This window comes from Theropithecus gelada, chromosome 6 (assembly GCF_003255815.1).
Source record: "Theropithecus gelada isolate Dixy chromosome 6, Tgel_1.0, whole genome shotgun sequence".
NCBI lineage: Eukaryota > Metazoa > Chordata > Mammalia > Primates > Cercopithecidae > Theropithecus > Theropithecus gelada.
The window spans coordinates 76,655,893-76,707,422 of record NC_037673.1 but is presented as its reverse complement, the minus strand read 5'-3'; the positions used below and the strand labels follow the sequence as shown (position 1 = coordinate 76,707,422).

The window sequence follows — 51,530 nt, the reverse complement described above, 5'->3', positions numbered from 1 at the left end:
GCTTATTATATTAATTCCTTACTTTCCAATGGGGTCCATAAGAGATTTCCTAAAGGGTTGACTAACATCTAGATAGCTAAAGGGTTATTTAGAGGTGTAAGTTGTGGCTAAATCAAAACTTACAAATATTAGTTTTATTGTCTTAAAATATTTTGCTTCTTGTCTACTTGTAATCGGATGTGTTTGCCCTTCTTAGTATTATTTTTAAAAATCAGAAACAAAGCAACAATATATTAAGGAGAGTTTTATTGTAAAGATAGGCAGGATCTACAATTTTACATTTTTCCAAGTGTACAAAAACTCTCAGAGTAGAGATTTCTTTATGTCTGTCGTACCAGCAGACAGATTATTTATAAACTGGGAAAGGGAAAGTTCACTTTTTGCCAAACTGAGGCAGAGGGGGTGGCACCTTAATATCTTGGCCTCTCTCCAACTTCTTTTCACAATCCACCAGGTAATTGACTCCATCGATGACTATCTGAACAAGCTCAACCTTTGACAGTGAAGAAGATGAATGATTAATTTGAATAGAAGACATCTGCAGGGCATTGATTAACAGGAACAGCACTGGCATAAATGAGAACTTGCCACTTAGATGGACTTCACAACAATTTCTTCCTTCTCAGAGACGGAAGGCAGAGATATAAGGGTTTCTCTCAATCTTTCCATAGTTAAGATGGGGATACTACTTTGTATGTGAAAGCTTTTTTACTATATGAAAACCATTAATTTGCATCTCAAACATTTTTTTCCTATCAGTCTATACAATATCAGAGTTTGTCTAAAAGTAAGACTACAGTGACACCTTTGTGGTGTTCTTTGGCCTGGATCTGAATTCTGACCTGCCACTAATCTGAGCACTGCGTATGCTAATATAGTTCAGATGTCATCATTAATACAGTGAGTGTCTTCCTGAAAAATTAATGTCAAATGTTTAGCAACTAAATCATGTTTGTGCTGTGCTGGGCAAGCTTATTAACGAAATGAAGTTTTACAAATTAAGATATACTTTCTAAAATTCCTGTTCTTAAACTATGTATAGAAGTTTGGTTTCCAAATACTTGTTTTCCTTAAACCAGAGCACATCTACTTAATTTTTTTTTCCCCCATGGGATCACCTCCTAAGCAAATGACTTGCACTGCCCCCAAGGAAACCCAAATTAAGAGAGAAATTAGTTAATTCCAGACATACATTATAGAACTCAAGAATGAGCAGCAAGGATGGAAGGGATCGTTAAATGTTAGCTCTTAGGCATCACATATTCCAGCTGCCTCCCTATCTGTTTATATGTGTAAGGAAACAGGCTCCAAGAGAGGGTTAAATCAGAATGTTAGTCACTACTAACTGAAACACGTATTTTCTACTTATCCCTTTGATCCCTTCCAGTGTTGGTGAGAGTATGGTGAGACAGGTCTCTCACTCAATGCCAGTAGACTCTATCTTGGTATAAATCTGGTAGAAAACATGGTCATAAATAGGGCACCCTGGTTTTAACCCAGGAATTCCTTTCCTAGCAGTATATCCTAACTAAATAACCAGAGTCGTGATTAGAATTATTTATAGAGATGGTCAAACATAAAATCAGGAAAACACTAAATAGATAATAGATTATCTTTACTGTGATTAAAAATCATGTTTTTGAAGAATACTTAATATTGTGGGAAGATGCTCATGATACAATACATTGGAAAAAATTATAACCAGTATTTGGTTATAATACTAAACACGTATTATAACAATTTTTAAAGTTTTTTGAGTAGTTTTTAAAAAGAATGAAGGGCCATTTAGAATAATGTTCACAATGGTTATCAGGGTTGTTGGGTTAAATAAATGGTGTTTTAAAATTATTTTTTGGCATTTTCCTCACTTTTATAGTGAGTGCCTAGTATAGTTAGACTTAACATTTTTTAAAGCATTAACTACATTGTTTTCCAGTAATAAATATCTAGTTAATCTTAGAATCAATAGGGCTAGACTCCCAGATTTTCTTTATTCACTGCACCACATATGATTCAGTAAATTTCAGAAGTTGTGGTATTATAGTTGCTTGTCCCTCAGGTACTTTAGCAGAGCTGATAGCACACTGGCTGATCTAATTGAGTGTTTCTTCCTTTTCTTTTCCTCAGTGTACCTACTGGTAGGGATATCAATAGGCAGTGAAATATTCACAAACTGGTAAGGAAGAGAGAACTTGGATAATCCACAGATTTAATAACCAGTCACTGAATTATTAAGAGTTTTGTTATGAGAAGAGGCTTTTAAATTAATGATGGGCATAATATGTCCAATGGGACCACATTCAGATAAGCTGGTATAATTTACCACAATCAGTATTTGCTTAGCTTTCAGCTGCATGTTCCTTACGTGTCATCTTTTTGCCTCATTCATTGTTTCAGGCCACACAAAGTCTACGAATCCTTTTCATCCTACATATTCATCACAGAATCCTAAGGATTTTATGAGCACAAACTTATCTAAACCTAGCACATAACATATTTGCTATCTTTAGCCTAAGAAATAAAAGTTTAGAAACCATTGAGTATCTAAGAACAGCAAAGTGAAGATGATTGTTTGTAGCCTTCACTAAAGAAAATTCAGAATCAAGAGAAAATTCCACTATTTTGCCACCCTCAGAGGGATAGCATAGATGTTCTGACTTTGCAGTAATAAAAAACTGCAGTCCTTTAGCATAACAGAGCTCCTGCTTGCTGAGGATTGTTGGAATAGCTCTCATGGCAGGTCAGTGACAGTCCCACTGTGAATTCCTATACTTGCCTATAAATTCTCAGCTCACATTATGTTTACCTTTATGCAGTTACTTCCCATGGAAGAATAATGTTACAGAATGAAAAGCTAACATAACTCAGGACTTGATGGGCGAAGAGGAGCTCTTGAATTTTGTGAAAACGGTAAGGCTGTTTGCTTTTCTCTATTCTCTTAGGCTGATATTGTTAATTCATGTTACAAAAGTGAGAGAGACGTTACCTCTGATCGACCAATTCTATCTATGTTGGAAATGTCGTACACATCTGCGACTGCGGCAGTGTCCACACCACCTGTGCCACGCTTCTGGAGTCTTAGGTTTTCCAGGATCTTAGAAAAGCGTGGGTCCTAGGACAAAGGGATAATACTTAAATGTGGCAAGAGGCAAAATCGATTCACAATCATTGGTGCATTTACTGACAAAAGACGTATAGTGAAAGATAACAGTTTATCTACTTTAAGTTCTGGGATACATGTGTAGAACGTGCAGGTTTGTTAAATAGGTATACACGTGCCATGGTGGTTTGCTGCACCCATCAATCCATCATCTACATTAGGTATTTCTCCTAATGCTATCCCTTCCCTTCCCCAAACTCCCAACCCCTGACAGGCCCCAGTGTGTGATGTTCCCCTCCCTGTGTCCATGTGTTCTCATTGTTCAACTCCCACTTATGATTGAGAACATATGGTGTTTGGTTTTCTGTTCTTGTTTTAGTTTGCTGAGAATGATGGTTTCCAGCTTCATCCATGTCCCTGGAAAGGACATGAACTCATCCTTTTATATGGCTGCATAGTATTCCATAGTGTATATGTGCCACATTTTCTTTTTTTTTCTTTTTTTTTTTTTTTTTTGAGACGGAGTCTCGCTGTGCTCCCAGGCTGGAGTGCAGTGGCGTGATCTCGGCTCACTGCAAGCTCCGCCTCCCGGGTTCACGCCATTCTCCTGCCTCAGCCTCCCAAGTAGCTGAGACTACAGGCGCCCGCCACCACACCCGGCTAGTTTTTTTTGTATTTTTAGTAGAGACGGGGGTTTCACCATGTTAGCCAGGATAGTCTCGATCTCCTGACCTCGTGATCCACCCGCCTCGGCCTCCCAAAGTGCTGGGATTACAGGCTTGAGCCACCGCGCCCGGCCTTGTGCCACATTTTCTTTATCCAGTCTACCATTGATGGGCATTTGGGTTGGTTCCAAGTCTTTGCTACTGTGAACAGTGAATCAGTAAACACACGTGTGCATGTGTCTTTATAATAGAATGATTTATAATCCTTTGGATCTATACCCAGTAATGGGATTGCTGGGTCAAATGGTATTTCTAGTTCTAGATCCTTCAGGAATCGCCACACTGTCTTCCACAATGGTTGAACTAATTTACGTTCCCACCAACAGTGTGAAAGCATTCCTATCTCTCCACATCCTCTCCAGCATCTGTTGTTTCCTGACTTTTTAATGATCGCCATTCTAACTGGTGTGAGATGGTATCTCAGTGTGCTTTTAATTTGCATTTATGTAATGACCAGTGCTGATGAGCTTTTTTTCATGTTTGTTGGCCACATAAATGTCGTCTTTTGAGAAGTGTCTGGTCATATCCTTCACCTACTTTTTGATGGGGTTGTTTTTTTCTTGTAAATTTAAGTTCCTTGTAGATTCTGGATATTAGCCCTTTGTCGGATGGATGGCAAAATTTTTCTCCCATTCTGTAGGTTGCCTGTTCACTCTGGTAGTTTCTTTTGCTGTGCAGAAGCTCTTTAGTTTAATTAGATCCCATTTGTCTATTTTGGCTTTTGTTGCCATTGCTTTTGGTGTTTTAGTCATGAAGTCTTTGCCCATGCCTGTGTCCTGAATGGTATTGCCTAGGTTTTTTTCTAGGATTTTTATGGTTTTTAGGTCTTATGTTTAATCCATTTTGAGTTAATTTTTGTATAAGGTGTAAGGAAAGGATCCAGTTTCAGTTTCCTGCATATGGCTAGCCAGTTCTCCCAACACCATTTATTAAATAGGGAATCCTTTCACCATTGCTTGTTTTTGTCAGGTTTGTCAAAGATCAGATAGTTGTAGATGTGTGGTATTATTTCTGAGGCCTCTGTTCTGTTCCATTGGTCTATATCTCTGTTTTGGTAGAAGTACCATGCTGTTTTAGTTACTGTAGCCTTGTAGTATAGTTTGAAGTCAGGCAGCATGATGCCTCCAGCTTTGTTCTTTTTGCTTAGGATTGTCTTGACTATACGGGCTACTTTTTGGTTCCATATGAAATTTGAAGTAGTTTTTTCTAATTCTGTGAAGAATGTCAATGGTAGCTTGATGGAGATAGCATTGAATCTATAAATTACTTTGGGCAGTATGGCCATTTTCACTATAATTGATTCTTCCTATCCATGAGCATGTAATAGTCTTCCATTTGTTTGTATCCTCTTTTATTTCACTGAGTAGTGGTTTGTAGTTCTCATTGAAGAGGTCCTTCACATCCCTTGTAAGTTGTATTCCTAGGTATTTTATTCTCTTTGTAGCAATTATGAATGGGAGTTCATTCATGACTTGGCTCTGTTTGTCTATTGGTGTATAGGAATGCTTGTGATTTTTGCACATTGATTTTGTATCCTGAGACTTTGCTGAAGTTGCTTATCAGCTTAAGGAGATTTTGGGCTGAGACAGTGGGGTTTTCCAAATATACAATCATGTCATCTGCAAACAGGGACAATTTGACTTCTCTTTTCCTAATGGAATACCCTTTCTTTCTTTCTCTTGCCTGATTGCCCTAGCCAGCACTTCCAACACTGTGTTGAATAGGAGTGGTGAGAGAGGGCATCCCTGTCTTGTGCCAGTTTTCAAAGGGAATGCTTCCAGTTTTTGCCCATTCAGTATGATATTGGCTGTGGGTCTGTCATAAATAGCTCTTATTTTTTTGAGATACGTTCCATCAATACCAAATTTATTGAGAGTTTTTAGCATGAAGGGCTGTGGAATTTTGTCAAAGGCCTTTTCTGCATCTGTTGAGATAATCATGTGGTTTTTGTCTTTGGTTCTGTTTATATGCTGGATTACGTTTATTGATTTGCATATGTTGAACCAGTGGTCTGTTATTATCCAGGTGCTTTTTTACCGTCATTGAAATTGGTTGAGAGGGCCCTATGTTCTTTTACCTTTGGGGATGTAGCAAAACTGCATGTCAATAGCATATCCTTCTGGGTTATGAGATTCTAGCCTTGTTCCTTGTCTTTGCAATATGAGTTCTGACAAATGCATAATGTCACATATCCACTATTTCAGTAACATATATCATAGTTTCACTGTCCTTTTTTAAAAAATGCCTTATTCTCCATGTATTCATCTCTTTCCTCTTTGCCTCCCTTCCCCCAAACTCTTGCAACTACTGATCTTTTACTGTCTCTATAGTTTTGCCTACTAGTGTTTTTTTGTCTCACACTTTTAAGTAAGTGCTATTGATTTGTGTATATTGAACCAGCCTTGCATCTTAGAGATGAAGCCTACTTGATTGTGGTGGATAGGCTTTTTGATGTGCTGCTGGATTCAGTTTGCCAGTATTTTATTGAGGATTTTCGCATCGACGTTTATCAGGGTTACTGCCCTGAAATTTTCTTTTTTTATTGTGTCTCCGCCAGGTTTGGGTATCAGGATAATGCTAACCTCATAAAATGAGTTAGGGAGGAGTCCCTCTTTTTCTTTTGTTTGGAATAGTTTCAGAAGGAATGGTACCAGCTCCTCTTTGTACCTCTGGTAGAATTCAGCTGTGCATCCGTCTGGTCCTGGACTTTTGGTTGGTAGGCTATTAATGACTGCCTCAGTTTCAGAACTTGTTATTGGTCTATTCAGAGATTCGACTTCTTCCTCGTTTAGTCTTGGTTATCCATTTCTTCTAGATTTTCTAGTTTATTTGCAGAGGTGTTGATACTATTCTCTGATGGTAGTATTTCTGTAGGATCAGTGGTGATATCCCCTTTATCACTCTTTATTGTGTCTATTTGATTCTTCTCTCTTTTCTTTATTAGTCTGACTCATGACCTATCTATATTATTAATCTTTTCAAAAAACCAGCTCCTGGATTCATTGATTTTTTTGAAGGGTTTTTCGTGTCTCTATCTCCTTCAGTTCTGCTCTGATCTTAGTTATTTCTTGTCTTCTGCTCACTTTTGAATTTGTTGCTCTCACTTCTCTAGCTCTTTTAATTGTGATGTTAGGGTGTCGATTTTAGATCTTTCCTTTCTCCTGTAGGCTCTGGTGCTATAAATTTCCCTCCACACACTGCTTTAGCTGTGTCCCGGAGATTCTGGTACATTGTGTCTTTATTCTCATTGGTTTCAAAGAACTTACTTATTCTGCCTTCATTTCGTTATTTACCCAGTAGTCATTCAGGAGCAGATTATTCAATTTCTATGTAGTTGTGCGGTTTTGAGTGAGTTTCTTAATCTTGAGTTCTAATTTGATTGCACTGTAGTCTGAGAGACTGTTATAGTATCTGTTCTTTTGCATTTGCTGAGTAGTATTTTACTTCCAATTATGTGGTCGATTTTAGAATAGGTGTGATGTAATGCTGAGAAGAATGTATATATTCTGTTGATTTGGGGTGGAGAGTTCTATAGATGTGTGTGTATGAGGTCTGCTTGGTCCAGAGCTGAGTCCAAGTCCTGAATATCCTTGTTAATTTTCTGTCTTGTTGATCTAATATTGACAGTGGGGTGTTAAAGTCTCCCACTGTTACTGTGTGGGAGTCTAAGTCTCTTTGTGGGTCTCTAAGAACAGCGCTCTAAGACAGCATTCCTCCAAGTGTAGACCCTTGACCAACAACCCCAGCATCACCTGGAAACTTGTTAGAAATGCAAATTCTGCAGGTGGGGCCTAGCAACTTGTATTTTACCAAGTCCTTCAGGTGATCTTGTGCATGCTCATGTTTGAGAACTGCTTGAACTAGAAGAGACAGAGAAAGGAGATAGAAAGAACCAGAGAGAGCAGAGACTACCTATCCCAATTTGTTACATGAGGAAAAATGTAAAGGCCTTATTCTTGAAGCTACCATCTTTTTCTTACAGACCCTTAACTTTTATTCTAACTAATACAAATGTCTTTTGAGGCAAACTTAATTTTTTCTTATTTTTATATTGTAGGTAGAGAAAGTAAGGGTTAAGGAGTGGGCAGTGATATTTTCTCCCTCCACAGTCACATCTGAGCTGATCCTGGCCCATTGGGCACATAACAGTACCTTGCTGAGCTTTGGGATCCTAACGTGGACACCAGCTCGTAGTCCTGTTCCAAGGTTCGAAGGACAGGTCAAAATGTATCCTAGGCGCTCATTCCACATGAACTCCCAGCCTCGTTCTTGGATTAACCGTTCTACCTACAAGTAGAACCACAGCGAACAAATGATAGCATTTTCCAACATCCATTCATTCAGCACATCCCTAGCACCAGTGGGGGAGAGATGTATACCCTCCCCTGGCATGAATGAAATTAAGGTAAATTTATAGTACTCCTTTAAGAGAAAATAATACCTCCCCTACCAGACTATTAAAATGGCCCAATTTAGTTAAATGAACCATGTAAAGCAGTGGTCCCCAACCATTTTGGCATCAGGGACTGGTGTCTTGGAAGACAGTTTTTCCATGGATCGTAGGGAGCGATTGTTTTGGGATGAAACTGTTGTTCCACCTCAGATCATCAGGCATTAGCTTCTCATAAGGAGCCTGCAACCTAGACCCCTCCCATGCACAGTTCACAATAGGGTTTGTGCTTCTATGAGAATCTCATGCCTCTGCTGATCTGACAGGAGGCAGAGCTCAGGTAGTAATACTGGCTCCTGCTGTGCGGCCCAGTTCCTAACAGACCACAGACCGGTACCAGGTCCGTGGCCTGGGGGTTGAGGACCCCTGATGTAAAGCAGTCAACAGAGTACCTGGCACATACTGAGCACTCAATGAATATTAGTTGGTGGTATTTTTCATGCCAAGAGAGTAGGAGAATATAGGAATTCTCAGCAGGTAAGTCTATGGTCAGGCTACATTCTCTATCATCTCTATGCTTAGAATACCCCAGAGCGATATTAAATAAATCAAAAAACAAATAATGATCCACAGACTTCCCTAAACCACAGTGGAATGGGGAGGTAAGCATAATCGCTTTCTAATAACAAGAGAAAGGCACCTATTTTCTGAAGCACTACCTTGGAAGTTCCACTCCAAAAAATGCCTTGAGACTGGGCGCAGTGGCTCATGCCTGTAATCCCAGCACTTTGGGAGGCTGAGGCAGGCGGATCACCTGAGGTCAGGAGTTCAAGGCTAGCCTGACCAACATGGTGAAACCTCCCCTCTCTACTAGAAATACAAAAATTAGCCAGGCATGGTGGTGACGACCTGTAATCCCAGCTACTTTGGAGGCTGAGGCGGGATATTCACTTTCACTTGAACCCAGGAGGTGGCAGTTGCAGTGAGCCGAGATCATGCCACTGTACTCCAGCCTGGGTGATGAGGGAAATTCCATCTCAAAAAACTTTAAAAACTTAATTAAAAAGCCTTGATTTCTAGAAAAAAAAATTAGCTTCTTGGAAGTTCCCATAGTGTCTTTGTTCAAGAACAAACAATATGGTAATTTTATTTTAATAAATATCCGGAAATCTCAGATAACCTCTTACTTCTTTTAGTCCACGACAGAATCGCTCAAATACTCGTTTCATATTGCCTCCTTTTTCCATTGAGATTACCCTGGTGTGATCCTCCTCATTTATCCAGATGAGAAATGTCTTATCATAATTATGCCTAATGAAGAGAGAAATATGGCACTGAGTGTTAATTGCATTTGTTTCAACATATGAAAACTCCCATTACCTCCCTAGCTTGATTGCTTCATTTCACCTTCCTCATTTCCTAGATGGCCCTAATCTCTTAACTGTGCCTGAACAAGTATGACAAAATAATGTTACTTTGACAGAAGGAAGATTAAGACCAACTCTCACCCTTAAAGATGTCATGTTTTTACCAAACAAGAGTATAATTTCCCCTAGGTCCTCTGACTAGGATGACAGTAATTCAACTGCATAACATTTGGCTTTGACACAAGAATGTTTTGTCTCCTAAACGATTCAACCAAAATCTTGTGCTTTAAAAAGGAGATAGGGGTTACCTTCCACCCAAGATGTTTAAGGTATGCAGCATTTCACAGGTTTGCTCCATAGATCCTGCCTGTCCATCCCTACAGAGCAGCTGCATATGAACACTTTTATTTCTGCTCCTTCAGGTACACTCATATATAGCATGTCAGGGTGCAGGAGGCAAAGTGGGCTGAGGACTGTTGGCCAACATAAAACGTGTATGCACTAGATATCAGTTCTTTTAGGGTTTTTCTTAAATCCTCAATATTTTTTATGTTTTGCTCTTTTAATGTTATGAAACAGATTATCTGTGAGGTCAAATAATATGAAGTAACTTTTTTCTTAAAAGCCAGCCTTTTTTCTCATGCATAATTCATGCAAACCAGGTCATATTTCACACATCTTAGAAACATCACAATACTTAGATACACACACACACACACACACACACACACAATTTCCAAGTAGTCTTTTTCGTTTAGCTCATCTGGGCATGCTGTCAGCTGCAGTACACAGAAACTCCAGGTTAGGATAAGCAGGTGATCTCAAAGAGATCCTCTGCAGATATTGCAAATGCGAAAATGCTGCATCCATACCAGATTCCCCTGGCATCTGGCCAGTCACGGGCCATCCCAGCACATGTTAATAAAGGGGACACTGGCTTATCAAACAGAAAGTGGTCCTGTAGGCCAAAAGGGATAAAGCAGAGAAGAGAGACTGATGAGATCAAACAGGACTGCAAGTGCCAGGTAAACAAGTTCCAACTCACTTATCATGGCTGCTGTCTCCTAGCAGTGGTTCCTAGCTTTGGCTGCCCACTAGAATCACCTGGTAGCTTCAAACAATGCCTACTTCCCATCCCCCAGAGATTCTGACCTAGCTGTTATAGACTGGTCTGGGCATCAGGACTTTTTAAAAACTCTTCAGGTGATTGTAGTGTGCAGCTCATGTTGGAAAACACTGGGTTAGTCCATATGGAACTCATTACATCATTGTGGAGTGGGTATACACTACCAATGCCAACCCTATGCAGTAGCTGAGTAAGCAATGAATGAGGGATACTATCCTGAAAAGGCTGTTCTACACAGTGGTCATTCTCTGTTTCTAGCATTATTATTATTTATTTCACTAAAAAGTATTAGAGATGTACAATAATGATCAATAAATAAAAATAGTTACCATTAATGCTGACTGTGCCAGGCTCTAGATTACAGGCTTTTATTTCCTTTAATCTTCACAACTCTATGAAATAAGTGTAATTATTCTATTTTATAAATGAAGAAAACAGATTCACAGAGATCAAACAACCTGTCCAATAGGATGGTTGTAGGAAGTAGCAGAGTATAGATTCAAATCTAGACTTCTGTGACTCCCAAGCCTGTGCCTTTAACCACTGCAGTATACTACTCCACATATCAAAATCAAAGTCAAGACTAACTTTTTTTTGCAATGTGTATACTATTTCTTGCATAGCTACACATGTACTCTACAGTGAGATATATTCAAATATGATTACACTGAGGTAAGAAACCAAGTGGATGTGGGGAGAGGAGTCCTATAGTCTCTAAGTGGGAGAGATCAGAGACTTCAGCCAGGAGAGGACTGTGACCTGCCACTGCCCAGGGAGCACCATGTCCCTTAAGCAGGAAACCAGAGTGGCTACTTGAGGTAGAGGGGGGCTTGTTCTGTAACTGGGCAGGAAAATAGTTGGCCTGGTGGCCACAGAGACGAGGAGACTAAGGCCCATAGGCCATATAGTTGGCCTCTCTGGTTTGGAAATGAGGCATATTTCTTAGCATTTGCATCTTTTGAAATAACAAAATTTGTTTCTGCTTTTTTTTAAGAGTTAAAAGTTACTTTTGAAAATGCTATCTTGTTTTAGCTCTGCTAAGACGAAAATAAGTAAGGGACTTGAGTTTTGTGCACCCTGGTGCCAGAGGGAAGCTGTGGTGGACATGGTGGAAGCAACAGGAATCAACCCCACCAGGAAATGCAGAGGCTGACTCCACAAGAGTCAGGGCAGGCCTCCCACCTGGAATTTCCTTTCTAGATTTTCCTGGCTTCCAGAATTTTCTTTGGTTGTGATAATGGAAACCATCTTCTGGGCACAGACAGGACTTCCACACCTAACTGTTCCCATTGTTATCAACTGTTATCAACAAGCTAGGAGATCCTCCATTCATCTCCACCCTCCTATCCGTAGGCACCATCTCCATATTGGAGTTTCCTATGCAGATTTTATCCATAGAATATTTCAGTGTTTGACAAGTACAATGTATGGCCTCATCTTCCTTATACTGAACAAGTAGATGCTCTTGGGCTGAGCCCAGGGGTGGAGCCCCGCAAGCTCCCGGCCAGGGTAAGGGTTTGAGCAGAGCACCAGGAGAGGCCTTCCTGTGCAGGTCAGAGCCTTTGGTCCACTTCCTCTCCAGGGTGCCCCATCTGCTACTCACATCGATGAGCCGCTGCTGATCCTGCTCCGTCATCTCGGACAGCTTGTAGTAGCGGCCAGCCAGGTCCCCCTTGAGGCCCTCCAGGGCGGTGATGGCCACGTTCTCCACCTCCCTCCGCTCCGCCCGGGTGCAGGCGGGCGGCAGGCTTAGCCCACGGATGCTGCGGCCAGTGCGCACCCGAGAAGACAGCACATAACGCTCATCGAACTGCCCTTGGGTGATCTGCCAAGCAGAGTGTGGGGTCACTGCGGCCAGCCTCAGACCACGGTCCTGCCACAGCCACAGTGGGTTCTAATCTGCTGATCCGCAGTTTCCTTGGGGACCCTCAGGCACTGTGCACGACTGCACAATCCATAAGTTGGATACCTTCCGGAAGTCTTGGGGCAGGGGCCTTCGACTAGTAAAGAGGAAAGCTGTTTTAAATGGTGTGGTCTGGGGTCGTTGAACGTCACTGGGTGGTTTGGGATGAAAAAGGGAGTAGCTTTAGGAAAGGTTTAAAGTTCCCAATGACCAACCCTTCCCTGGTTGTATTTATTTTAAAAAACAAAGGCTTTGGGACCTTCCTAACCTTCTCTGTGGCCCTCCAGGGGGAAGGCTGTGCCAGGGCAGTCAGTGCTTTCCAGGGGTATCTGACTCAGAAACTCAGGGTTTCCGGGGAACCCCTCTCTCCAGGGCTCTTCCCCTTGGGCTCTGGAGTGCCAGCTTCGTGGGAGGGAGAGGGAGGCTGGAGCTTACCTTGGATGCGTCCAGATCTGTTGTGTGCTTCATCACTCTGGGGTCGTAGCCATTGTGTCTTAGTTTGATGACGGGGTCAAAAAGGTCAGCAAACACCTGCAGGAGGGAAGATGGGTGTTTCCTCTTTAATTGGTTCACCTACTATTCAAAGACCTTCCATTCACTTGCCCCTTCTGTCTTAAAAGCCAAAGTTGATGCCCTCCTCTGAAATTCTCAGGACTATCATGTAGGAAATGAATGTGAGAATGGATCGGTTAATAATAATAATAACAAGAGAGAAAGCCTTTTGGAGGCATCTTGCCCCTTGAGACAGGGTGGAGCTGGTGAGTTCTGTTATCTTAGCCTCCCCCTGAGTGATTCTACCAAAATCACTGCCATCAGACTGAGCAAGAAAATTCTTACGGTTAGGAATTTAAGGAGTTTCCTAGACATGTTTGCCTTTGTGGGTTACAAGAAGCTACCTGATCAGAGGCTACACAGTTTTATGCTTAAGGGAAAGTCAGATTCTAAAGATTAAGCTACATATGAAATCTGTTGAAAACCTGGCTATGCCAGAAGAAAAGTACATAGCAGCAGTTCGGGCAAAGCAGGGACCTCTCACCCCGTGCGGACCTTCCCAAGCCCAAACCATCTCGTACAAAATCTATTCTATAAACAAAACCTCAGGCATATCCTTTACGTTTAAAAAAAAATGTTAAAAGAAGTTGTAACAAAGCACCCTGCAGACTTTGGGAGCTGTGAGAAGTGGGGAGGGCTTTGGGTCCATAGAGCTACCGCTAGCTTGGGACCCAAACTAGACCCAGGGTTGTGCACTGCTGTACGTAAATGAGCCACCAGTTGTGTTTATTCAAGATGGCTCCCTCTCTTCTCTATGGCTGCCTTTCTAGGGAACTGCCTTCAGCTCCCTGCAACAGAAGAACCCAAATAGAAGAACCCAAAAGGGTGGACCTGAAGGAGGAGGGCTGCAGGCATTTGCCTCAGCCAAGAGGCTGCTCTGTGGAGGGGACGTATGGTGGCTGAGCACTGTTCCAGCCGACCACCCTGTGCTTCAGCATTGAGGATGAGAATGCCAAGGTCATGGGATTTATCCAAGAGACTTGGTGAATTCAGTAGTCTGGGCTACAGTGATTGTCTAATCAGTAATAGGAGAGAATTCAATAATAGAAGTAATAAGAAGAGAATTCCTCATATAATAGAAGTAATAAGAGAATTCCTCATGTTCCTAAAGGTACACTGAACCCTCCTCCCGACCCCCACCCAATAAAGCTCAGCCACAAACACATCAGCTCCTAATGTCTTACTGGTGAATACACACCATTTGATATTATTGTTTCTGTACCAACTCATCCCCTCGACAAGCTCAGAGTTCTGTCATGCAATTCATTCCTCCACAGGGAGGGATCTTAGCACAGCAGCAAGGGAAGCCTTGTCCCTGGGAAGCTATAGACCTCATTGTTTCTGAAAGCATTCCAGATGGTTCTGCTGGAGTTGGCTTCCCTTTATGGGAGCCCTTCCTGAGAAGGTAGAAAGTTGGCCCCATAAAGAAGAAAAGGACCCCAGGACTGTGCAATTCAGTCATATCCAGAGTATCCCTCCCACCCTGGAACCAGCAGCCAATAGTTTTACCTCATAGGACTCCTCGTCACCAGCCACCATGCCCACAGTCTTTATGAAGGGGTGGCCAGGGTTGTCCACTCCAGTCTGGATGCACTGGTCCAGGGTGTAGCCGTTGGGCGTCACCTTGTTGCGAAGCTTGGCATAGATGGCAGGGGTGAGGCACTCAGCCATGCAGTTGTTGTGCTTGCGCAGGTCTGGGTAGTCTGCGCTGTGTGGGGAGGAGGGCAAGCTGTCAGCCAGCAGCCCCTGAGGAAAGGGGCCAATGGAAGGACTTGGTGTTTGCCTATCCTTCCAGTAGGCTCCCTTCAGCCAGCAGGCACAGGGATACTTGGCTAGAACTGCCCAGGAGTCATACATGAAGACACCAGGTTTCAAAAAATGAGCAAGTTCCACAAGAGCAAGGACTTGCCTTTTTGAGAACAGTCCCTGGCTATTGAAACCAGTGTTCAGTAAATATCTTCTGGAATAACAGAAATCAAATTGGGTGCTGTCTCACCCTGGGGTGTGTACTGATTGAGGATTAGGAGATTCAGGACCACCACAGCCTTAAACACAGGTCATGTCACCTCAGGAATTCCCCAGGTACATGGTGGTTGCTGGCGATTCCCTCAGAGATCCTGATTTCCATAAGAGACAGTAAATGTCTCTAAGAGACACCTCAGTGGTTTTCCTCGTCTCTCATCCATACCTGCGGATGTGGAATTCTGCATGCCACTCAAACTCTGCTCAGCGCACAGTATCTCATGCATGGCAGGGTTCCAAGGGCTGAGAAAACACGTCTATTTTCATCCCTCTCACGCCACTCCTCCACTTTCCATCTGCAATGTCCTTTAGAGCTGACACTTACAGTCAGTACTACGATATCCCTTTTTTCCAGAAGGAGGTGGAGCAGTGAGAGAGGCATGGGTCTGGAACTGGGGGGCCTGGATTTGCATTTGGCTGCACTAGCTATGTGAACTTGGGCACTGTTTAATTTTTCTAGGACTTTATTTCATCACCAAAGGATCCTAAGATGAATAAGATACTCCATGTAAAGTGCTGGTCATACATGAAAGTGCTCCACAAATGTTAACTATCCCCATTATTACTATTCAACTGGACTGCAAGCTCTAAGCAAGAATGATGATGCTACACTTCTTTGTATACACCACAGGTTACTGGTTTAACGAGCCTCCAAATCATTTTCCGTTTTACTTAGTCTTCCTCAAAAGCAAAAAGGACCCTTGCTAACAGTTTCCAGCAGGGGAAGGCATATTTTTTGCTGGTCTTTGAAGCTTTTCTGTTTGTTTTTGTTTGTGTTTGTTTTGTTTGAGACGGAATCTTGCTCTGTCGCCAGGTTGGAGTGCAGTGGTGCTATCTCGGCTCACTACAACCTCTGCCTCCCAGGTTCAAACGCTTCTTCTGCCTCAGGCTCCCGAGTAGCTGGGACTACAGGCGTGCGCCACTACGCCCAGCTAATTTTTTTTGTATGTTTAGTAGAGATGGGGTTTCACCATGTTGGCCAGGATGGTCTCAATCTCTTGACCTCTTGATCCGGCCTCCCAAAGTGCTAGGATTACATGCATGAGCCACCGCGCCCAGCCTGAAGTTATTTTAAAGTCAGGAGCCCTTACCTTGGAGGGAATAACCTGGGCTGCTCCCGGATCTCGGCACACACTTTCTGCCGGTTCAGCAGGTACCCAGTGGTCAGGGCACTGGTGCCCATGGTAGCAAACAGCAGAGAAGCATTGCGGCCAGTTAGCAACTTAGAAAAGATACTGGCCATCTTTCCTCTTGGATGAGTGTCTGGAAAGCAGAGAAGCTGGATTAGATAGCTGCATAGGATGACCCTGAGCCACAGCGTAGAGGTCAACAGGCAAGAGAACCGCAGGAGCCATAGCCTCTCTTTCCGGTTTTTCTGTCTCTNTGTGTGTGTATGTGTGTATGTGTGTGTGTGTTTTCTGTTTCTTGCTTTGCTTTTTTCTTCATATTGCTTGGGAAAATCTGGGTAGTTTTAGACATTAATGTCTAAACTTCCTTAACGCCATGCCTTCTCTCTGTTAATATGATAAAAAATAACAGCAGAGGATGTCTTCTTCCAGCTATTTGACAGTCCAGGTGCTCTTTTGAACTTCGCCACTGCATCACAACTAGACCCTGAACAGGATGGATTTCTGGACTTCTGAAAGGTAGGAGAAATTTCTGAGGACCACTCTGGAATAGGGGCTGACACTGGGATTCCCCCATTGAAGTAGGACCTTTGAAAGAGGCTGAAGTAGCACAAAGTCAGCAGACCCCAACTTCTGGCTCCTGCCTGAAGCAAGTCTAAAAGCTCTCTGAGGAAATTATATTCATTTTAGGTCCTGGATTCCTACAGATTAAGATGAAACAGTGAACTCCCAAAGATCGCCAAACACACAAGGAGGTACAAGGAATGAGAGTCAACAGAAGAAATAGCAGATGTAGACTGCTAATGACTGAAGATGCTGGAACTGTCAGACAATAATATCAGCAAGCCCTATATTGAATGTTTAAAGTGTGGAATCATAGTTATGAGCAAGCAACAAGAGACTGTTAAGAATGACCAAGTTGATTTGAAAGAACCAAATTGCACCACTCATTATGATGCAGCTGAGCATAGAATGAACTGGAAGATATATCTTAAGAAATTATTCAGAATGTGGCACAGAGAAATGAGAAAATGGAAAATAGATGTAAATTAAGAGATATGACGGATAGAATGTCAAGCTCAAATACACATCAAAGTGAAGTCCCAGAAAGAGAGAATAGAGAAAACAGAGAAGTCAGATTTGAAGAGGAATGGCTGAGACATTTTTAAAACTGATAAAAGAATCCATGATTCAAGAGGCATAACATAATCTAAGCAAACAAAAAAGACATTGACACCTAGACAAATAATGAAACTGCAGAATATCGGTGACAAAGACGTGAAAAGCAATCAGAAAAGACAGTTTACCTACAGAGAAATGACAAACGAGCTGATTTTTTGATAATAGCCCAGGTAAGTAATATTTTTAGAAGCAGTAACTGTCAACCTAGAACTGGGGAACTAGTCTAACCATTTTTTCAAAAATGAGAGTAAAAAAGACATTGATAAAAAACAGATCAATAACAAAGGAATTACTAAACTATATGCTTCAGAAAGAAAGGAAATGACAGCATAAGGAGAGAGCCTGAAATGCAGAAAATGGAGAAAACACATATAAATGTAAATAAGTATTTATATATTTATAATACAAGTACTGAACTACCAACAAATGAAACAGGATAAACATGCACAGACATTAGAAGGGCCAGTTAGCCCCAAGCAGGGAGCTGTGTTACGTGGCTCTTTGAGTAGAAAACAAAAGAGCAGGTAGTTCTCAGTACTCTCTATTTGATCTCCATGATGCCCAAATAAAGATTGTGTGGGCCCAGGATGGTGGCTCATACATGTAATCCCAGCACTGGGAGGCAAAGGTGGGCGGATCACTTGAGGCCAGGAGTTTGAGACCAGCCTGGCCAACATTGTTTGCTGTCTTTTAGTAGAGACAGCAAAACCCTGTCTCTACTAAAAATACAAAAAGTTAGCTGAGTGTGGTGGCACGCACCTGTAGTCTCAGCTACTCAGAAGGCTAAGGCATGAGGATCATGACTTGATTGAGCCTCTGTGTTCAATCAGTTCCTCCTTGTTCAAGCCTCCGTGGCTTGAACCCAGGAGGTGGAGGTTGCAGTGATCCGAGATTGTACCACTGCAATCTAACCTGGATGACACAGCGAAACTGTCTCAATAAATAAAAAAATAAATTAAAAAGTATGGATTTCCCTAACATTTGGAAGGCTCCCAAGACTCAGCTGCAAGATGCTCCAAGCTTAGATGGATTGATTGCTTCAAATAACTTGCTGATGTGTAAGGCTGTAGCTGAAAACCTGGGCCATCCAGTGAAGGATAAACAACAACTCGTAATAGAACCTTCATTTGGAAGTCTCTACTAAACCTGAATGTCCCAACTAAAAGCATCAAAGACCTTAAAAACATTTAAGAATGTTTATGTGTGCAAATAACAAATCAAGCCTTTTCTGAGTAGGGGTTACAGGATATGGGTTACAGGGTAGCCCAGGAAATCAGATTATTAGTTCCTCTTCCATGCTAATATCTGCAAACAATTCTTTCAATTCTAAAGCCAATTCAATTCTAAAGTAAGTTACTACGAGCACACAAGATAAATTAGTCATTTCTTGAAGTTGTCCTGGGGACTGGTAAAGACCGGCATTCAATCTCATCATGTAAACTTCTTTGCTCCCGTACTAGAGTTCAGGTCCTCATGTCAGTATCCCTCCAAGAATAGATAATGGCTCTTCAATGAGCTGCACCAGTGCTTCCTGGTCCTTGCCTGCAGCAGGCAACACTAGCATACATCCTTTTGGGCTATCTTATCTGCCATCACACCCTCAAATCCACTTTCTAACTAGAGGGAGGCAATGCTGTCACTCTAGAGGTTTACTGTAGAACTCACCAAAGTGAAAGAAGCTTTGCCCAGATTCTTTCCAGGCAGTATGGGCCTAAACATAAGCCAGACATGGTCTTCCTAAGCTAACAGGAAGTATGTTTCTTTCTGGGATTGACCAGGGATGACCCAAATGTTTTGGTCTCTATTTTTCGTTCCTTAAATTGCCTGTCCACTGATGTGTTCAAGTCAGAGTCTGTTTGTGACAATAAATCTTAGGAAGCAGATACAAGAGGAAGGGGAGTGAATGGTCTCCATGTACAGCCCTGTGACCACTGGAGGTCTTCCTCCCTGCGAGGGTGATGTGTGAGTAGGTATCTGGCTCAAAATATTAATGTTTGAAGTGTCATCATATCCGTATTTTAGTTCCTGGAAGGAGCTAATTTATTCTAATTAATTTAGAATTTATTATTAATTTACTTTGAGTTCCAATACCACCCTAATGTCTGAGCAACAAAGGATGATTCTTGTGGATAATCCTAGGGAAGCTTTGGTCGTGGCTAGCAAAGCAATCTTGGAACTGAAATTCCTCGGTATCCTTGCTTTGATTCCTTGAAGAGAATTGATACAGACTCCAAGTTTTGGTGAAGCAAAGAATTCCTGCTTCCTTGACTGTTTTTCTCGCCAGGACACAAAGAGGTATTGACTTTCACTGTTAAGATCTTAATTAGTAACCTTGTTTGTTAAATAGAAACAAACGTCTCACTGAACAGGCTGGTGATCTGGCAATGGCTGTTCCATGCTCTCCAAAGACCCAGAATCAAGGCTTGCCATGAAATCACTTTTCTTCATGACTAAACTGAATCTCTCTTGCATGTTAAAAGTTAGTCTTTAAGAAGCTATGCAGTCAGAACATTGCTTTGTCTTACACATTTCCCTGTTACCTGGCAGGCCCCAAATGTTACATAAGCATTCTCTGCAGCTGTAACCCCCACCAGAAGAGGCTTGATTTGTTATTTGCACACATGATAACATGTGACATAAGTAAAGCTGGGAAGATGTGTGTTTGTAAGGGGTAATTAGTGTCTACCAAAGCAGATAGTATTTGGTTTTGCCTAGCTTCCAAACATGGTTTTATAAGTTAGTATATCTTGTGAAACCATTAGGACAAGAGTTTGGAACAAAAAGAAATCTCAGGCTCATTGCAAAGCTTTTTTAATGTTTGCAATTCCCTCCACGTTCTGAGCATTATCGTAACGTACTGAACTGTTCTGTTCAGAGACCACTAGGGAGAGGAGATGAGGAACCAGAGCAGCCAGGATGTTTCTCCCTGGGATAAAAGCTCAAGCATTCAGACACCCTCACTGTGGGCTCTGCTTCTGTAGCCAGAGGGGATTGGAAACAGCAGGAGCATCTCACATACAGCTTGTAGGAAACACACACGTTTTCCCCAAATAATTCATTTTTGCAGTTGGTCCTTGCTGGCTGATCCAGCTTCCCTGTCAGCATATGGTGAGCAGTTTGGTGAGAGGACCACACTTCCAATCCTGGCAGGTACGGGTCCACAAGGACCCTTCTCCCAGGGAACCCTGGCTGCTAGATCTCACAAGGCTAAGGGAACCTGGCTTCTCAACTTTGCTGCTGCCTGTGTTTCTTCCCACCATCCCCTCGCCTCTAATTGGCCCTGTTTTCCGGCCTCACATCTGCCACTGTGCCCTTTCTCACAGGGATCCCAGGAAGTCTTAGATCAGTTACAGCCTGGGATTGGCTTCTAGCCCCAGTGGGAGGCATGGAATTCATCCATCAGGAACTCTTTACTGAGACCCTACTGAGTGTCAGGCATTGCACTAGGCAACAATGACATGAAAGTGAGCAAAAGAAACAGTTCTTTCCTGTGGGGGCTTCTAATTCATTTGTGGCAGACGGTTAAGAAACAAGAAAACAAAATCATAAGTGGGGATGAGTGCAAACAAGGGAATAAGCAGCATATTATTCCAAGAAAGTGTAAATGATATCTACTTTTAAATAGGCTAGGCAGGGGCAGAGAATAGAACAGCAAAGCCTTAAAGCTAGACAGATCTGGACTCGCCCCAGGACAGAAAGGAGGTCAGTGGGCTGAAGAACAGGGAGCAAATCACAGTGGACTTCAGGAAGGATGGAGGGGTGGGGTGGAAGGGAGCCAGGTGTGCAGACCCTGAGACCACCCTAAGGAGTCTGGATTTTATCCCAGTGCAGAGGAAATTTACATTCGTGCTTGCAAGTAGATGAGCTGAGCTCATTTTATGAGTTACAGGGGTGGCTCTGGCTGCCAGTGGAGAATGGTTTAGAGGGACATGTGCAGAATGCAGAGAGAGAGAGAGAGCAGTCAGAGGCCCTAGAGGTGGTCCTGGTGAGAGATGAGGTGCTGAGACCCAGGTGAGTCAGCGAGGATGAGGAAGAGAATGTGTTTGCAGTCTATTCTGGGGCAGAACTGACAGGTCTTGCTAATGGTTTGGAAATGAAAGATAAGAGAAAATCAGGGATGCCTGAGATTTCTGGTCTACAGTTGGGTGGGTGGTGAGAGCCTTAGGTGTTGGGGCCCACTGGTGGGGGAGCAGTTGGAGGGCAGAGTGTTGCTGGCAGATGTGGATGATCTGTGTGGTGGCCCCAGGCCCCTTGCACCACAGCCGCTGGGCCTCTTCACAGCTCTGGCCCTGCTGCGCTCTCTGCCTGATCCCCTGCTGCCCCACCTCAGCTTTCCCATCCCACTGGCTCCTGGGACTCTTTCGAAGGCTTTTTAAGACTTATAGTGAAGGCCTGGCCACCAGGCCCCATTTCTGCCCAGCACCACCACAGAGACTGCTATACCCAGAGATGACATCTGCCCTAAGAATTTCCCCACATACTCTTCAACTCCCAGACAACCTCAGATGTAGCTGCTCTCTCAGGCCTTCAATGTACATCTCCACCCAAATGAGTAATATTTGCATTACAAGGAGGAAAGGAGAGGGAACCATTGGGTATCTGCTGTACCAGGCACATTATATGCTATTGTCCTGTTTTCCAGATGAAGCCAGATTCAGAGAAAGTGTAAGTGATATCTACTATCTGTGAAGTTAAATGACTTGTCCAGGCTTATGCTGCTAGGGAGTGACAGAGATAGAATTTGAATGCACACCTATCTGACTCCACCTCTCATGTTCTTTCCACATGGCCAGCAAGCTTCGCTGTCCCACCTCACACTTCTGGGAGGTGGCTACCCCCTCTTTCTGCCCCCCTTTCTGGATCTTGACAAGGGGTTCTGCCCTGCCCCAGCTGTCAAAGCCTGTGGCAGCTGCCAAAAAACCTCAATACAGGCGTACTTTGGACCTCCATCATGTGTTGATGTCACAGATGCTGTACCAGGCATTTGACTCCTTGATCTAAAGCCAGGATTCCTGGCCAACATGGCGAAACCCCATCTCTACTAAAAAACAAAAATTAGCTGGGTGTGGTGGTGGGCACCTGTAATCCCAGCTACTTGGGAGGCTGAGGCAGGAGAATTACTTGAACTCGGAAAGCGGAGGCTGCAGTGAGCAGAGATTGTGCCTCTGCACTACAGCTTGGGCTACAGAGTAAGACTGTCCAAAAAAACAAAACAAACTAGTGAGGGGGATGCATGTCCACACAAAGGAATCCTGACAGAGGAACAATGGCTTGGTCCGTTTCTCCTCCTATGTAGCACTGTGATAAAGGAACGCCTTTCAGGTATGTGCCTTGATGGAGCCAGTGGGTGGAGGAGGAAGGGCAATGAGAGCTTTGAAGACAAGCCGCTGATACCCTCATGTATCATCACAGTGGCGCCCTTTGGGAGCCTGCTATGGTATACTCATCCACTCGGGAAAGAGGAATTCTCTTACCCACAATTTTGTCTTCAAAATTGAAATTCCTTTGGGCAGAGCCTAACAGAGAGTTGCCTCATTTCATGTAACTGTAGCATATGTAGTGTAGAAGCTCCAACATGTTTTCGAGGCAGTCTAAGGGCTCTTTCTGGAAATGCCAGGCAGATGACATCTGCGTCTGATTTTACTTTGTCTTACAACCAGGCTAAGACCTCCAGCAGCATCAGACTGTGGAACTGCTCAGGTCAAGGTAGACAGGTAGAAAGGCCCACATAGATAGTGGTTACTCATTCCAAGAACACAGAGGCCCACACCAGAAGGGGCAGATGATGTTAATGATGTGAGGCAGGCAGTTATGTCTTGTGACTTCCGTGAGCCATGATGCATTACACTAAGGAACTTTATCTCACTTGGCTTGTGACTTGTTAGTGAAAAGTGGCCTGCCGGCCTGTGCTGTGGAGGACTTGCAGAAAACTCCCCAGCCACCAGCAGAAGGTTCAGACATCTCCCCTAGTTCCTCCCCAACCCGTTTAGTGTGAAATGGCACAAAGGGAAACATTTCTTTTGATCTGTTTTTGGGGAAAGGCAAATGTCAACTAAATAAGATCATATTAGGGACTGGGCACGGAGGCTTATGCCTGTAATCCCAGCACTTTGGGAGGCCAAGGCAGGCAGATCACCTGAGGTCAGGAGTTCGAGACCACCCTCACCAACATGGCGAAACCCTGTCTCTATTAAAAATTCAAAAAATACTAGCCAGGCATGGTAGCATATGCCCATAAACCCAGCCACTTGGGAGGCTGAGGCATGAGAATCGCTTGAACCCAGGAGGCGGAGGTTGCAGTGAGGCGAGATCGCACCACTGCACTCCAGCAGCCTGAGTGATAGAGACTCTCTCTATATATATATACATATATATATATATATACACACACACACACATCCTATTAGGAATTTCATGAAAGCTCGCACATCATTCAGGGCCTATTACGGGGGCCCAGAACATCAGGACAGAGTAGCCAGCCTCACATTCAGCTCCATTGCACTAGAGTCTTGCATGATCTCAATTTGAAAAACACACATGTGTATCTATATTTGTATCTCTTCTAATATACTGTATGTGACTTTTTAAAATATTGGTTTGCCATTTCTATTTTGTGCTAATGCAACAAATCTAATTTGTTTTAGAAAAAGTTATTACTGTTTCTTGCTTCTTATCACCCCCTACCATTTGGACTTTGTTGTCCATCTTTCTCTGCCTAATTGGACCACAGCCTGGTGCCTCAATCTCCACAAAATCTGTTCCCTTCTAGCTCAAGATGACTGCATTCTCTCTCAGTTCCCAGTGCACTCACTGGCTGCTCATTCACCTGCCCTTGTGCTCTGTGCCTTTTTGGCATCTGCGGGTAAACTCGATGCCACATATCTCTATCCTGTTAACTCCTGTTTGTATTGTCTTCCCAAGGGACCTCTCTTATGGCCATGCTGGGTTCCTCCCCTTACCCACATCTGCCAAGCATAGAAATCAAGGCAACAGTCTCAGTCCCTTTAAGGGAAGTTCCAGGTACCTAGCTAGTCCTACAACCAGCAATTAGGGAAGTTAACGAATAACCTGCTAAACAAGAAGATAATAACTTAAAAGCCACCCCAAGTCAGAGTCACAAAATGTTTGATTCCTTGTAGAAACTAAAGACAGCATCTTGACATATGCCCTTGCATTGCTTTTCAGAAACCAGTTCCCACACCAGATGGAAAATGCTGACCACTGTCATAGACCTCAGAAAGACTGAAACCAAAAAATAGATAAGGAAGTTCCAGAAATTCCCTAGCTCTTAACTCATTATGGATACCCCCTCACTCCTGCTTTAAAAACCCTTGCTTATAAGCTAGCAGGGAGCTCAGGTGTTAAGTGCTAGGTACCCATTCTTCTTGCTTGGCACCTGGCAATAAACGCCTTTTTCTCACTACAAATCCCAGCATCAATGTTTGGCTTTTTTGGCATGCTGGGCGACCAGAACCAACCCCTTCTTTGTGTACTTGCATCTGACTCTGATGAGCCTATGTATGTCAAGCTGGTCGAGGCCCTTTGTGCTGAACACCAAATCAACCTAATTCAGGTGGATGACAACAAGAAACTAGGGGAATGAGTAGGTGGCATTTGCAAAATTGACAGAGAGAGGAAACCCTGTAAAGTGGTTGGTTGTACTTGTGTAGTAGTTAAGGACTATGGCAAGGAGTCACACGCCAAGGATGTCATCAAAGAGTACTTCAAACGCAAGAAATGAACAAATCTTTGGCTCACAAACCCCACAAACTTTTGAGTGAAATCTACTTATATGATGTGACATACATTTCTTTCAGACATGGATTTTGAAATCCTATCAGTAAAAGCCACCAGGTGAGACTGACAAGTCTGGTTTTGAGCATGTACCTGCTTTGTTTTCTGATATCTGCAAATTAGGGTGACCCAGTGCAGGCTCCTGACGTTTTGACCATGACAGGCTGGCTGAAGCCTGGGAGCTCGTTGTGCCCATCCTCAGAGATGTCCGTGTGTGACACAGCAGAGACTACCCCAGAGATAACAGATGAAAGCCAGCAGAGTACAAGGCATAAATGTGCATGTCCTTCTGTTTCTTTTTTTTTTTTTTAGGGGTTCTGACTGAGCAGGCAGGTAGGGAAGGAAGAATCAGATGAGGAGCAAGTGCTGGGTATTGGGGAAACAATTTAAATTTCCTACCACCCCAGAATTTCCTCTCTATAAAATATAGGAGAGAAAAAAATTTATTATTGAATAAACATGAAACTAGTGATGCGTATCTTTAGCATTCTGCTAAGGAGATTGCAAAGACAGAAAGACATCCCACCCTTTTATATAAGCAAGCAAATAGGACCCATTCATTGCATACATGTTCTCTAACTCAAGAGGACATGACAGCACCATTTGTCAAGCATAATTCCTCCTAAATTCACCTGGTAATTGGGGTGGCCATTTGTGTTCGCTAATTGCCTTTATAAAAAGGAAAAATAAAACTGAAGTCTCTAGGACAGCAAGTAGTTTTACAACTTGCAGCCAGGTGCTTACATGAAACTACTACCCACTGACAGTGGGAGGTAGGGAGCTATCTTCCTTGATGTCTACATTTTCAAAGAGATGGCTTCCAGACCCTTGCAGGAAAAGATTCCTAGGTTGTAAAATCGACTGGAGCCTTACTTAGCTTTTTAAAAGATTTATATACATTTCAAAGGGGCAGCAAAATACTTTACAATTTTTCTAAAGGAAATGCTCTAAGTAAAAGGAAGAAGCTCTTCCCCTTTTTGCATGGGCTTGTGGGATAACATTCTGGAATTCATGAGGAGCATGAATTGGTTTCCTCCCTCCACGTGCTGGAGGGCACCGTGTATGAAGCTTGGCAAGGCTGCAGTCAGGGGTGGACAATCACTGGGAATTCCACGCATCAAAGGGACAAGGGACAATCACTGGGTCCATCCTATACTTCAGAGGGACAAGACCCAATGAATGTAGAACTGGGCCACAGTTTCTCTTGGTTCTCAAAGCATGCTGGCCCACACATGATAGGTTATCATTAAATGTCTGATGAGTGAGTGAATGAATGTCAGGAGCCTGAGAGACTTTAGAGGTTATTTGCCTCAGCTGAAATTCAGGCATCCCTTTCCCTAGGCTCTCCTTAAATACCAGCAGTGCTGGTGATCCCACCACTTGCCAAAGCAACCCATTTTACTGGATAACTAATTATTACAACATTTTTCATATCTCAATAAGGAGAGAAAACAAAATCTTTCAAGGGCAAGGTACGTTTTTCAAAACAATCCCAAGAAGCAAGTATCCCATGTCACAGAGGAGGGAACTCAAAAACAGAGACTTTAACAGCCCAAGGTCACACAGCTAAAGGGAAATCACATGTATCGAGTGTTCTGCATCAGGCCCTCATTTAAATAAAGATCCTTTCACTCACAAGGGTTTACCATACAAATATTACAGCATGTCTAGATGGGGTCACCCCCTTTGTCTCCCAAGGAATGGAGCTGCCAGAGAGTTCCAGCCGCCTCAGATTCTCCCTGATTTCTCAGGGATGCTGAGTGTTTTCCCTCAAGCAGTGTTTCCACAGGCGAATGCCGAGGGGAGGCTAAGTATGGGGCCAAAATGCCCACAGCACATAGGTGTCATTCCAGGCAGCACTGAGGGGAAGCAGAACCAGGGGATGGCCCTTGGGGCCTTCCTTCGCAGGAACACCACTCACCACCGAGTTCCAGGCGATCAGTGGGTCATGTGAGTCAAGGGCAAGTGAGTGAATGACACTGATATGCTTCAGGTAGGGAGAAGCCATGGTGGGCAGCATTGGAGGGAGGGGAAAGGGGGGGTGAGGAGGGGCTGGAGATAGTATTTGTCTACTTATTCATCTGATGACTGTTTACCTACTGTGTGGCAGCTTTTCCAGTCCTTAGTCTGAGGAAAAACCCTATGTGCTGAGCACTGGGTTCTATTAGTTTTATGAGTATTACCCCATTTAATCCTCACTACAGACCCAGGAAGTAGATGCTCATGTTATTCCCATTTTACAAGTGAGCAGATGCAGGGAGAGAAAGGCAAAATAACTCACCCAGGACCACACAGTTTGTGAGTGGCAGCGCTGGGATTCTGGCCCGCAGTCATAGTCCACCCACAACCAGGGCCCTTTGCTGGGCAACTAGAAATTGTGACTTGTGGTCTACTTGGGGAGCCAAAGCCTGTTGGGAGGTCCTGGGAGGGCATGGTCGGCTATGGGACAGACCATTCAATGATGTTGTTTGAGGAGCCTTGTCAGGTCTTAACCATACCAAAGCATTGTATTGCATGCCTCCACCCGCCCTGGGACTAGGACCAGGTCACACACAGCACAGAATTCCAGTGGAAGCAACGAATAGACCCTTGCACACCCATATGCATCAGTGGAGGACTATGGATGCCGTGTGCCCCCACTCCTCCCTCCCAACAGCTGCTTCCAGGCATCTTCCAGCTGGGGAAATGGCCATTGCCCTCAGCCCACAGCAGACTTAGCCTACCCTTGAATGCTGCTGGAAAAAAAGAAAGGACTAAATGTGTCCCCTGTTCTATTCCTAGTCCAGATTCTTAAGGATGGGACACCTTAAGAGGACACAGCATCCTGGGCCACTGTCACTAATACAAATTTGCCTCTGAGGGACTCTATGAAAGGTAATTCCCCTGAAATTTGGAGAGTTGAATTAAGCTAGGACTGAGCGTGCCTGGAATTTGTGGCGGCCACCTACTCTAGAGGGCCTCAAGGAAAACCATGGTTCAGGACAACCCTGACAGATCCTAGAGTCTAGAACAGAACACCTGTTCTACCAGGGATGGATTTGAACATGGGCAAGGCCAACCACCAAGTTCATGGCCTGTGTACAGCAAAGACTACGTTACATCCTGAGAGCTAAGCCTGGAAGCTCTTTCATCCAGCTGTTTGTCCATCCATCCAACCATCCATCCCTCCATCTGCTCAACAAATGTTAGAGAATCAATCCCTGTGTCAGATACTGGGGCTGCCCTCAAGGAGCTTTTATAAAGTTCAGGGTACAGCCTGGTGGGGGAGACAGATCACTGTAAAAACCTACCACTATAATCCAAAGGACAGGAGCAAAAATAGTAAAGAGGAGAGAAGACTCAAATTTCCCTGGTGGGTCAGAGAGGGCTTTCTAGAGGAGGTGAAAAATCTTTGGGGCTATCACTTCACCTCATCCGGTGGATAAAGGGAGGACTTTCCAGATACAGTGGACAGAATGTGCAGAGGCAGGAGCCATAAGTGGCAGAGGCAGGGCAGGGACTGCAGAGACAGGCTGGAGCCGAAGCACGATGGCACTGGAGCCATAGCCAAAGGAACAAACCGTGAGACCTGGGACTTGAGTTTGGAGGCAGTGAAAAGTGATGACAAGGTTCTTTGCAGAAGAGTGATTTTATTCAACTTATGGAAGGTTGACCCCAGACCAGTGCTGCCGAAGTGTGGTCTGTGGGCTGTTAGCAGTTCATGACAACATAACTACAGAAATTGAGAGTGAGCATTTAGAATACCTACAGCACTTTGATAGTCATTTTACTTTTTATATTTTGAGCTGGCATTTTGCATACCTGTTTATTCTACCTTTTTTTTTTTTTTTTTTTTTTTTGAGACAGAGTCCCACTCTGTTGCCCAGGCTGGAGTGCAGTGGCCCAATCTCTGCTCACTGCAAGCTCTGCCTCCCGGGTTCACACCATTCTCCTGCCTAAGCCTCCTGAGTAGCTGCGATTACAGGTGCCTGCCACCATGCCCAGCTAATTCTTTGTATTTTTAGTAGAGACATGGTTTCACCATGTTAGCCAGGATGGTCTCAATCTCGTGACCTTGTGATCTGCCCACCTTGGCCTCCCAAAGTGCTGGGATTACAGGTGTGAGCCACCGTGCCCCGCCTTATTCTATTTTTCTAATAGCTGCACTTTATCACATTTTACAAATGTGTGGGTCTGCTATGGATTAGAAATAAGAGATTTTGCCACAGATAGTTTGAGAAGCCCAGCATTGCCACTCAACAAATGCTGGTGCATTCAGATGGTGAAATATTCTGCAGCTATTAAAGGAGTTAAAACTGCCTCCACTTTCCTGGATGCCCATCTGTGACACCCTTTTAGGTTAAAAGGAAAAGAAAAACTTGCTTAGAACTGAATATGAGTGGTTGCAATTTTGTAACGATGATGTATATACATATACATTTTCATATATTTGTATGAACATAAAAGTTTTGAAGGATATTCATCCAACTGCTAAAAGGGTTGCTTCAGAGTACCAGACTTGGAGAAGGCAGATTAATTTTCTCTTAATGGAACTCTGTATTGTATCATTTGTAAAAATAAGCATGTGTTACCTTTATGATAAAAAAGTAAAAACCTAAAAAAGAAAATTTTGATGTGTGTTAAAATTTTGGATTTCTAGGCTCCACCTTTTTGAATGAGTCTCTCCAAGAGTGGGGCCCTCACATGTATAGTGAGAAAAAGCTCCCCAATTACAGGATGTTACCAAGCCCCGCTGGGTGTAGCAACCCTGCATGGTGCCCACCTGAGCCTCAGCAGCTCCTCCCCATCATGGGCATGATGAGGTCTCCCTGTGGGGTGTTGTGAAGACGACAGGACAGGCTGCAGTAGGCACTGAATAAATGTGAGTCCCTTCCCCTGATGACCCTAAGGCTATGGGATCATCATCACTCCCACCCCGAAGCCACACCTGATTACTCCAGCCGGCACTCGGCCTGCCCCTTTTCTGAATGCTTTTTGATTTTAGCTTACATTTGTAGCATTTAAATGTTTCATTTAATTTGAGAAAGAGTCTTGCTCTGTTACCCAGGCTGGAGTGCAGTGGTGCGATCTCGGCTCACTGCAATCTCCACCTCCCGGGTTCAAGCGATTCTCCTGCCTCAGCCTCCCAAGTAGCTGGGATTACAGGTGCCCACCACCACATGTGGCTAATTTTGTAGTTTTAGTAGAGATGGGATTTTGCCATGTTGGCCAGGCTGGTCTCGAATTCCTGACCTCAAGTGATCCACCTGCCCTCCACCACAGCTGGCTTCATTCAATTTGTATTTTGTATCTCTGTGGACAAGACTTCAAAGGTGTCTATCACATACTTTCAGATCTACTGATCATCTTCTGAAAACCAACATCAGGGTTCACAAAATGGATTTAACCAATTGGGCTCCCCAGTTCTTCTTCCAGACTCCACCCCTCCAACAGTGTCTCCAATGACTTCCTGGCATCACCGAACAGGTCCTTCACTTGGCCACCTCTGAGCCTTTGCTTGAGTGTTTTCTTTTACCTGGAAAATCCTTTCCAACCCTGTACACCGACTGAGTCAAACCTTCTGTCTTCTTTTTGAACTAACATTTATGAGCACCTATCATGAGCCATGCATTATACAAGGGACCTTACAAACACTATCAGTCTGTGTAACAATCCTGCCAAGTATGCTTTATTTTGTGCATGGGGAAACTGAGGCTCAAGAGAAGTGACCTGCCCCAGGTTTCAGTACCAGCACACTAGTGGAGCTGGGATTTGAACCCAGGTTTGGCTCTAACCCTGGATTCAGCTTCCTTGCAGACCCCAGCACCTCACATACAGCCCTGCACTGACCAGCAGCTGGAGGGAAACCACCCTTGTGGCTTAAAAGCTGTGGCGCCACAGGTCATTCCACTCGGTCACACCCTGAAGACCGCAGAATTGCATTGACCACAGCAGCTCCTAGGCACAGGATCGTCACCTCAGGGCACATGACTCCTCCTAGAGTTGCAGATTATCAACTGTTCTGTTTCCCTGTCCTCAGGCCTCTGCTGAAGTAGCCCAAATGCCAGGGACATTTCTGCCCGCTCCACTCTGACCCTAGCTGCTCAATGTGCCTGCCAGGCCTTGCAAGGGATGCTGTGCCAGTGTGAGGAGGAAGGTAGTCTCCAGCTTTCACCCCATAGAAGCTGTCTGCCTCAGTTTCCCTAACCTGGAACACCGCTATGACTCCTGAGTTGAAAAACACTGTTTACAGCATCTAGGCTAAAATTAGCAGAATGCCTGGGCTCCAAGCCAGGGAGATTTGGGGTGATGGGAAGGTGCAAGAGCACAGCCAGACAGAGGCAAAAGCAGTAATATCCTGTTTGTTCCTACACTGCCCTCCCCACTAAATAAACAAGGACAGCTGCATCAAGCCCTTTTGTTAAGTGGCCACACAAGCTGCACATTTCTTGGTCCCAGGCAGGCAGACCGGGAGTTCAGATCCCGGTCTAATGGTCTTCTCTGGTTCTGTGACATCCTGGAATGTGAAAGGGAGGCCTTGGGTTCTGTCACTGCCTCCAGCCTGAGCCCCCTGTGCTTCCTGGGCATCCCGGATGGACCATGTCTGCCTTTCTGCTGACTCAGACTTATTTCTGGTCCAGCCATTCAGTGTCCCTGTGTGTGAACTCCTCAGCCAGAGGGCAGGTGGAAGGCCCGGAGGAGGACCACATGTCATCTTTCCATCCAGAGAGCCACCCCAAAACAGAGGATGTCCTTGGGCTTGGACCAGCTCCACAGAACACACTGAACAAATTCTCACGATGCCAGGCGCCTAGGCCAGCAGAAAATGCCTCTCCCCTCCCAGTTCTAAGACAGCAAAGGGTTTGCGTTACCTCACAAGCACTGGGTACACAGCCAACCTTAATGGGCACTCTTGGCATCACTGTTCTACTCAGCAAATAGACAGTCCTAGGCAGGAGATATTTAGAATCCTACTCCGTAAAACAGAGGCCTTTCGTAGGCCTGTAATGAAGGCATGGGACTGTTACCAGACTTGTCCCTCAAGGGGTAAATTGTTTACAAGAAAACAGGAAGCTAGGAGCCATCTAGTCCTTTTAAGTGCTGTGAAGAAGTGGGCTGCCTTCTTCCCCGCCCAAGGGAGGGAGTCTCTGAGACTTCCCAGGCAGGGTTGGTGTGACCTCCAGCAGTCACCTTCAGCATGGGTTGCTGCTGGATTCCTGGCTCTGTGGGCAGAAGCTCCGAGAATGCTTGACACAGGCTGTATCGGGGGTTCCTTTGGGAAGACAAATGGAGCCTGCTCTAGGCTATGGCAGAGATGGAGGCCCAGGGCCTCTGAGTTAGGGGCAAAGTCAGTCCCCCTCCTGTGTCCGAAACCCCAGGACTCCTCATTCTGTATGGCACTCCCCCAACCCACAGTTTCCTTAGGAAAACTGACCTGGCTATGGGCCATTTCCTTGTGAGGTGATTTGGTCATGAGGCTGGCAGAGTCCATGGGGTGCATGTGGCACTCCTGTGCTTTGCTGGGACAGTACCTTAACCCACAGGCATGATTAACTCCAAAGTCTGGGGTCTTTGGAGAAGGTGCCTATCAGTGCAGAGGAAGTGAGGTGCCCACACCACCAAACAAGGCCCAGAGCCTCCTGGAAGAGCCTGTCAGGAAGCCTCAGGCCACATGCTGTGGCCGTGCTCGCCTCCCTGAGAGGACAGACAGAACAGACCAAGGACACGAATTCAGAACAGAGAAAATGTGAGAGCCGTAGACAGGAAAAGCAGCCCTTCTGGAAACAGCGCACTGGTGTACCTAGCGTAACCTTGTCCTGAGGGCACTGACTGCCCCTCACTTGACTCGGCTGACATTGTGAGGGGTCACGAGCCTGGCAACACTTTCTGAAAGGTCTAAAGGGCAGCACTGAGGAGACCTAAAGGTTTTGCTGTTTGTCAAATGTCACTCTTCCTCACATTCGGAGGAGAGCATTTGAAGGCAGACCACTTGAGGGACAAGGACAGGACTGATTTTAACCCCAGGACTACCAAGCAAGCAAGCTAGCAAAGACTAGGCCTCTGCCCAGGTGCAACACATGGGGCCAATTCCACAGGTTTTTGTTGTTTTTTAAAATTAACCTCCAGTGGGAAAGGTAAGGATGGCAGGGAGGGGAGATAGTTACTTGGCTCATTATCAATGTGTTCATGTTAGTGATGGCAAAACTGAATCTCTAGCAATACTATTTGCCAGTTTAAACTGGGCCTGGCTATTGGGCTTATTAGTAAATAGCTTCTCAAAATTTTAATTTTCTAGTTAGTTCATCCCAAGTCACTGATTTACATGTCTTTTGAGACTGAGACTGCTGGGGAAAAACATTCCCAGAAATCAGTGGATTAGACTCTCTAAATTACAAGGGAAAGACATTTGAAGTTTAAAGTTGTCCCAAACTTAGCGTCAAAATACAGCCTTTAGAATTTTTTTTTTTTTCCAAATCAAGAAAAAGTCCTGATTCACTACCAAAAAGAGACTCTGCAGGCAGCGTGCTGATTTGTTCTGCTCCTGGTGCTGAGCTGCCCCCACCTGTGTGCAGGGAGGAGGGGGTGCTTCGGCCAAGGGCGGGCGCTCTGCTGGCTTTAGCGAGTCACCATTGCCTCCTCGCAGTCAGCGTCCTAACGGGGTCCCGGTCCACAGCCCTGCATCCACTCCTCCAAGGCCCTTCACACTGGCTCTAGCCATGACCCCTCTTTGGAGGAATAAAGCAGAGTTTCACGGACTCACCGACCTTGAAGCCGGAGTCTCCCACGTCCTGCTGAGCGCACACAGCCAAGAAGTGTATGTAGGGCGAGCTGGCCGGGCGGGCCTGGAAAAGCCTCCCTGGCGGGGCGGGGCGGGGCCAGAGGACCTCACCAATCCCAGCGCAGACCTCCGGGCGCACCGGCCCCCACAGCTGTACCGTTGAAGGCAGGCCCCTGGGCGCTTGGCTCTTCATAGCACCTGCCCTTTCTCTGAAACATAAAAGGAGGAGCCAATCTTGCTCTCCAGGCCTGGTCCTGAAGGCTCCTCTGCCAGGGCTCTGGATCTCAGAATGGAAGGCCCAGCGGGTGAAATTGCGTATCTGTTGGGGGATTTGTTTCCCTCTTCTCTCAGGTGTACCAGCCTTGGGGCCCTGGTGAGTTCTGAAGGATGAACCCCTCAAGCCAAGGTCGGAGAGGAGGATATCTCAAGCTGCCTGGCTCCAGCAGCTGACCGGGCCCTGAGCCAGGGGCTGGAGGGACCTCTTTCCAGCGTCTTTGTCTGGGGCCTAGATCCAGGGACAATTACAGTCACGTTTCTGTTCAAGATCAGGCCATCTGCAGTAGACGGCTAGATCATCTCGCTTTCTGTCCACACCAGCTTAACCCACGGCAGGCCATAGCCCTGCTTAAAAATAGTCCTACTTGGGATATCCACCGCACGCCGGGAAGGTTGCCTGTAAATAGCAATGACCCAGCAGGATTTTGGACAGCAGCCCTGCCATTTCAAGGGAGCCTGCCTAGGCATCTGGTGACCGTCACGTACTCGGCTTCCGAGGCCACGTGGACATGACCAACTGGTTCCTGTCTCTTACTTCTCAGAGCCTAGCTCATGCTCAAAGGACTTGATGGAGCAGGGGGTGGAGCCCCAGGAATAACCTTCTACCCAGTGTGCTTTCTCCTTCAGAGTTTCCATTTCTTTAAATCACGACCCATGTTTAAAAATACCATCGAATTTACCTTTGCATGGGGTACTGATTGGGAGAGCACATGAGGGGGCCTTTTGGCAGGACGGAAAGGTTCCTGATTGGGGTGGTTCTATAAAGATTGGGACCAATCAAATTAATTTCGTAGTCCTTTAAGGAGTCAAGACCCACCAGCTTGCATATTCCGTCATCAGGGCAGTCTCGGTTTCTTCCTTCTCAAAATAGCTCTTTTCCACACACACTTGTTTCAAGTCAGTTCAGACACCAAGTGAAATAAATCCAGTGACCCTGAAATAGCCCAGCTTCCAGATCCAGAAAATTACAAGGCTTTTAAAGAGCGTGGAATTGTAGATTTAAAGGATGGCAGTTATAGCAAAAACCTCCTTTTCCTCCCCAATTGCCTAATCAGCATTTAGGGCCCCCTCCACTCACCCTACCTCAACACCTTATATTTTACAGAGTAAATGTATATGTTAGTAAGGTCAGAAGAAAAGTTGGGTCATTGTTGAGACAAGAGAGTACCACTCTTCTTTTGGGGGCCTGGTCCTCTTCAAGCATATTATACAGGTGGTGTGATGGGGACGAAATCTCTACAAGGGACTCACAGTAGAAATTCTGGCTTTCTGGAAATCTTTCAAATGCCATCTCTGTCACATGCCATCCGTTCCCTTCTTATCGTTGCCAACTCCCTTTGAAGCTCTGGGGCTCTAGCCACACCAGGCTGCCCTGTGGCTGGCTTCTGCCACAGGGGCAGGAACAGAATTGAAGTATGTGACTGCCATATCATTTGCTTTAAAGGAAAATGTTCTGGACTTATTCTCTTTTCTCTTCCTGGGTCCAGCAGGAGTGTGGCTAGAGCAGGCCCCAAATTTGACCTCGTAGGCAAGGACGATCCCTTGTGGGATGGGCAAATAATAGGATGAAAGGAACCTGGGTTCCTGTGTCCCACCAGCCTGGATTGCTCATTTCAGAATTGGGCAGGAGGAACCCCTTTCCTTAGTCTATTCTTGCGTTCAGCAACTGTAACTTAATTCCATCAGCTCTAAATGTTACCACAACTTCATAGAAGTTAAAGTATTTTCATATATAGTAATCCATATAACCACTGCAGTAATTTTAGGGGTAGATAGGAGTCTTATTTCAGAAGCCCCTCCTAGGTGGAGCTTCTCCTGTCTCCACCACCCATTCAGGAGCGTTGAGCTGCCATGCAATTGCCTGAGCTGTTCTGGGTAGTAGTGAGTTCTCTGTGCCTGGAGGTAATCAAATATGGGCTGGGGATGTCACAGGAAGAATCTAAGCACTGGAAAGAAAGTGTGATTAGTTGATCCTTCATATCATTTCAAAGCTTTCCCCAAATTCTTTGAATTTTAGGGCCTCTTCTAAACTGTTTTTCTCCCTGAACTTTAGAAGTAATATTTAGAAGTAAAATAATATATCTGAAGGAATTCACTGCTATGAAGAAGATGTAAAATAAAAATAAAGCCCCTAGGCCCCCAGGCAAAACAAAACAGACTCATTGTGGTAAAAGAGACCCCAGAAAACATTAAAAACCAGGATTCTACAGCTTTGGCAAGGCAAGAGGTCAGTCACACCCAACGTTCCCCCACCTCAATAACTGCCTCAAGACTTTCTTTCCTACAGTTAAACTAAAACCAGTTCCTGAAAACTGTGTCTGGAAGATTTCTTCCTCAACTTCAACAGACAGACAACCTGACTTGGCGAACCCCCCTTCCCTCAATGCAGTTTCCCCATGACAAGTGTTGAGCCTTACGAAGCACTCCGTCCGCATAACTGACCGCAGACCGCAGCCGGTTCTGGCCGGTTTACAGAGACTGCACACCAAGTGTCTTTGTGCCCCGTGTTTCATCTTTTGAGGTATACAGTCCAATTTTACTACATTTTAATGTTAAGTCTCCATCCCAAAGTGAACATGGGTTGTATGTAACATGTATGATTACTATGCATGCATTAGGGCCTCATAAATATTCATAAGATTATCCTATAACCTACTAAATGTATATGTATGGCTCATCTCATTGGGCATAAATCTCAGCCTCTCCCTTTTTCTCTGAAGTGCTTGCTTTTGGCTTTGGCCAGAGGCTCCAGCCTGCAGACTGGAAGAAATAAAGTTCTATTTTTTCCTAAATGTATACATTTCATGGTTTTGACAATGTAGAAAAATGAGGAAAAGAGTTAAATGAAGAAACCAATGAGATTTCTGAATATTCAAGAAAGGTGAAGTTTAATTTGCATATAGGCATAACCTACACCTCACCTGGCAAGTGTTAGGCCACAGCACAAACCCCTCTGTCCAATCACAGGTGTCCACAAATTTGCAAAGTAACTGGACACGAACAATATGCTTCTCAAACTCACACACATATTCGTCCATCGCACACACACTCAAATGATAAAGAAATACATTGAAATCCTCTACAAGAGAGCTGAGCATAGTAATCAGATTACCTCACATGCGGACAGCACTTTGCACTTTACAGTCTAATCCATTTGGTCCTCACAATAGCCCTGTGAGGTAAGCAGCACAGGGATTACTATTCACACCATTGTGCAGATGAGGAAACTGAGGCTCAGGGATGTAGAAACACCAGCCTAAGGTTTTCCAGCTGGAGACTGGGCCTAGGACTCAGGGCTGGGATGCCCAGGTCAGCTCTCTTTCATAACTGGCTTTCTAGTGAAAAATGAAATGAGCTGTGTAAAAACCAACATCATTAAGTATAATAGAACTATCATTTTCCTTGAGCAGATCAGACCAAGTACAGTCAATCCTAATGTTAATGTCATGCTGCATGATGAATAATTTTCTGAATCGTTCGTGTGTTTATTCCTACAACAAAATGACTGTTTTCCATTTTGGCTCTGCCTCGTCTTAATTTTAAGTCACCAATGGCCGATGAGAAATGGCACACTGATTAGATTTCATTAAGTCTTCTTACCAGAATTACATGGTGGTATCTATAATAGAGCCATTATTTAAACTTACAGTCTGATTTCTTACTGAAATGAAAATGATTCTTATTTATTGATTCCCTCTGGCTGTGGACATTAGCCTGGCTCTACCCTTCAGCTGTAAATAGGATGTTCTCTTTTATGCCATTTCAATAGTTGTAAAAATAATACATTTTGCAATTGTATTTTTAAAAACCTTTATACTTTCAAGTGAAGAGATTTTTTTTTCAAGGGGATAAAATCAAACTTTGAAAAAAAAAAGCTAAGTAAAATCTCTTGCTTTTAAATAAAAGTTATTTTTATTGGGAATAATCCCTGTATTGCATTACTGCTTTTAGTTAAGAATTTTAAAGCTGCCCAATCACTGCTGGCCCAAAAGCCTCGTCGTATGCAATAATATGAGAGAAAGGGCGCCGATCCATCATTACTCACTCCACATGGGACCATAATGGATTTTTCTCTTCCAAGTGATTCAGTTTCTCTGAGTTTCATTTGTTTATAAGTAGTACTTCCAGACGTACTGCAATTTAACACACAGTAATAGGACTTGGTGTGAGAGCCACTTGAAAATATTGCAACAGCCGTTTAAAATTCCCTCTTTAAATTCCTTCAGAAAAACACTAAGGAAAAGTGACAACGCTTTACTTCATGCCTGAATCTGTCAAATAATATATTGGATTAGGTAAGAGATTTGTCCCTGTAGCAAAACTAGATGTCTCAGTTAATAACCAAAGGCATCCCCTAAAAGCTCCAAGATAATTCCGTTGACAGTACAAAATGTGGGCATTCATTCGAAAGCCTGAAATTGGATTTTACTTCTGATTTTCTAGGTTAATTTTACAGTATACATGTTCGCTACTTGGCTGTTAGAGGTTGACCTCCCATCTCCTCTTATTTATGGACTAGAGGCAGATGCAGCTGGGAATGCCGGCTTTGTGTGTAGGCAGAAGAGAACGGGCACTTTAACAACACTGCAAATTGCTCTTGGGGATTTTTAATTTGACCAAATTGAAGGTGTTTTGAAATGTGCATTCCTCTCCCAGCTGGCACACGAATAGTGCAGGTCATCAACAGACACTCCCTCAGAGGCGGAGCTCTCTCTCTTGCTCTCTTGCAGCTCCAGGAAGGCTGCAGACTCCAGAAAGTGGTGTAATTCTCAAACAAAAATGTGAAGGGCTAGCGAGTGGCGCACCCCTGCAGTCCCAGCTGCTTGAGAGGCCGAGGCAGGAAGGTTGCTTGCGTCCAGGAGTTCGAGGCCAGCCTGGGCAACATAGTGAGACCCTGTTTTTCAAACAAACATAAAACCCCCTAAAAGTCAGCATAGCAATCGGCAGTGCCTAATATGACCACTGCGGGGCAGTTCCAACATCCTGCAGGAAATAGGTGCAAAAGCTTTGTCACTAACTGAAAAGCTGTGATCCAAAAGGGAAGGAGCATTTGGAAACTCCTGTCTTATTTTTCGTTAATAAGAATGGCTGCAGCATCTCTGGAACATTTGGGTCAAAGAAATGAGCCCAGACTTCCACAAAAAGCACACGCAGAACCATCCTTTCCCTCTGAAGGACTCTAGCAACTCCACGGCAGATAGAATGCATCAGCCTTTCCATGTGTTGGGCCTGAAACTAGTTTGTGTGTGGTCCTCTCACAGATTTGTCCCGGTTTTAGTTCACCTGTCAGGACTATGCTTTTGAGCCAAGAAAGCTAACCTTTACTTTTCTTCTGCAAGACCTCGAGGTGTTTGGTGCAACTGATACGTATTATTTCAAACCCTCAGCTTCTGAACACTGAGAAATAAATCACAAGTTATGCGTTGTTAGGATCCAAACCGCCCATGCTTCTCATCATGCATCAAGATGCGTCAACCTCTTATTTGAAACTAAAGAGAGCAAACAAGCAACTTTAAAAAAGAAAAAGAAAGCATCCATAAGGAACCCTCCTTGGGTTGAGTGCTACACTGTTGGCTAATGTGAACTATTGAAAATATTTTTGGAATGGTCTTCAAATATTGTATTTTCTTTTACTTAGTTGATATTTCACTATATAGTTACATACAGAGATGGCGCTTACCATGCAGAAAATGTACATTCTCTACCTCTATGGTACATTACCAATGCTAGCTCTTCCACTGGGTCTTAAGAGCCAGCAGGTGGAATTTATTAGTCAGCTGTTAGCTCTAGCAACATAATTAAAGTGCAAGGAAAGAGGGAAAATAGCCAGACAGATCAATTTTTCATTGTCAGCATCAATAAGTTTCATGCCGCTAAGAGAAAATGTCAGGTGCAACAGGTTCAGGGAAATAGAACTATATTTTTTCTCTTCCTTCTTTTAAAGCAGCAGTCTCCCTGAGAAGAGAAGAGGGAGGTAAACAATGAGATAGCCCTATTTCTTCAACAACTGACAATCTCGGGAAAAGTAAGGTCACTTCCCCAGCCTTGGGTAGCAGGACTAACCCCTGCATTTGGTTTTGTAATGTAAGAGCTGTTCGGTGGTTGGGCCCATTTCCCATGCACTTATAATACTCTCAGAGATCTCTCAACATCATTTTGTAAAGAAAGAGATCTACGAACAGCATATGGAAGTGTGGGATTTGAAAAGAAAATTTCACTGAACTGTTTTTAAAAAAATACAGCCACTGTTCATAGTAAGCCTAAAAAAGGTCTGTGTAAATAAGAATAGATTCCTGCAGTACTATGAGCGGGGAAAGACAACAAGCAAAGCAAGGTGCAGAGATGATTTTTAGGTATAGATTTTCACTCAGCACTGAAACCCATGATTCCCCACAGCACTTGGTGGCCTTCTGTCTGTTCCACAGTTTTGTTGGTGAGATGGACGTGCACCTTCTTGCAAACTGCAGCTGCCTCTCCAAGAGGGTTGGCGGCTTAGGACCAACAGTCTCAAGGAAAAGCTCCCCACCCACCTCAGCCAGCCACTGTCTGGAATCCTCTGGGGCACAGCCTACTGCCTTTAATTAAGGAAATGTTACATACAAATCCATTTGTGTTTCGTTCTTTCTTTCCTATCCCGTTGCCTAAAGACTGGAAAGCCAGTTTCAGAAGGTACCATTCCCCACATAGAAATATTTAGAATGCACTGAAAACCATGCACATGCTGTAGACTGAAATTGCTTATGTGTTGGTCCATCTCTGTGGAGGAAGTGTCAGCTTTTCTGTGAAGCTTATACCAAAAGGAAATGTAATGGAACCAGTCAAATCCTAGAAGATTGGTAGGTGTGCCCAGGCCAGTATAGTGCCAGAGAAACATCACAGGTCTTTTTCATGGATCCTTGTCCCTGAGTTCTAACAGAACACGGACAGAGTTTAAAATTTACCAATTTACCTGCTTTGTTAAAATGGCAACTACCATCTCCCATCTAACATTCCCTTACGTAAAACGTGCCACCAGCTTTCTAAATAGCCATCTTTCACCTTCCCACCCAAGTTTGAAGCATCTGTCTTTGACCCAAACAGCTGGGTTTCTCTCTGAATGGAGACAGAATTCCAGTCTGGTTCTATCTTCTTTGGTGGAGAAAGGAGACTGGCTTCGTGCTGTACCATGTGAGGCAAGGCATACACAATTCTGTCTGTCCTGCTTTCCATGAACATCCCGTGGACTCAGGGGCAAGGCCAGATCTTCAAGCAGGGAGTCGAGGTTCAATTTTTAGTGACAGCTCATATAGCGTATCTTCATCTATGATAAGGTCTTTGTCAAGCAAGTACTGTGTGACCTGAAAAAAAAGGGAAGTCCCAGCTTTTACCTCTTTCAGATACCACTGCGTACATTTTCTGAGGGAATCTAACACAATTCAATATTTTCTCTTAAATGCCTAAAAATCTTATTTGACCAAAAATCTCAAAAATGTTTCCATTGTTTAAAAAAAAAAAAAAAAAAAAGCAAACATCTCTAGTCCTCTCTCAACCCCCAATCCTAGGTACCTCCCTCAATAAGAACTACTGCTACTAATTGGTTTGTGTTCTCCCAGTTGTTTTTCTATGTCTTTATCGAGATTACATGTACTTACAGATATCATTTCCCCCCCTAAAAATGGCATCACGGTGCACATTTTATTCTGCTTTCATCTCTTAATGATAGGTCAGAGAGAGCTCCCTATAACAGTAGATAGAGCTCTAACTGCTATACAGTATTAATAGTGCAATATATTGGAGCTTATTTAATAATCTCATATTGATGGATGTTGAGTTGCTGTCAATACTTCACTGTTACACAAAGTTTCGGTGAATTCCTTGTTAGCATGCTTCCCGGTGTGCATGCGTGAATACTCTGCCAGGCTAGGGTAGACATCAGAAGTGAAAGGAAAGCAATTGACACTAGAAATGAAAATGTTGGGGCATGGGGGATTTCCATGAAAACATTTCTTTAGTTTTATTGAAATATAACACACAAAAGTGAAATGAATAGTTTGATCCATTTTGACAGATGTATACACCATGTAACTTACATACATTTCATGATAAAGAACAATTTCAGCATCTCCCAAAGTTCCCTTATGCACCTACCCAGTCAGTCTGCTCTTGGAATCAAGCACTGCCCTGGTTTCTATCACCACATATGAGTTCTGTCTACTTTGGAACCTCATATTGATGGAATCATACAGTGTGTACTCCTTCATGTGTGGCTTCTTTCACTCAGCATAGTGCTTTGAGATTCAGCCTTGCTGTGGCCTGTACCAGTAGTCTGCTCCCTTTTATAGCTGACTATTCCATTGTAGAGATGTACCATAATTTGTTTATCCATTCATCTGTTGATGGACACTTGAGCTCTTCTCAAATAGAGGCTATTATTTAGAAATGTTATGAACATTTTATACAAGGCTTTTTATTTTTTTTGAGACCCAGTCTTGCTCTGTCGCCCAAGCTGGAGTGCAGTGGCACGATCTCAGCTCACTGCAAGCTCCATCTCCTGGGTTAAAGTGATTCTCCTGTCTCACTCTCCTGAGTATCTGGGACTACAGGCATGTGCCACCATACCCGGCTGATTTTTTTTTTTATTATTAATAGAGACGGGGTTTCACCATGTTAGCCAGGATGGTCTCGATCTACTGAGCTTGTGATCCGCCCGCCTCGGCCTCCCAAAGTGCTGGGATTACAGGCGTGAGCCACTGTGCCCGGCTATAAGAGGCTTTTGAGGAGGATGCTTTCATTTTTCCTTTGGATAAATACCTAAGAGAGAAATTGCTAGGTCCTAAGACAGGTGCTCATTTAACATTTTAAGAAACTTCCAAATGGCACAGTTTTGCAAAGTGGTTGTTCTGTTTTATTCTCACCAAAAATGGTAAGAGTTCCAGTAATTGAATATACCAATTTTTAATTTTAACTGATGATGGAAAATGACCTGCAAAGCTTCCAAACCTACAGTATGTGACAGTACCTGTTTTCCCATATCCTAAGCAAGGTTTGATATTATCAATCTTTTAAATTTTTGTCAATCTGATAAGTGAAAATGATGTCCCACTGTAATTTACATTTTCTCTCTTTACTAGAGGAGTATTTAAAAAATGTTTATTGGCCATTTTGTTTCTTCTGTGAATTAACTATTCACAGGTTTACGAGTTGAATTGTTTATGCTTTTCTTATAGACTATAGAAATGCTTTTATTCTGTTTCTTTGTTTTATATGTTGCAAATGTTGTCTCCTTGTCTACTGCTTATATGTTGACTTAAATAATTGTCCTCTGTCATATAGAAATCCTTAATTTTCGTTAACTTTATCAAGCTTGGCTTTTACAGCTTTTGCATTCTGTGCTTAAGAAGGTCTTTCAAATCCAAAGGTCATGAATATTTTATCCTTTATTTTATTCAAATAATGTAAATACTTCTTTTTAAACTTAGGTAATGAACTTATCTGGAATTTATTTTTGTGAATGGCAAGATGGAGAGCCAAAATTCCTGTTCTATTTATTGAATGGTCAGTTTCTTTCTGGCACTTTCTTTGAGTGCCTTCTTTATCTCGTAGATTTTCAGGTAGACTAAACACACACATGGACTTTCTTCTGCCTCACTGGATTCGCACTGCCAGGCCAGTAGAGTCCTACCTTATTTACTCTCAGTTTAGGATATGGCCATAACTGGTAGGGAACATTCTCCTTTACTATTCTTATTTACCAAAAAGTTCTTGTCTGTTTTTGGTCTATCTATGCCTCCATAACAGTTTCAGGATAAGTTTGTCAAGTTCCATGAAAACCCTGTTGGGATTTTGACCAGGACTTCAATGAATTTATAGATTAATTTGAGGACGATGGATCTCTTTACAATAGTAAGTATTTTGATCCATGAATATGATACAACTTTCTCCTTATGTACTTCAGTACATAAAGGTCTTACATATTTCCTGTCCCACTTAATCCTAGGCATTACAGATTTTGTTGCTATTTTGATTGAGATTTTTTATATTACATTTGAATTGGTTATTGCCAATGTGTTGAAAATTACTGGCTTTTTCATGTCCAGTTGCTATACTCCCTTAATAATTCATCAGTTTTTCTCTTGGATTTTCTCTTGGATGATTTCTCTTGGATTTTCTAGATCAAATCATCTGTGAATTATAGTATTTAATCTTTACCTTTCCGATTTTTATACCTTTTCCTTCTTTTTATTGCTTCATTGCCATGGTAAATTTTTTCCTGTTCAAAACTGAATAGTAGCAGTGATGGTCACAACTGTGTCTTTTTCCTGACTTGAATTAACTAATTCAAGAAACATTTATTATCTGCTATGGTCTAGACACTGTGCAAGATGCTGGGGCTATGATAATAAACACAGTAAGTCTGACTCTGTCCTTCATGGATATCATGCATGTGCACATAATCACATAAATAAATGTCAAATGGTGACTCCAGCAGTAAGTGCTAGAAAGAAAACTTAGATGGTGCAATACAACCTTAAAAGAGTGGAGTGAGGTTTGGGAAAGTTAGGGAAGTCTTCCTAAGTGATACTTAAGCTGTGTACAAGTAAACTGTGCAATGAGGAAGAAAGGGTACTCCAGACAGAAGGAAGAACATAGGTAAAGGCCTTGTGGCAAACAGAAATAGGGCAAAACCTAGGGGCTATTAAAAGAAAGTGTGTCTCTCACTGTTGGAGAAGGAATTTACGGATAAGCAAATGTGGGGAGAGGGCTGGAATGATTCACATGGTAACAGAATAGAGTTGGGGGCATCAGTATATTTGGCTTAATACAAATACTGATGGTTACATAGAGACATACTTATAAATATGTATAAGTGTGTGTGTGTGTATGTGTGTGTGTGTGTGTGTGTATATATATATATATGAGTTAGTATACACACATAGATTCCTGTGCTCTGTCAGCTGATACCTGCATAACACAAGCATATCTAAAGTCCATATCTTGGTTGCTGAAACCATTCTCCAAAAAAAGGAACTAGAGCTTTTGGCAGAAATAGCTGAGTCTAGGACTGGGGCAAATTATAAAAGATGAGTCTAGAGCATCTTTTTATTTCTACCCCCCAGAGTCAGGGTGTTGCTCTGTTGCCCAGGCTGGAGTGCACAGGCTGGAGTACAATGGTACGATCTCAGCTCACTGTAAACTTTGCCTCCTGGTTTCAAGGGATTCTCCTGCCTCAGCATCCCAAGTAGCTGGGATTACAGCTGCCTGCCACCATGCCTGGCTAATTTTTGTAGTTTTAGTAGAGACAGGGTTTTACCATGTTGGCCAGGTTGGTCTTGAACTCCTGACCCCAGGTAATCTGGCTGGCTGGGCTCAAACGATCCTCTTGCCTTGGCCTCCCCAGGTGCTAAGAATATAGGTGTGAGCCACTGCACCTGGCCTGGAGCATCTTATACTATCAGAAAGTTAAGAAAGTCCTCAAAAAAGAAAAAGAGAAAACTCTACATGGATCAGGGTATGACAAAGAAGTCAACTGAAAGAGCACCCAATGGCCAAGCTTGCAACAGTTTCAGCAATAGAATAAAATATTATTGGATGACAATCCTAAGTATTAAATCCATTAGTCCATACTGATATAAGTACATGATTGAATAAATTAATAAATGGAGAAGAAACAAATCTCTTGAGCGAAGAATTCCAAGTAATTTATGTAGATATTTCGTTCTCAAGGAGAGGCAGGCATAATTCTCCACTCCTTAGGTGTGGGGTGTTCAGAGTGACTTCCTTCCCAAGAATACAGGATGAGGAAGGAAGGAAAAAAGAATAACTTTACAGCGGAGACACCCAGCAAACACTGCCTTAGCCAGGCGATTCGAGCTAACATCAACAGTCATAAATTAGGCTGATAATATAACTCCTGATATGATGTGATGAAAATGGCACTTCACCTCTGGGGTCTTCCTTCCAATAACCCATAACCCCAGGCTAACCCTGAGTAAACATCCGACAAATTTCACCAGTGGGCCATCCTGCAAAATACCTGACCTTTGCTCCTCAAAACAGTCAAGGCCACCCAAATTAAGGAAAGTCTAAGAAACCACACAACCAAGAGGAGCCTAAAGAACCTTGACAATTAAATGACATGTGGTGTCCTGAATGGGATCCTGGAGCAGAAAGAGGATATTACGTAAAAAATAAGGAAATCCAAATAAACAGTGGTCTTCAGTTAATAATAAGGTATCGGCCGGGCATAGTGGCTCACGCCTGTAATCCCAACACTTCGGGAGGCCGAGGCGGGCAGATCATGAGGTCAGGAGATCAAGACCATCCTGGCTAACACGGTGAAACCCCGTCTCTACTAAAAATACAAAAAAATTACCCAGGTGTGGTGGCAGGCGCCTGTAGTCCCAGCTACTCGGGAGGTTGAGGCAGGAGAATGACGTGAACCCGGGAGGCAGAGCTTGCAGTGAGCCGAGATCGTGCCACTGCACTCCAGCCTGGGTGACAGAGCGAGACTCCATCTCAAAATAATAATAATAATAATAATAACAACAATAATGTATCAATATGGGCTCATTAAGTCTAACAAACACATCATACTAATGTAAGACAATAATAGGGCATTGGCCGTGAAGCATATGGGAATTTTCTCTACTACCTTCTCAATTTTTCTGTAAAGCTAAAACTATTCTAAAAAAGTAAAGTCTACTAGAAAATGGGGGTAAGAGGCCATTTGTGACTGGGATGGAGACAGTAAGGGGGTATATGATGTGAATTGAATCTTAAGAAAAAAGTAGGGGGCACATAATGCGAGACTTCATGGTCATGTCCAAGATTCTTAATTTTTTTTTTATCCTAAGAACAATGGGAAGCCAGGAAAATGTTTTATGTAAGGGAGAAAATAATCCACTTTGCATTTCAGAGAGCTCTACCTAGCTGTGATTTGCAGAATGAATTTTGCATCCTAGAGTGAATGCAGGTAGAGTAGGCAACAGATATTGGCAGCTTGGACCAAGGGTCATGGCAGTGAAGACAAATGGAAGAGGGACAGAATCACAAGAAATATAAGAAGTAAAATCAACAGAACTTGATGATGAATTGATGTTCTTTTTTTTTTTTTTTTTTTTTTTTTTTAATCAGACTAGCCAAAGATTTTCTATTTTACTGGTCTTTTCCATGAGCTAGCTTTTGGTATTTTGGATCAACTTTTACTGTTGTTTTCTAATTCAGTAATTTCCCCTTTGTTCTTTATTAATTCCTTCACAGCCACAGAATATTACCTTTGGCTGATGATCTATTCTGTAGGAAGTCTGCTGGAACTGGCGTATCTCTCTGATGATGTGTGATATCTAACAGAGAAAAAAACAAAACAAAATGACAACAAAAGCAGAGAAAAGCATTTCCTGTATTGCAGCACATTCTTATGAGGCCTCTTCCTGGAAGGGTCAGTCCCTTCCTCCAGTGAGGCAGGTGGAGCCTGCCTGACCATTCCCTATGCTTGGTGCTTTCTTGACCCTCAAGGAGGTACATGAAATGCCAAAAGCAAAAAGATACTGAATTCAAAATTGGGGAACAGCTGGCACTATGTGGCCTCATGTTTGGGAGAGGCAAGCTCTGGGTGCTGTCATCCATGGGCTCCTTGCTTCTAGCTTAGTGCTTAGAACCTGGCTGTCCAGGCTGGGCACAGAGGCTCATGCCTGTAATCCCAGCATTTAGGGAGGCCGAGGTGGGTGGATCAATTGTGTTCAGGAGTTTGAGACCAGCCTGGCCCCAACATGGTGAAACCGTGTCTCTACTAATAATACAAAAATTAGCCAGGCGTGGTGTCGTGGGCTTGTAATCCCAGCTACTCGGGAGGCTGAGGCATGAGAATTGCTTGAACCCAGGAGGTGGAGGTTGCAGTGAGCCGAGATCATGCCACTGGCCACTGCACTCCAGCCTGGGCAACAGAACTGTGTCATAAATAAATAAATAAATAAATAAATAAATAAATAAACAAACAAACAAACAAACGAACCTGGCTGTCCAGCAAGAAGCTTTCAGAAAATGTCTATCACTAGTCAGTCTTAGGAACTCATCCTTGGATTCCTCATCTCCTCAGGGATGCTGAAATGGCTTTGCCAAAAATCTCCTCAATCAATACTTAGGAATATACCTAACCAAGGAATTGAAAGACCTCTACAAGGAAAACTACAAAACACTGCTGAAAGAAATCATAGACAACACAAACAAATGGAAACACATCCCATGCTCATGGATGGGTAGAATCAATACTGTGAAAATGACCATACTGCCAAAAGCAATCCACAAATTCAGTGCAATTCCCATCAAAATACCACTATCATTCTTCACAGAATTAGAAAAAATAATTCTAAAATTCACATGGAACCAAAAAAGAGCCCACATAGCCAAAGCAAGACTAAGCAAAAAGAACAAATCTGGAGGCATCACACTACCTGATTTCAAACTATACTATAAGGCCACAGACACCAAAACAGCATGGTACTGGTACAAAAATAGGCAGGTAGACCAATGGAACAGAACAGAGAACCCAGAAATAAATCCAAATACTTACAGCCAACTAATCTTCAACAAAGGAAACAAAAACATAAAATGGGGAAAGGACACCCTTTTCAACAAATGGTGCTGGAATAACTGGCAAGCCATACGTAGGAGAGTAAAACTGGATCCTCTTCTCTCACCTTATACAAAAATCAACTTAGGATGGATTAAGGACTTAAACCTAAGACCTGAAACTATAAAAATTCTACAAGATAACATTGGAAAAACCCTTCTAGACATTGGTTTAAATAAGGATTTCATGACCAAACATCTCCTCAATCAGCCCACATCCGGTATTAGTCCCAGTATCTACCTCCTCTTCCATCGCAAGATTAAAAAGCAAACATTGGACTGGGCCTGTAATCCCAGCACTTTGGGAGGCCGAGGCAGGCAGATCACTTGAGGTCAGGAGTTTGAGACTAGGCTGGCCAACATGGTGAAAACCCTTCTCTACTAAAGATATAAAAATTAGCTGGGCATGGTGGCACGCAACTGTAATCTCAGCTATTCAGGAGGCTGAGGCAAGAGAATTGATTGAACCTGGAGGCAGAGGTTGCAGTGAGCAGAGATTGTGCCACTGCACTCTAGCCTGGGCAATAGAGCAAGACCGTTTCTCCAAAAAAAAAAAAGGAGAACAAAAAAAGCAGACATTGACTTTTATTACTTAGCCTGTTCTCTATAAACCTCTAAAGCCTTTGAAACAGGCTAATTATGAAATTATACCTACCATTCTCATTTTGGAGAAATTGACAAGGCCTTCCTCAGTGAAGTTTGGTGTTCCTTCTTCAATAAATGCCAGGTCTGTCAAGTACATCCCAAGGTAAGGAACTGCAGGAGGGTTACAACTGCAAGACCAAGAGGCACTGTTCTGAGACTCATTTGAATAAATGTCTATTTCCCTCCCCAAATTAAACAAAGGAGGATTAAAGGATCCTCCTTTGATCCTGAAGAACGAACTCTTTTTATTTCAGTTTCAGAAGCATATTCATGATACGTAGAATTTTAAACACATTTCACAATAGAATAAAATACAAAAATGACAGCCCATGCTTTACTACGTGTTTGAAAAACAAAATGGCATGTTCAAACAACAGGATATCTTAGAGACAAATACAAAGCATTTGCTAGCAGTAATTGTTTGCAATACTTATAAATTGCCCACACTTCTTTGAGGGGTAGAAGCTTGGAGGAAAACCTCTGTGGTCTTACCTCTTTAAATCAAACATTCAGCCTTGATGAACTAGATGGAAAAATCCATGCAATGAGAGCTTTGTACTGGCAAAAACTTGTTTTCTGTTTTAGTTGGTTCTTAAATGTTTTAGAAACTGTAGACTTAACATCACAACTCAGACTAAGGTGAGACACTGTTTTGTTTAGTTTTTAGAGAGAGCTGGGTATACTTGGTCTTCTCAGGGGCCGAAAGCTAAGCACATGGGCTTTTGATGCAGGAGGAGCTGGGTTCGAATCCCAGCTTGACCAATTACTAAGTGATACTGGGAACACTCTCTGAACTGCAGTTTCCTCTTCTGTAAAATGGAGATAGAAAAGCTTATCTCTTGAATTTCTTGTGAGGCTTACATACACACATCAAGCACTTAGCATGAAACCTGTCATTTAGTAAATACTTTGTTAGTTCGTTCTTATACTATTATTGCTGTTGCATTATTATTATTATTATTACGTCTTAGTCTTGCTTTCACTCATACCATCACAGGACTCATGTTTTTCTACAGTAAGTACATGTGGTGGATTATGAGAATACCAGTTGCAGGAGAATCTCAGTCTCTCTCTCTCTTTCTCTGTGTGTGTGTGTGTGTGTGTGTAGAAAGGGAATGATCTAGAAACCAAAGACCAAAAATAACAATCAACAGGTGCTGGAATATTTAAATAAAACTCACAGGAAATCATTGTGCTTAGATTAGGAAATAACTGAATCAATAAAATTTTTACAGTAAAAGTCTGATTTATTATAGTGGTATTGCCTGCTTAATTCTTAATCTGCATGCCATGAGTATATCCATAAGACAAGTACTATATGCACAGTATTCCAAATAGTAAGGAAAATCAGAAAAATACCTAGATGATATAAGTTGTTTCCCATTTATTTTTCTTTTCAAAGCAAAGTAGGCGGTAGGTCACTGTTTGTATACTATACACATTATGTAAATATATTTCTGAATTATGAATAATTTAATAATTAAGATACACATACTTTTTAAGGGTTTCTCTAAGATTTTTAAATCTTCCTTCAGAGGAAACAGTCTTTTGAAGTTTGTCCATTAGAGCTTTTGTCTAAAAAGAAAAGAAAAAACTTAGTGTGATGAAAATACTATGGTTTAAAAAGACAGTGAATTGCCAAAAGATGTTCAGTTCTCTTCTTTGGTGGCAGGTGCCACCTTTGCCAGAATAAAGGTCATTGTGTGATAGGATTCTCAAGATGTAGAGATAGGGCATTATGTTTACATTTAATGCTAACAACCTATTGGAGAAGAGGAAGTGCCTGTATCTACACATTTAGCCAAAAAGGGAAAATGTGTGGAAAGAAAAATTGCAATGGATAGAAAACAGGCACTTAAAGAACTGACAAGTAGGCCAGGTGCAGTGGGTTACACCTGTAATCCTAGCACTTTGAGAGACTGAGACGGGTTGATCACCTGAGCCCAGGAGTTTGAG

The 51,530-nt window shown here is 43.2% G+C and overlaps 2 protein-coding genes across 4 annotated transcripts in view; both read right to left on the bottom strand.

The window, feature by feature from the left end:
* Positions 1 to 229: 229 nt before the first annotated feature.
* CKMT2 (creatine kinase, mitochondrial 2) lies at positions 230 to 34,084 on the bottom strand. Of its 2 annotated transcripts, none has more exons than XM_025387426.1 (10): positions 34,033 to 34,084; positions 16,277 to 16,448; positions 14,673 to 14,871; positions 13,047 to 13,142; positions 12,312 to 12,533; positions 10,455 to 10,540; positions 9,403 to 9,526; positions 7,978 to 8,112; positions 2,987 to 3,112; positions 230 to 493 (listed from the first exon to the last, which is right to left on the bottom strand). In XM_025387426.1, the coding sequence occupies exons 2-10, from the start codon at positions 16,426 to 16,428 to the stop codon at positions 374 to 376; spliced, it is 1,260 nt and encodes a 419-aa protein (XP_025243211.1). In that variant the 5' UTR covers positions 16,429 to 16,448; positions 34,033 to 34,084; the 3' UTR covers positions 230 to 373. The 2 variants fall into 2 exon arrangements, with proteins under 2 accessions (XP_025243211.1, XP_025243212.1); XM_025387427.1 differs by having other exon boundaries at positions 235 to 493; positions 34,029 to 34,084.
* A 3,103-nt stretch (positions 34,085 to 37,187) lies between these two features.
* Positions 37,188 to 51,530, bottom strand: part of RASGRF2 (Ras protein specific guanine nucleotide releasing factor 2) — a 266,077-nt gene continuing 251,734 nt past the window's right edge. Inside the window, exons 24-28 of one of the 2 annotated variants that reach the window (XR_003119799.1) lie at positions 51,070 to 51,149; positions 50,067 to 50,097; positions 49,585 to 49,702; positions 47,576 to 47,644; positions 41,525 to 41,659 (exon numbers count right to left, since the gene is read on the bottom strand). Coding sequence is in view for 1 of the 2 variants with exons in the window: in XM_025387425.1 (XP_025243210.1) it covers positions 41,567 to 41,659; positions 47,576 to 47,644; positions 49,585 to 49,702; positions 51,070 to 51,149 (360 nt within the window). In the remaining variant the exon portion in view is untranslated. Of the gene's footprint in view, positions 41,660 to 47,575; positions 47,645 to 49,584; positions 49,703 to 50,066; positions 50,098 to 51,069; positions 51,150 to 51,530 lie in introns of both variants that reach the window. The other variant, XM_025387425.1, reaches the window with a different exon arrangement.

Excerpts from the sequence above, each read along its gene's own strand:
- CKMT2 (XM_025387426.1), bottom strand. The coding sequence starts at position 16,428 with ATGGCCAGTATCTTTTCTAAGTTGCTAACTGGCCGCAATGCTTCTCTG. Across the intron at positions 13,143-14,672 it reads GTGACGAGGAGTCCTATGAG|GTGTTTGCTGACCTTTTTGA; the intron begins GTAAAACTATTG and ends TCCCTCCTGCAG. Across the intron at positions 9,527-10,454 it reads CCAGATGCCAGGGGAATCTG|GCATAATTATGATAAGACAT; the intron begins GTATGGATGCAG and ends TCTCTTCATTAG.